Raw genomic sequence first — 70214 nt, forward strand, 5'->3', positions numbered from 1 at the left:
AGTGTCTGAGTGAGTCCAGCTAGCCACACTTTTCAGTGCTAAGAATGAGTATCCTTTAGGAAAGGAGAGCTATACAACTATATAACTGATTAAAAAAAAATTGTTTTTGTTTTGTTTTTGCTTTGGCTACCAGGAAGCTCAGAGACAAAAATTGTTTGACAAAACAATGACAGCTCTAGGATGCGGACGGCGTTCATCTCACATTCCCGTAAACTGATGGATGGTGCTAAGCTGAGAAGAAGTGAAGCCACAATAAGTGATGTTGGCCATTAAGTAGGGCCAGGTGCGTGTGGGCTAAGAAAATGGGACCAGCGATCAATTAGTGATGTCTGCTGGGAACACAGCCATGGAGAATGCGCTCAGCACACTGCAAGCATTTGCCATCCTTAGGTGAGTTACCTTGTGGACAACTCAGCTGTGTTGGCTTCTTCCAAGCTTATATTTTAATGTAGGCACTTGCTTTGCAGAGCAAGGTAAGTTATGGATAAAATATGCTGATGGGGCTCTGCTAGGAGCCCTCAGCCCAGGGCAAGCAGCTGGAAGGCAGAGCCGCCCAGGCCTCCTTCAGGGCTGAGTGGTACAGCAGGCCTGATTTCAGCCACAGAAAGTTCCCTGAGGAACATCAGTTTCAGGGCACTCCCCTGAAGTAAAAGAGTGCCATCCCCTCCTAGTCCATGACTAGGCCCACAGCCCTTCTCTTTGGGACCACAGTCTGGCTACATTTTACCAGGGCCTGGGGATCTAAAGCAATGTGACCCAGGAAGCACTTCAGAAGACTGCAAGGAGGACTCCTTGTTTCCTTCCCAGCCCGGCTGTGCCAAGGTCCCTGAGCCCTGCCTGCACCCTGGGCTTTGCACTGTCACCCAGATTCTGGGCTAAGGTGTCTGTATCAGGGAGTCTCCAGGCCCCGCAGGGATCCTTGGCTGAGGTGGCAGCTCCCCCTAGTGGCCACTGTGGAAACACCTCTGTCTGCAGGGGCCCGGCCCCCTTAGTCAGCAGAGAGGAGCCCATGGGATGACATTTGTCCACTTAGCTGTGCCCCACTCCACCTTCCACCCCCCTATGCACTAGGGAGAACCTCTCGGTTGTATGTCTAAAGCCTGGGCCCATGAATGCCCCCGGCTTTAGTCGGAGGCCCAGGCTGGGCAGGACGTGGCCCAGCTGCGGAAGCCCTGAGTTCTGCACAGTGGATGAGGCTGATCTGTAGACCATCTGCACCTGTCAACACACAACATGGCTCCAGGCACTGCGGAGCCCCTGGTCCTTCAGGCCGGACACGGGCTGCCCTGGGGGCAGGGGTGGGAGTAGCAGCAAAGCCCATCCACTTTTTACAGCAATTGCAGCCTCTCTGCTCACACCCTCCCCCGACACCTTGGCCCCTCATCCCCGTGGAAGCACCCCTCCACCTCGGGCTGATTGTGACAAACTTTTTTAATAGCCTTCCAATGGTGAGGGTGTGTACAGAGCAGAGGCCCTCTCTGGCCACGATACCACATAGCCTCACCCGCCCGCAGCCTGAGAGATGGGGGACAGCCGCCATGAATGACCAGTCCACTTTCTTCTCTCTGGCCCCTGAACAGTTCGGAATCCTGGAGAACGCAGGGCCACTTCTGTGCTGTGCCTTGGGGGACATGTGGCCCTGCACCCAGGTAGCGCTTGCTAGTTCCTTCCCACAGTGTGGCCCCAGCTGAGCCTGGAGGGGCTGCGTCAGGCCCCCGGGAAGGGACGAAGTCCACCCTCTCCGCTACCTTCCATAAAAATGTTTAAAGACAAAAGGTAGAAGCATTATGATAGGAATAAGTTGACCCACCCAGTGGGCAGCCCCCCCCCCAACCCCAACAGTCCTGGGGCTTATTCGTGCCTCTCCCCGCCATTTTCAATACATCTTCCTCTGTACCCTCTCTCCATGGCTTCCTGGGCAGGAGCAGCCCAGCCCAGCTGCCTGGGCAGGGACAGAGACACCACAGGGAACCGGTCTAGCTGCTCAGAGAGCCTTAGCAGGCAGACAGCACAGGGGCCACAGAACCACCAGGGCTCGTGGTTGGTGGCAGGGGAGAAGGGTCCAGGCCTCAGAAAGTCCCCGCCCATCCAGCCAGCCCAGGATAGGCAAGAAGCCTTGGCAGTGAGGTGGGAGATGGGCCTGGAAGAGGGAGGGGGTGTGGGGACCCCTCTGGGAGGTCGGGGTAGGAGGTGGGGAGGTGGGAGAGCAGCCTTAGTACTTGGGGACCTTGCTGTAGTCTTCCGAGTGGATGCGTCGGCACAAGCAGATGGACAGTAACATTCCGAAGAGCTGGGAGGGAAGAGGCTGAGGGTCAGGGGATGCTGGCCCGCCTGGCCCCCACCATCTACACCAACACCCAGGTCTGCATTCAGAGAACAGATCCTCCGCTGTGCCATGAGCACCCTCCTGTCGGCAACAGAGCGGCCCCAGAGAGGGACATGGCCTGACTGAGGACACAGAGGCAAGTGGGACTCTGAGAGCCAAGCCTTCCCCGCCCTCCCTCCCTCCCCCCCCCCCCCCCGCCAGCCTTGGGCTCCCCAGGACTGAGTGCAGGAAGGGCTGGGGGCGGGGGGGGGGGGGGGGAGAGCAGTACAGACCTCAATGACTGCCACACCCACGCACACTCCCAGGATGATGCCCAGGTTCTCCTGCAGCCACGCCTGCACCTTTTCCATGCAGCCCTGCAAGGGAGCGCGGGGCTGCATCACCCACACTGCGTGGGGACGCCTCCCCTCCCCCGGGGGCTCCGCTCCCGCAGCCAGCGCGGGGGGGGGGGGGGGGGCGGCCATACACGTACCTCCTGGAACACAGGCCAAAACTCGGGGTCGTTGCCGCTCTGGGTGCTGTTGCTCTGGGAATGGCAGAAGCCCTTCCTCACCAAGAGGCTGCTGTCCCCCTTCTCGCAGGAGCAGGGGTAGGTGACCTCCGAGTGGCTCATGAGCTCCTCATTCTCTGTCCAGTTGTAGGCGCTGACCCAGCCACAGCATTTCACCTGGTGGAGAGGGGGCCAGGCTGATGGGCCACTGTCGGTGGTACCTCAGCGGGCCACGCGCCCAAGCCAGCGGCCTGGATCTGCCCACCCAGACCTGCCACTTCCAGCCAAACCACCAGCATTAGACTTTGGGCTTCATTTCAGCTCTGTGAGCCAAAAGGGACTTAAAGCAGCTTTGGGGGAAATACCATAAACCACAAAAAGTAAGAGTAAGCTGGGTGCTGCTGGCTCATGCCTCTAATCCTAGCTACTCAGGAGGGTGAGATCTGAGGATCCTGGTTCAAAGCCAGCCAGGGCAGTAAAGCCTGTGAGACTATCATCTCCAGTTAATGACCAGAAAACTGGAAGTGGACTACGGCTAAAGTGATAGAGTGCTAGCCTTGAACAAAAGAGCTCAGACAGGGCCCAGGATGATTCAAACCCCATTATTGACCAGAAAAAGAAAAGTGAAAGTAAAAATCAGGGCACAGCTGGGCGCTGGTGGCTCATGTCTGTAATCCTAGCGACTCAGGAGGCTGAGATCTGAGGATCATAGTTCAAAGCCAAGCCAGGACAGTAAAGTCTATGAGACTATCTCCAATAAACCATTAGAAAGCCAAAAGTGGTGCTATGGCTCAAGCAGTAGAGACTTGCCTTGAGCTGAAGAGCCCAGGGACAGCGCCCAGGCCCAGGGTTCACAATGAAAGACAAGAGGGAAGTTCAAGTTGAACGACTACACAGGTGCACAGGACATGAGGCAAATGGCTGAGTGTGTACTTTGGTGGATTTAAACCTCAGACCTGCCACCATAGCTAAGGTCCTAGCCTTGGTTTCCTTATCTGCAAAAAATCAGTGACAACCACAGTTCCTGTCGTGGGGTGGGGGGTGGGGGTCTTAGGAGGGCCAAATGCAGCCTGCACGGGCTTGGGAAGCCCAGTAAGAGCTCAGTCCAGATCATGTGCTGACCATGTGTAGGCAGGGTTGAGATTGGGCTCTGAGCTTCCTGGTTGGCAAAGTGAAAAGGGAGATGTGGTTAGCTGTGCTTGTTGTACAGGGGGAAATGCTCTCATCCCGAGGGAACGGTGCCTTTCTGGGCTTTGTGCGAACAGCTGCTCTCTTGGCCCAGAGGAGGGGACTAAATGAGACAGCTTGGGTGAGCTACTGGGGTCAGTCCCCAGTTGCTGCCTGGTCAAGGAGGATGTGAATCCCTGACTAAGCCAGCAGGGGGCGGAAAAGGCACATGCAGGACCGCTGAGCTCTAGGCAGGAACTCCTTTCCTTCCCCCCCCTCCCCTCCTTGGGATGCTTCCTCTGGGCTTGGCTGGCGCCTCTGGGGGTGTGGGGACACAAAGGCCTGCATGCAGGATTTGGGGCACAGAAGACTCCAGGCAGCCCTCCATGGTCCCTCTGCCTGTCCCCAGGACCCCAAGTGGCCGCTGTAGCAGTGGCTGGGGTGCCAGGGAGGGGGCTGTGAGGAGATGCCTTCCCAGCAGGAACCTGCATCCCCCGCTCTGCCAGCCAGAGGGGAGAGCCAGCCAGAGAGGAGCGTGCCAGCCCCACCGTGCCCGGGCTCACCTGCGCCTGCACGTAGTCCCAGGCATCCTGCAGGCTGTTGGTGCTGTTGGCATCGTACTTCCGGATGAGGTCTGCCACCACGTTGCCCATCTCCTGCTTCAGCTGCAGAGTGGAGCAGGAGGGTCAGGGTGGGAGGTGGGTGAACCAAGGCACTCCAGCCTCCCCTCGGCCTCCCTCCGTGGGGCTGCCAGGAGGGACGGGAAGACCATGGCCACCCCCTGGGCTGCAGGATCCTGGGCTGGCCCCCTGGGCTCCTGAGTTGCTGGACGTGGGGACACCAGACATTTGTGCTAGGCAGCGCTTCTGAGGCAGGGAAGCGGCAAGGAGAGTTGAGCAGCATACCTCCTCTCCCCTCGCTTGGCCCCCCGAAGCCTGGCTCCCCAACACTCCCCAGTGTCACCCCGGAAACCCAGCGTTGGGGACAGCTCTCCTCTCAGCATCTCCCCTCTCAGGAAAGCTCCCAGTGTATTTATTTATTTAAGAATAAAAGAAGCCAGGTGCTGGTGGCTCCTGCCTGTAATCCTAGCTACTCAGGAGGCTGAGATTTGAGGATCGCAGTTCTAAGTCAGCCCAGGCAGGAAGTTGGTGAGACGCTTTATCTCCAATGAACCACCTAAAAACCAGAAGTAGTGTTGTGGCTCAAAGTGGTAGAGCATTAGCCTTGAGCAAAATGAGCTCAGGACAGCACCTGGGCCCCAAGTTCAAACCCCATGATTAACATTAACAACAACAACACACACACACACACACAGACACACACACAGAAACACACACAGACACACACACACAGACACACACACACAGACACACACACACACACACACACACACAGACACACACACACAGACACACACACACACACAGGGCCGACATCAGGACCTCACGCATGCTAGGTGAGCCTCTAGCTTTATCTCCAGCCCTTCTCTTGGTCCTTTACATTTGGTCTCAACTCCTGGGCAAACGAGATCCTTCTTCCTCTACCTCTCACATAGTTGGGATTACAAGTATGACCTTAAATGCCTGGCTGAGTTCCACAACTTATACCTTATACGGCTTTCTCATCAGCAATCACAACCCCTATAGACGCATTTATCGAATGTGAGTTGTGCATCGGGGTGGGGGCACACATTCTCCAAATTGTGTCTCACAGCGGGCCAGTCACCTAGGAGTTGACCCATTCCCTCATTACAGAGATGCGGAAGACAAGGCTGGACAGGCTAATTAAGTCAGCCAGAGTCGCACAGCCAACAGGAGGAAGAGCAGAGGTCTGGATGAAAGCGTGTCTTACCTCGGGACCCCCTCGCTCGCCCAGGAAGCTCTGCCAGCATCCACATCAAAAGGCTCCCAGATGCATCTGGGCAGAGCCGCCTTTCGGCACCTTCTCCACCCACTGGCTGGGCACCAGCAGCCTTAGGTTCTGTGTATACCCTGTGTGGTTGCCATGGCAGCCGGACTCCCCAGTCTCCCTCCAGGGTTCCCCCCCCCAGACAGGAGAAGGTGAGGAGGCCGGTGGTTTCCACAGGGGTGGGTAGTTTCCGTGGGAACACCACAGCATCTTGCGGTTCAGAATGGGGCTGAGACACAGCAGCAGGCCGGGCTGTGGGGACCAGGCCACACAGCTGGCCCAGCTTGAGCCTCTGCCTGGGATACCAAGTGCTCAGGGAGGTCACCTGGAGAGGTCACCAGAGAGCCGAGGAGGGAGGGGCAGGGAGGGGCCTGTCACATACCCTTCCCCCTTCTCCCCCTGCTCCCCCCCCCCACTTTTGGGGCAGCCAGTCACCCCTCTGTGGCTAAGCACATATAAGACCTGCTTCATGGCTACGTGCTGCCACATGCTTACCCTGGGAATGGCCAGTGACACAGACTCCTTCTGCTAGGATTGTTTACAAGGGCCTGAGCTCACTTTGGGCTCCACTGGGACCCAAGAAGGGGACCAAGAGAGGGGAGAAGGGCCCCTGGGGGCGGGGGGAAGGGCTGGGGAAACCCAGATCTGGCTGAGGCTCCAGCAAAGCCACTCCAGCATCTCAGCCTCTTCTTCCCAGTCCCTAGCTCACTGAACCACCCAGGATGAGTGCAGAAGGCCCCTTCCCCACGGCGACATGGGAACCCATGGTTTTCCTCTCGGGTCCCTTGGCTTGCCCCTTCCAGCAAGGCCTCAAATGTAATGCCGCCATCCATGCTTTCCCAGGACATCAAATCAGCCTCAGTGTGGGACTCCCCTGTGGGAAGCCAGCCCTGGTCCTGGCCCCCATCTCGACTTCTAGCAGGGGGCCTGCAATACATTCCCACGGTCACAGGCCAGCGAGGTGTAGGAGGCAGGGGCCTCTTTGGAGGCCATTCCTGGTCTATCATCCCTCTGCGCTGCCCCTGCCACACGGTGGTCACCAGGGGTCTCCGGCCATCCCACAGGCCCATGGGAGAGGGGCCCAGTGACTAAGGGGAGGAGCTATGATGCATCCTTCCTCCTTTCCAATGGTGCCCTCGGGTAGTGTGGTCACAGGCTAACATCCGGCCGCCCCCGGGGCCTGAGTCCCCTTCCCCATAACTACCTGCTGTCTCCACCTGACCCTGGGTTGCCCCTGGCCTTTGCTGTTTTACCACACAGGGGTCACCGGAATCTTGAGTCAGACCTGGAAGATTCGTGGCGCAAGCGTGAGAACTTTCCAGGCACTTCAGGCTGCTTAAATGCCCCTGGCCACAGGAAGCGCAGTGCCTTGCACAAGAGCGCGAGCGGGGCTGGGGGCTTGGCTACGAGTTGTGACTTCCCAAGTGACCTCGGCCAACACCCCCAGCTGTGACCGCACAGTAAAAACCAGGTCTCCCTTCCCTAGAATCCCCCGATGGGGCCTGGCCAGGCCTCTAGGGCTCTAGTATTGGGGTGGCCTATTCAGAGGATGATCCACAGCAGCCTGCCCTTTCCAGGGTTCCCGGGCGGCTGCCTCTAGCCACTCTGCTGGCTTTTGTAGACAGTCCTCCATGTAGTCTACACAGTTGGGAGCTGCAGCTGTGTCATGTCACGTCATCAGGTGAGTCACGTCCTGAGCTGTCCCAGCCACTGTCACCCTCTCCCTGGGTGGAGGGTGGGGAGCAGGCCTGAGTAGTCACTCCTTGCAGAGACAGGCCCCAGGCACCCTCGAGAAGCCCCCTCCCCTAGGAACCTCTGACGTGGAGCAGCCTGGATGCCTCCTCCCTTGCCACAGGGGAAGAGAAAGGTCATCTGTCCGATACTGGCGTGGGCTGGTAAGCCAGGGTGTTCTCAACCCAGTGGTCTCCCAGGTGGAACCGGTCCTACTGCTGGAGCCATGCATGGCGTGCACACCCGTGAGTGTGGGCTTTGGGGGTGGGGGAGCCCTGGTTCTCCTGACCAACCCCTCAGCCGCCAGCCACACCCTGGTGGTCACAGGAGTCTCTCCTCCTCCAGGCTACCCACCCCGGGCCCTCTGCTGGTACCCCTTGACCCCATCTGCTGGGGTGGTTGGCAGAGTTAGCATATGGCCACCATGCTACCCAGCCCAGCGCCCGGCATATCATCAGAAATGGCACATGCTCCCTGCTGCCCCAGGGGGTAAGTTAGAACCCTAGGCTCACAGCTGGCCTAGGGCCATACACAGCTCAGAAGGCAGGGCCACTTCTAGGAAGTTATACAGCACCATTGTCAGAGTTGTTCCACAAGTCAGGGTACCTGAATCTCAGACCTAGGCTCTGCCTACCTGGGAGTGGGGAGATAATACAGAGAGGAGACAGGGATGGCTTCTGACCCAGCACGGGGAAGTCTGTCTTTCCTGAGAAAAAGACCAGCGCTAGCTGGCGTTTTCCTTTCCCACCTCTTCTGGCCACAGCAGTGTAGCTGCTGTGCCTGAGCCGGTGGCCACCATCTTGTGACCATGGGGTGACTGGCATGCTGCAGAAAATCCACCACAGAGAGGGTGCCGAGTGTCAGGCCAGAGTCAAGGTCTCTGGGCTCCCAAATCAGAGTTGTAGATAAGTTAACAACAAACGTCTTAAGGGTTTAGGGCATGGGAAGCCTGGTTTTCTATTCCTGAAACTTAAATGCGTTCCTCACAAAGGACGATGTTTTTATTAGCAGTGTCATTCCTGGGCCTCATCTGTGGCTGAGTAGCTCCAAGAAGCCTTCATCACCACATGACAAGTACTTAAGAAGTACCCACTGTGCTAAGTGTTTTTCCTAAGATTCCCCGCCCAATCCAACCCTGAGTTAACTTTGATAACTGTCCTCAGTTTACTGATGGTGCAGCAGGCAGCGAGGGAGGCGTGAGAGCCTTGCCCAACAGTTCCAACTGTAGGCACTGCCTTACCCCCTCGGGGAGGCCGGGGGCCTGTCGCTGTCACCTGCCATGTCGCGGCAGCTGAGCAGCAGCTTGTCGGTCCCCCAAGCCTAGAGCCAGTGCCCAGCGATGGGCCCACCCGAGGGCCCACTGACTCACCTTGCCCGAGTTGAAGTAGAAGAGGGTCCCCACGGTCACCTGGGCTATGAGGATCAGCAGGAGAAAGGTGAAATACTGCAGAGAGAAGGGGCAGGGTCAGCCAGGCTGCCCTCTGGCAGGTGTGTGTTGTGTGTGTGCGTGTGCATATGTGTGTGTGTGTGACAAGCTGGGCACCCCAGGGTGGGGTGGGGGGATGGGGACTCACCAGGCCCAGCAGGCAGCGGACCTCGTTGACAGCACCGATACAGCCCAGGAAGCCCATGACCATGGTGAGGGCTCCCACGCCCAGGAAGATGTAGGCCCCCACTTGCATGGTGCTGGAGGAGTTTTCTAGAAGGCAGGAGAAGGGGACATCAGGGTTAACAAGTATCAGGGGTCACAGAGTCCCAGAGGTGAGGAGAGCCAACCACAGCCAGGGTCTGCTCCCCTCAGAGCAGTGGGGGCTCACGCCGCTGCGGGTCACCCACATGGAAGTGTGTGCGCAGTGGCAGCCCACCCTGCTCCAGGCAAGGCCGGCTCTGCTGCGGCTTTCCTCCCCAGTGCTCGTCACAAGCCTGGACTCTATCTTCTTCATCACTGGCCCTCAGCCCCTAAAATATGAACCTCAGGAGGCCGGGGGCCTCGGCTCGTCCTTGCTGATGGCAGAGCTAGCCCAGGGAGGTGCTGTATGCACCGGCGGCCAGGCTGGCTCTGTGCTGGCAATGGGCCACCGACACTGATTCCAGGCTGCTTTTCACCCATCGGCCTTCTGATTCTTTCCTGGCCATTCATTGGGCCTCCAGGACTCTGAACCTGCAGCCCTCGGTTCTGACATGGCCCTGCCTAGCAGCCACCAACAGTACTACTCCACAGAATGGAAACTGAGCCTGGGGTCAGAACTGAGATCTGGAAACCGCCCTCTGATGCCAGGCTCTCAGCCCTGCTGCCTGGCCCCAGGCTGATGCAGGCCCTGATGCCTGGTCATCCGGTACCTGGTCACCCACTGAGCCATCCACCATGTCCTGGGTGCCCACCCTGTGCGGGGCCTGGGCCCTGTGCTGGGAATGCAGAAGAGCGGGGTGGGGGGAAAGGAAGGGGAGGTAAGTGGACAGCAGTCTTTCTGGTGAAGGGTCATGAGGACCATGGGGCATGGTACAGGTGGGTGGTACAGGAAGGGAGGGGTATTCTAAACTGAGGGCATTTTCAGAAGCCAGGGGGAGGATGGAGCTTTGCTTTTGTGTATTTGGGGAAGGGGAGAAGGGGAGCTCTGCCAGCCCTGAGCTTGGTTGGACTGCTGGGGTTGTAGCCTGGCCTCTGCTTGCGGGAATCTCCCTGACTCCGCCTCCTGGGTGCTTTCAGATCTATGTCAGAACCTGGGCGCCTGGGAACCACCTGGGGGTGTTTTAAGGAGCACTTGCCTGCGCAGGCCCCACCCAGGCCAATGGGCTGGGTTCCAGGAGAAGGGGGAGGGACGTGGCGTGTGTGTAAAAACCACCCTGGGAGTCCAGTAGCCTTTCAGGTCAGGCCAAGCCTGGGGGCAGGGTGCAGCAGGCATTCTGTGGGTGGGCCTTCAGACTTTGCCCAGTGCACAGTGCCTGATGGGTGTGGTGAGCCCCGGTCAGGAGGGTGTGTACCCCGTTGGGAGAGCTTCGAGAAGGAAAGTAGTCCCTAACCCAGAAGGCAAGGCTGTATGGGGGAGGGGGGTGGGGGGGAGAGGGGATCAGCCTCCCTTGTGGCCTAGAGCAGCAGGTGTGACCCCCTCCCTCCCCCCAATACTGCATCCTGGTGAAGTTCGTTGTATTTCAATTTGCAGCTGTCATGGGCCAGGGTCCAGCAGCTGCTGGGTGGGAAGTAAGCCACGACCAGGAGAGGCCAGGATGGGGGAGGCGGGGGTTTCCGGGCTGCTGCTCAGCTTTGCAAGAGTGGGAAGGTGGGTCTTTGCACTGGGGCTCACCCTGAATGCCACAGGTTGCCTTTAGGATCAAAGGCTCTGGGTTGAGTCCCACACCTGCCACTCAGCGGCTATGTGACCTTCAGTCAGTGACTCAACATCTCTGAACCTGTGTGTCCAATTGTGGGGCAGGAATAGGACATGTCTGCTCCACAGGGCTACTGCAGGATTAGGACGGTGCTTGGAGGTGGCATGGAGGGTGTGTGGTGAGTGTGATGCATGGCAGCTGTGCCTGAAATGTTCCTCATCCACACACATCCAAAACAGCCCAAAGCAGCCATCAAAGCTGAGTGCCCGTGGCTCACACCTATAATCCTACTACTCAGGAGGCTGAGATCTGAGGATCATGGTTCAAAGCCAGCCCAGGCAGGAAAGTCTCATTAACTACCAAAAAAGCTGGAAGTGGAGTTGTGGCTCAAAGGGTAGAGCACTAGCCTTGGGCAAAAAAAGCTCACAGACAGCGCTCAGCCCCTGAGTTCAAACCCTGGGATCAGCACTAACACCTCATCTATCTCCTGACTCGCTCCAACATCTCTCTAAAATTGGGAAGGAATGAACATTGGCCTCATTTTCCTGGACAAAGGCAGGCAGGGAATGTGAGAGGCTTTTCTAAAGCCGGGGGAAGGGAAGGCACTGGGTGGGGAGAATGTCTCCCCCCTCCCCTCATTGCCCAGCAAATCTAAACAACAGTGGCTTTGTTAGGGGGAAGGAGGAAATTCTTCCTAGAAACCCTTGCGAGGGACCCATTTGCTGTGGTCAGCAGCAGAAGCTGGCCATGTCCCCAGGGGCAGGGAAGGCCCTGAACCGATGTCCTCATGGGAACAGCTGTGCCCACATTGCTCCCCCCCCCCAAACCAGGCCCCTAAGCATCCCCAGCTGGGGAAACAGAGGTCTTCTTACGCAGGACAGAGATGAAGCTGGTCCTGTCCGCCAGGATCCATACCCCGAAGCCCAGGATCACAGCACCCAGGATCTGGAAGGAGAGAGAGGAGTTAGTGGAGGGGGTGGACAGGAAGAGGTATAGGGGATATCCAGGGAGCTGCCTTTAGCTCAGGGGGGCCCAAGATGGTCTCTGGTCACAAATGTGAGTAACCCGGACACGAGAGAAGGTATGGGAGGTCCTGGCTGCTTCTCACCCACGTGTGATCTCAGGGAGCCCACCAGGGCCCCTCCTGACAAGGGGAACCCTTCCTCTTTTGTCCCTTGGCCTTTCCTGTACTCTTGCCCTAGTCCCAGACCCAGCTGGGGGCTCCGGTGCTTCCCTAACCTGCCCCATGAGAGGAAGACCGTGCATGTACAGTCCAGCTCGGCCTGGCCATCGGCTCTCAGCAGTGAGGCCACCCTAAGTGTCCCCATTCTGTCTCCACCACTGCTGCCTGGCCTAGCTCAACTGTCATCCCCAAGGGGCCCAAGTCCTTCTAGGTTTGCTTCTCTATGGGACTGGAGCTCCAGAGGGCAGGGCCAGGTGCAGGCTGTGGCCTGGAAGGCTTATGGCATCAGATCTGGAGTGGTGGGGGAAATGGAGAGCTGCTCAGCTGTGCCAGTGCAGGGCCAGGAAGAGGGTTGACTGAGGTGAGAGGAAATGGCCCCAGGCCCCACCTCCCCTCTACCAGGGCCAAGTCCCTGACCTGAGCGCAGTATCCAGGTAGAATCCAGATCAGCCACCCCATCGGACCTCGAGAGGACCCCATCCCCGTGGAGGCACAGGTTCCCTCTGAGGATGAAGATGGCCTGTGTCTTCTTTCAATTACCTCTGTTATGGGCCGGGACTGGGCCCACCTGCTGGATGAGCCACCTGGGGGGCCCACGTCCATTGCCAGTCCTAGGTTCCCACCTTGGCTGTTAGCCTGTAGTTGCAGGTCAAGTCCAAGGCCAGAAGCTTGCCCAGTGCATCCGCCTAGGGCCAGCAATGGGCCTAGGACCTCCAGCAGCCTCTAAAGATGGCTGGACAGATGTGCCCACTCCACAGAGCCCACTCCCCTCTTGGCACAGAGCCTGGCCAGTCCTCAACGCCCCGAGCGATCTCCTCACTCCCCACTCCCGGGCAGGGCAAGAGAAAGAAGAGCGCCTCTGAGCAGGGGTTGTGGGGAGGGAGGGTGGAAAACTCCCTCTGGGAAAAAGAATTCCAAGTAGAAACTCCAGACAACTCGGCGGGGTTGCCAAGAGGAACCCAGATAGGGAAGTCTCCAGAAGCCCTTCAGGCTGATGACAGCTGCCTGACCAGGAGGTGCGGCTGGCTCAGCCACGGGCCTGCCACGTAGCAGGAAAGAGGCTGGCCTGCTGAGCAGGACACCATGGAACCCCTTTCTCTGTGAACCAAGGCTGGGGCCATGGGGTACTTATTACAGTAATCAACCCCAGCCCTGCCTAAGCTCCAGATGGCCCTGACTAGGAGCTGGACACTTGTGGCCTAGTTCCCTTCCTCAGAGTGTCAGAGTACCAGGGCCTCTGAATTCTTTTATGCCTAACAGAAGCATCTAAGCTAGGAGTTGGTGGTTCATGCCTATAATCCTAGCTACTTAGGAGGCTGGGATCCAGAGGATCACAGTTCAAAGCCAGTCCAAGCAGAAGTTTGTGATATTCTATCTCCCAAATAACTAGTACAAAGTTGGGATGGGGGTGTGGCTCAGCCAGCAAGCTGTGGTGTGCCAGCCGAGCAAGCAACCTGAGCAAGCACGGAGACCTGAGTTCAAATCCCATATTGGCAAAGGTGGCGGGGGGGGGGGGGGAGAGTTGCGCAGCACCCTGGGTTATCATGGGGGCGTGTGGGGTCAGGAGGGAAGGTGGGCAACACTGAGCATGTGCACACGCATGCGTAAGCACACAAAGCAGCCAGGGTGAGTTTCAAAATGCAAATCTGCTCCAGGGTGCATAAAGCCATTGTCCTGAGCAGCTGCATGGCCAGTGTCCCAAAGAGGCTTTTGGCCTCTCCCCATGCTGGCCTTGGCCTCCTGTTGATAGAACCTTTCTTCCCAGCCACATGCCAGACTTCGTTGACCTCCCTGACAGGTCCTTGGCCTGACCCTTGCATTCTTCATCCCTTGCACACCTCACACCTCTCTCCCCACCATCTCTGCAATCCTATGATCTAGTCAAATGATCATGAGGCTGGAGCTGGAGTGGTGTAGACATACTCTCTGCAAGAGCAGGAAGCAGGCTCCTCTGCCTGCCTGGGGTATCTGAATGCACGGAGGCCCGAAATACAGTTAGCCTGGGAATACACAGGGACTGGTTTCTAAGACCCTTTGATACCGAAGAGTTAAATGGCATAATACTTGCTGCTAACCCTCACGAGCACGCCCCTGTATGTCAAGCCTCCATGGATTACTTACAATCCCGACATGCAGAGTAAAACACTGCAAACAGTGTTTACCGCATTGTTCTAGACACAGCAGCAGGGAAATGGCTGCACGTGCTCATGGGCTCAGTGCGTGTGGGGATAGCTCCCACCTGCCGAAGGAGTGAGCACACAATCCCCTCCACCTGCTTTCTCTCCCCTACTCCTGACAGGTCATCTGAGGCCTGGCACACAGGAAGTTCACATCTGACTCCCCTTCCCCGAGATCTTTGAGGATCTGGAGGGAAGGCCAAGTCCTGGCTAAGCCTGCCTTACCATAGTGCAGGCCAGAGAGAAGCACTTCTAGCCTCTAGTTCCTCTTGTTCCTCCGGAGCAACCCGGAGGCTGGACAGGAAGGGACATGCCAGCCAAACCATCCACAGCATTCCTGTTTTCCACTAGATCACTGCCCAGACGCCGCCTTGTCTCCAAGGCCCCAAGGGTAGCACCGTTGTGCTCCTCTCCCTCTGAGGCAGCTGGACGTTGGCCCAGTGCCCACAGCTAGGCCTGCCTGCTGTCCCTTCCCAGAGATCTGGCCAGCCAAAGCTGGGGACCCTCACGTCCCTGGAAGTCCAACATGACATCCAGAGCTGATTTCCTCTGCTCTCAGACATAGGAATATGAATATAAAATCTGTGTATTATAAAAGGTAGAACTGCGTGACCATAAGCGTTCTATTTTATAACCCGATTTCCCCCCACTCAAGATTGGGCTCTAGCAACTGAACTGGAGCTCCACTTTCAGCTTTTTGGTGGTTGATTGGAAATAAAAGTCTCATGGACTTTCCTACCCAGGCTGACTTCAAACCCTAATCCTTAGATCTCAGTTAGGGTTGCAGATGTGGGCTACCAGCGCCCACCTTTATAACCTGATTCTTTAAGTTTAGGCTGAACAAACAACATGGAGCCGACCCGAGTCCCAGTGGTATTCTGGCAGGCCAATCACAACCCCCAGCGCAGGTGGGCCTACACACACACAGAACTTACACATGCACACATGTGCATGCTCACACACAACTCAGGTGCATATACATGTGCACATGCATGCTCACATCTACACACACATGTGTGCACACCATCATCCTGGCAGCTCCATGTCAGCTGTGCCAGGCCAGAGGGAAACCCATAGCTCCAGCTGCGCCATGAAGCTCACCTCTGGAGAACCCAGGGTCAGGCAACCTAGGGCATGAGGGGATCTGGGGAAGGGGGAGTGAGTCCCCACTGTACCTGGCCTCCCTCTCTGCGAGTTTAGGGGTGGGATGTGTGGGTAGCTGAAAACCAGCATTATAACAAACAAGTGTTTCACATGGGCAGGGGACAGAGGGGGAAGGCAGACTAGAGAGAGGGGATGGGTACTCAAGCAGTCCTGGCAGAGGGCTCCAGAATGGGCAAGCTAGGAAAGGGACGTGGTGCCTTTGCCCGGACCCAGCTGGGTCCATCTGTCATCGGCCTCCTGCAGCCACACCCTGCCACCATGTCCCTATGTCCCTGTCCAGAAGGGTCTCAGGCACAGATGCCCTAGGGAGCAGACTTTGTCAGAGGTAGGTGGACAACCCTGGCCATACTTACGAAGAAGAGCAAGTTGAAGAGGAAGAGGAAGTATTTGGTGACTTTGATACAAGCTGTCCCCATTCTGCCGGTTCTGGTGCTCCCTAGAGAGAGGAGAGAAGGCAGGCAGGTCAGAGGGGCGAGGTGGGGGCAGGTAGAGGGAGTTAGAACAGGTAGCCAGTGCTGTGATTCCCCAACACCGAGTCATCTCTGTTCACTTGTGAGCTAGCAAGTGAATGCTACCATCCCCGCTTTACGGGATCTGAGGTCCAGAGAGGTTGGAAGACTGCCCAAAGCCACATAGCTGGGAAGTGAGGTCCCCAGAGCTGTTTACGGGGTTGTGGCTGGAGGGAAGTGCTACGTGTGGGACCCTGGCCTGCACAACCCCAGGAGGCACTGGCTGGAGCCACAAGACCAGGAAGTTAGTGAGCAACTGATGGAAACCCAGAGGGGAGAATGTGGCGTGTCCCCAGCTTTGCACACGGCTCCTTGGGCCTGGGCAGAGGCTCCGGGAGCTGTTGGGGCAAAGAGACCGAGCCCTCCTCCCACCCATTATAATAGGTGTAAATATGCAATGTAAGACATCTAAGCAAGGCAGAAAACACAAACAAAACCATTTTCTCCCAAAGATAAGTTCCCACGTTTTACTTTTGAGTCACTAGCTCCCTTTGTGTGTGTTTGTGTAATGAGCAGTTTTAAACAAAATTGAGCTCATGCTGCAGTGAAGGCTTTTTTTGTTGTTTTATTTTGGTGCCAGTACTGGGGTTTGAACTCAGGGCCAAGGGCACTATCTCTTAGCTTTTTCCTCTCAAAGCTGATGCCCCACTCCTATAACCGCAGCCCCACTTCTGGCTTTTTGCTGTTCAATCAGAGATAAGAGTCTCACGGACTTTCCTGTCTTGATCCTCAGCTCTCAGCCTCCTTAGCTGCTAGGATTCTAGCAGTGAGCCCGGCACTGGGCTGTAGCGAGGTTCTGTTAGCCTTCTGTTTTCATTCTTAAATATGCTGTTTACAGGGGCTGTGAACTCCTACACCCTGCGTGCTCAGAGCGCTTTCTTCCTTACCGCTTGACACACGGCATGGGGTCCATCCAGTTGATCACCAGTTCTTGTGAACACTTTTGGGGTCACATACTCCCTTAGAAAAATCTGTATGTATGTAGCAGTTTGCAAGTAATTTCTGGGGGTTCATGAACCCCACCAAAGCCATCCTGGAACTCTAATGAACTCAGGTTAGAATTCCATGGAATTGATCAACCAGCGAAGCACCTAACTGGTACGCCAAGATGGGCCTACAGCTGTCTCCAAGTTTTCAGTCGCCCTGAATGACACAAGCTGTGCTGCTGAGGTGGCACAGCTGTCCCTGGCCCCAGGCGTGTGGGGTGGGTGGCGGGGTACACTCCCTGTCCTCATGTCCTCCGGAGCCCAGACAGGCCCTGGGGTGCACAGCGATCAGCTCTGGGCAGCTGGGTTGGGACAGCTGGCCTGGGACAGCTGCATGGGTAAAGCTGGGCTGGGGGGGGGAGGGGGGAGTGGGGAAAAGGTCCCTCTGCCCTGTGGAGGGGATGGAAGGGAGCCCTGGGGTGCTCATCCCCTTTATTCCTCTGCATTTCCCTGCCTGCACCCTTTTGAGGTGTGCTCACATTCACTCACCTCCACCCTCCCTGCCCAGGGGAGCTCAGCCCCCACCTCGGTGACTGGGGCGGGCCTGTGTGGAGGGATTGAGTTCCATGTCAGTGCTGTCACAGCTGCAAAGTGCAACGTCGGCAGCAAACAGCGTGAAGTTTCCCTAAGAAAAGAAAGGCTGCCTAGGCAGTGGTGAGCCCCCATCCCCGTGGCATGGAAGCCCGGCCTGAATGAGTGAATGCCTAAAGAGGATTCCAGGGCCACACAGGTAGACCAGATGGCTTTTCCAACCCACCAGGACTGAGACTAGGGACTGAGAACTGCAGATGGCAGGGTCTAGGAGCCAGGGATCCCCCACCCTACTAAGGAGAAGATGAGGACCCCCATGCCAGAGCCAGAGAGCCAAGATGCCCTCCTCCAGCCTGGCTGGAGGGTGGAGCTGCCCGGATACCCCAAGGACAACTCCTGACAACAGCTCTCACCCGACCCTGACCCCTGACCCCTGACCCCACCACAGCCTCTGACAATGCCACAGGCTCTTCATAAACTCCAGGACAAATCACTGAGGCAGGAAAAACGAAAACCCAGGCCAGGCGAGCTTTGCTCTCCTGCCAGGGAACAGCTTTACTGGGCCTGGCTGGATCTCTCAGATCCCAGCAACCAAGTGTGAGTCTCGCATCACTCAGAGAACTCCATCCGTCTCTTTAGCTGGAGCCGCAGGCCTCTGGCCTGCTACTATGGAAAAGGGAGGGATGGCCTTGCCTTTGGGATCCCCATTGCAGGCCTATCATTGGGTTCCAGAATCTACCCTGTCGGTGCTCACGTCCTCTGGACAGATGAGTGCTCCAGGATAGGGAAAGTAGGGAGGCCCAAGAGGTAACAGCTTTAGGGAAGACTAGATTAGATATGGGAACTCCCTAGGACCAAGGAGTGGCTCTTCTCAGACCTCAGCTCGTTTACTCCTCCAATTAGCCCACAAGACTATGTCCACCCTGGGGGACCCGAGGCTCAGTCAGGCTATAACTTGTCTACATCATAGAGCTTGTAAATGATCTTGGGCCCAGAGCCCACACTTGACCCACTGTAAAGTGCTCCCTTCCGGGAGGAGCCCAGGCCATAAAGGTATAGGTAGGGAAGGCCAGATTCCTTCCTCTAGTTGGCAGAAGGAAGCTGCAGGCCTGGCTGCCAGCAAGCAAATACAGACAGGAAGCTGTGGGCTGTGGACAAGTGGTTAAGAGCAGAGACCACCAAGATATTGAAAAATCTGACTGAGAACTGACCCTGAGCCTAATGATACCTTATGTGACCACACAAAACGGGCTCACTCTGAGCCCTGTGCAAAGCAGTGCATGCACACTCACAGTCTCTATTGGAAAAGGCATGGATACTCAGCTTCCTCTCCCCCAAACCCCAACCCCTGGCCATGAAAACCATACCTGGGGCTGCCTGCCTCTTTTCTCAAATATACTTTGGCTGGGTTTGGCTTCAGAGCTAGTCTGGATCTGATTTCTATGCTGCATGAGACAGATGAGGTAGATGGTGAGGACCAAGCTGACTGCTCAGAGCAGCTCTGGTTTGGAAGGCAAGGAGGAAGCCAGAAAGCTCAAGACTGAGGCTCCCTCTTCATTGACCTCTGCCTACATGGAAGGCAGGTCATTCATGCTGCCCACTCTCCCAATACTCCACACCCTAGGCGCTGGGGCTGGCCTCCAGCATATTATACAGGCACTGGGCTAAGCTACTCTATATGCCAGAGTAAGGGAGGAACAGCTGAAGGCAAGACAGAGCCCAGGCCTCCTCACCCCATCTACTCAGTCCCGTGCAAGAGTCAGAAGGTTCATACAGTGAAATAAGAGCCAGGTAGCTCTTGACTGGCAGGCAGCTCAGCCTATCAGGACAAGGCTTGGTGCTAAGACCCAGACAGGGTCCAAGGGCAGCTCCAAGAGAGCGGGAAGTCCAGGATACTAAGCCAGAGTGACAAGAGAGCACAGTGATAGAGCAGGGGATGGAGGACATTTTCCTCCCAGAGCAGAAGAGGCAGCTCCACCAAGGGGAAGGGTCAGCTCATCCCAGGCTGGGGCCACACCAGCAATGGAGTTAAGGCGCTGATTTCAGAGCATTCCCACCAACTACTGCAGCAGCAGGAGACCCTGAAGCTGCATTCTGGGGGCTTGGGAGTTTTATTCCAGCCCTACCCTCTCATACTGGGGTGGGGGAAGCCGAGTTCCTGTCCCAAAGATGGAGATAAGTGTTAGAGAGCAAGTACCACAGCCTGAGGACTCTGTCCGGCTCCTGCCCACTTCCTGTACAGCTTGTGAGCTAAGAACAGATTTGTGTGTGTGCGCTCGTCCTGGGGGTTGAACTCAGGGCTTAGGCACAGTCCCTGAGATGTTTTTTTCTTAAGGCTATAATGCTCTACCACTGAGCTAAAACTCCACTTCCGGCTTTTTGATAGTTAATTGGAGATAAGAGTTTCTCTGACTTTCCTGTCCAGGTTGGCTTCTAACCACAATCCTCAGATCTCAGCCTCCTGAGTAGTGAGGAGTGTGTCCACTGGCACCCAGTTCATAGATATTTTTTATTCTTAACCAGTTCAAAAAAGCCAAAAAGGAGATTTTCTAACATATGAAAATGATATAAAAGCCAAATTTCTGTGTCCACACATGAAGCTGTTTTGGCACACAGCCACAGCCACTGACCTAATGAACAAGTCTCTTTACAATGGGACTGGCCGCGTACACAAGAGGGACAGGACAGCCCTGGGATGGGATCCTGGGAGAGCTCAGGAGAGGTATGGCAGCAGAAACTGACTGCCACCCAGAGAAGAAAGCTACGAGACCCCTGGACAATGGTTCAGGACCCGGGAAGACCTCATCTCACCGCTCCGCTTGCCTGACTCCTGCCTGCCTGCCGGGAAGAGATGAGGTCAGCGCCAGGCACCCACAGGGCTCCGTGGCCGGAGCTGGCTTCCCATGGGTATCGAGTCAAATGGCACAGGTGGGGAGGTGAGAGGCAGGGGTGAGCTGTCCCCATTATCTCTCCTGTGTACTCTATTGTAATCTTCAGAGGGCTATCTATGCCTGTCAGGCAGGGTGTGCTAAAAAACAAAATGAATGGGCACCCTTGGTCCATGCTTGTTATCCTGTCTACTTAGGAGGCTGAGATCTGAGGATCTTGGTTCAAAAGCAGCCCAGGCAGGAAGGTTCAGGAAATCCCATTAACTGCCAAAAACCCAGACGTGGAGCTGTGGATCAAGTGATAGAGTGCTAGCCTTGAGCACAAAAAGTCCAAGGACAGCACCCAGGCCTTGGGTTCAAGCACCAGGAACAGCACCCCCACCCCACAAACAGCAGCAGAAGCAACAAGAACAACAACACACACACACACACACACACACACACACACACACACACACACACACACACACACACACACACTGACAGCATAAAGGAATGCAAGCACGGCTTACAGAAGGTTCAGGAACTATCATGTTGACTATACTTTATATCAGGTAAATGAACCATTTCTAAGTAATGACAATTTAAATTGACTAAATGTATCATTTGTCATATGCCAAATCAGTTTGTATAATGGAACTGAGGTCCTAATATCATATGAACTTCCACTCATCTTTTTTCAGATATATCTGCTCCAGGAAATTCTCAACAGTCAGCCTTATCACGAACACCACACCTCAGCCTCCGCCCCCCCCTCAAGGTGGCCCTGGATACTGAAGCACGCTAGCACTACACTGCTCTCCAGCTGTGTCACCTGGACAGTGAGTGTCTCAACTTCTTAATTAATCACTAAAAATGGAAAGGTGTGTCTCAAAGCTAGGGGAAAGCACTCTGGCCCTGAATTCAAGTCTAATACAGGCGTGCTTGTGTGCGCACAAACACGCGCGCATGCATGCACGCACACACACACACACACACACACAAATACATTGTACTCATATACTGAAATGTTGAATTGAAACCCTTTAAAGAACTACTTAATAATAATAATGTTGAATGCTGGTAGCTCACACCTATAATCCTAGCTACTCAGGAAGCTGAGATCTGAGGGGCAGGAAAGTCTGTGAGACTCTCATTTAAATACTCACAAAAGACCAGAAGTGGTGCTGTGGCTCAAGTGGTAGAGCACTAGCCTTGAGTAAAAGAAGTTCAAGGACAGTGCCCAGGCCCTGAGTTGAGTTAATCAATTAAAAATAACAATCAATAATAAAGAAGGTACCCAACAAATGGTACTGAATAAAATGCTAGATGAGGAAGACAGATGTATAGATGAATACTGAGAATGGATGGATGGATAAATGGAAGGAAAGGAAGAAGAGAGAGAAGAAAGGGAGAAAGAAGGAAGGGAAGAAGGAAGGAAGGAAGAAAGGAAATAAGGAAAGAGGGAGGGAAGGAAGTAGGGAAGGAAGAAAGAAGGAAAGAGAGAAGGAAGGAAGAAAGGAAGGAGAAGGAAAAGTAAAAGGAAGGAGGGAGAAAAGAAGAAAAGGAGGAAGGAAAGGAGGAAGGGAGGAAAAAAGGGAGGGAAGAGGGAAGGAGGAAGGAAGGAGGGAAGGAAGGAAGGAAGGAAGAAAGGAAGGAAGGAAGGAAGGAAGGAAGGAAGGAAGGAAGGAAGAGAAAGAGGACGGCAGAAGGAGCCCCTGGGCACAGGCTAGGGCTGGGGAGGGGACCCATGTCCACCCTATGTCATCCCTCCTTGTAGATTTGCTGTGTCCCTCTCCTGGAAAGGGGAGGCAGGGGTAGCTCCCTGGCCTGACCCAAGCACCCACATGTTTCTGAATGGCCTGGTGGGTGGGGAGTTGGGACTGGTGGTCCCGTATAGGTGGTTGCCCTCCCCAGACCTGCTTCCTTCTCACCTGTGTGACGCGAGGCTTGGACCAGAGCAGTGTTTTCCCCAGCAGCTTCTCAGAGATGAGTGTGGAGGCGGGAGGGAGGCTCTGTGGAGAACAAACGGCTCTGCTGTTACCTGGTGTGGGAGCAGCAAGGCTCCTTCCTGAGAGTCACTGTGCATCAGACCATCCCAGCCCCAGACGCCAGCAGTGTGGCCAGCAGTAAATACCGAGCCTGAGTCATTCCCAGACACGTGCGAAACACCCAATAGCTCCAACACTGTGTGCATTGCCTCTTAGGAAGCACTGAAGGAAAGGCTTCCAACTCCAACATCCCCCTGTGGGGCTCGTGCGTTCTAAGTGCTGCAGGATTCAGAGGAGAGGAAATGGCTCCTTCACCCATCAAGTGCTTAGAACAAACCCCTGGGGGGCCAAGCTGCCTCTTCCAACCCTCCGTTCATCAACAGCCTCCTACCTAGGCCAGCACAGAGGCTGGTTAGGCACTGGTTATACCCACTGGTTATACCCCCTCATCAATCCCTTAACCACATGCCAGGAGGGACTGCAGAATACAGTCCACAGCTCGTCCCTCTCAGCCTGCAACCCTCCAGTGAGAATGCAGCTGATGATGTGGAAGCTATAAAATCCTACATAGCTGGCAGAGCCCTGTACGGCTTGCCCTGTCCCTCTTCTGTCCTTACTTGGATCACCCCAGGCCCCTTAGACATACTCATCAATCTCTTTTCTAATGTCTCAGTACACCTGGCCCTTCTCACCCCAGGGCCTTTGTATTTTCCATTTTTCTCCCAAAATTTCTCTCCCTAGGGGCAAAGCAAATCTCAGAGTTCAAATCTCTCTATTTAGGATTCTTTTTAAAAAAAAAATCACAGCAGATGTGTAGACCGATGTTTCCACCCAGGGGCTCACAGGCCCTGGGGAGCCAACCTGGATCTGCCAAAGGTCTGTCTTCCCTATTGCAATGCTCTGGGTACAGTGCTCTGTCGCAACTGCATCTCAGCAGGACTGTGGGAACTCTTAGGGACTAGTCACATGGCCCCTGTGACCAGTGATCCTGATGAGTGAGTGTCTCTTGTGCTGCAGCCTGGGCCCTGGGGGTCTCTGAGCTCTCTGGGGTAGACAATAAGTGTTGTGATACACTGATGTGGCGCTAGCACCTCTGTTCCACTCCACCTTCCTCAAAGCTCACTTCCTTAAGGCTGTTTGGCCCAGAGCAATGTCGCTGGGCCTGACACCTCTGAGGTCACTGCAGGTTGAGGGTTCAGAGACAGCAAGGGATGGCATGCAGCCAGCAGGGGCTGAGCATGAAGGAGAGGGCTTCCGTCCACAGCTCTGCCCTCGACGGGATGCTGTCCCTGCTCCCTGGGGCCTCTCCATGAAGAGTGTATGAGTGCTGGTCTTAGTTACACTGCCAGCCCTCGGTCCCGCCCCTCGCTCTGCTGTGTATCTGCTAACCTGCCATGGGACCTTAGGAGACAGGGACTCTGCCCACCCCTGCAGGTGTGACAGTAAGCTGCCACCAAGCCAGTCCCATCCTCCCAGTGTTCCTGCATGAAGAGGTCACATCTTGCCAGCCTGTGTGGCCTCACCTCAGGGCCTCAGTGTCTCCCACCTGTAAAATCAGCTCCAGAGTGGGTAATGACCAGGCCTAGAGGAGTGGGTATATGAGAGGTGTCTGGCCTTCAGCAAGTACCAAATAAAAGAGACTGACTGAGATGATGGGGATTGCAGAAAGTGGGAATGTCCCATCGAGAGTCAGATGACCTCTACAAGTTGGTTGAATCCTCTGAGTGCCCAGCCTGGAGCCCCAGGAGACCTTACCGCTCCTGGGAGAGGATGGGCCGGCCACATGCAGGAGAAGGCCTCTGCCCATAGCTTAGCAGGGACCTCAGGGCCACCCTGAGATCAAAGGTTCCCCGGGTTCCCTAAGTCCAGCAATCTTTCCACCTGGGAGAAACCAAAAGGAGAGCTGGCCCAGCAGCCTTGCTCTAGAAGCCACCGCCCTGGGCACTGCACTGTGGGCAGGTGGCTGGCACACACCTCCATCCCTCAGGACTTTGTCCCATCGCTCAGAGAAAGAGGCCACTGTGGTGTGTTTGTTTTCAGGTTTGACAGGTGATGTGTTTCCTGAAAGTCCTGCTGACTGGGCTGGCAGTTTCACCTCCTGCGATCTCCTTTTTCAATCTCTGCTTGGACGTTTTGTTGTGGTTTAGGACAGAATGGGTTTGTCAGATGCCCGTGTAAAAGGGCAATGGCCAGGCCAGATGCCAATGGACACTTTCTCTAGCTAGCTGAGACAGAGGTGGGCACAGGGCCAGGCTGAAATACCAGGCCCAACCAGTTTAGTGTGCAGAGACAGCCTCAAAGATGACAGCATGCACCAGGCACTGGCGGCTCACTTCTACAATCCTAGCTATTCAGGAGGATCTGAGGACTGCAGTTTGATGCTAGCCTGGGCAGGGAAGTCTGGGAGACTCTTATCTCCAGTTAACCACCCCTCCCCGCCCCGCTCCGAAGTAGAGCTGTGGCTTAAGTGGTAGAGCACCAGCTTTGAGCAAAAAAGGCCCTGAGTTCAAGCTTCAGTACTGGCACCACAATGAAGGAGGAGGAAGAGAAGGAGGAAAGGAAGAAAGGAAGAGGGCTGGGAAGGTGACCTAGAGGAAGAATGTTTACCTAGCATGCATGAAGCCCTGGAAAAAGAAAAAGAAAAAAGAAAAAGCCAGGAGTGGTGCTGTGACTCCAGTGGTAGCAAAAGAAGCTCAGAGACAGTGCCCAGGACCTGAGTTCAAGCCCCAGGACTGGCAAAAAAAGAAAGAATGAAAGACAGGAGAGGGGAGGGGAGGGGAGGGAAGGGGTGGGGGAAGGGGAAGGGAGAAAAGGGGAAGGGGAAGGGAGAAGAGGGGAAAGGGGGGGAGGGGAGGGGAGAAGAGGGGAAAGGGGGGAGGGGAGAGGAGGAGAGGGGAGGAGAGAAGAGGAGAGGAGAGGAGAGGAGAGGAGAGGATGCTCTCCTCAGGGTGTAAGGCTCAAAAGATCAGAGGCCTTGAGGATCAGCCCTGCCAGAACCAAGAGTTCCATCCTGAGTGACAGTCCCTCAGCCCTATCACAGGCTGCCTACAAGATGGACATAGGAAATGGATGGACAGATCATACCTAGTCCACCAGAAGCACCAGCTTATGTAAAAATGAGCAGCTGCACACCAGGAGTGTGTGTGACAGTGCCGCCCCTGGACACTCCCTCTGAGGGACAAGCCAGGTTCCAGGTTCCAGTTCTTCAGTGACAAACCTGGCTCTCCTCTGCACAACTGTCCTTGTGCTAAGCACTTTGGCTCTCTTCCTGGGAGATAAAGCACTGTCTGTGATCCCATTTTACAGCTGAAGAAACTGAGACCAGATAGGCAAAGAAATTTCCCTGAGGTTATAGAGCTGATAGGCCAGAGAGGAACCCCAATAGTCTGATACACAACCCCTCTTAACTGCCTTGCCTGGAGCCTGCAGTTTACATGATAACTGAAATAATCCACCAAACTTAGTGGTGCTTTGTAGCCCAGATTGCAAACCCCACCCACCAGAAGACACTCTGGGGACAGACAAGGTGGGGGGGGGCATCTCACAGAACCGTCCCAGGGCCTGGCTGGCAAGGCAGATGGCTGGGCCACAGTTAGGGCTCCCCAGTCCCAGACTGGGTGTGTGGGCTCTTTGCAGATGATAGGGAGAGGGAGGAGACTCTAATCAGGGATCCCACATGGCAGCAGGAGTCCTTTTAGCCAGTGTCCCTTTCCCAGGCACTGAGCTCAGGAAGGGAGAGAGAGGCAGGTGTAATGCCACTCCTCCATGCAGCCCTCCCAGACCACTCTCCCACACAGATCTCAGGGATCACTGCCTACCTTGGCATGAGAGCTTAGAACACACCCAGAGATGTGTTCTATATGCTCTATATGCTCCTTTCCCATGGCCAAGTGTCTTTGCTGAGCTTCAGCGCCACATCTGGGGAGATGGCTCTGACTTCCTCTCAGGCTGCAGGTCTCTGTATTATGGCTCTCAGGGTACAGGGTAGGAGGTGGGCAGGGTAAGGGAGACACTGTGCCACCTGCACACACAGGCACAGGGAGCCTCCACAGATCCTCAGGTGAGCGGAGCGTCTGGGCAGCAGGAGAGGACACAAGTCTGTGCCACCAAGAATGTGGCAGGAGGTCTTTCCAGGTGAAAGCGCCCGGCCACCAGCCCAGGCCAGGAAGAAAGAAAGGGCCCCCTTGCCTGTTTCTGCCCTCCTACAGTTCTGTATCTGTGGGGTCCTTGCCTTGGCTGTCATATCACCTCTCCAGCATGCACAGAGTCTGTGGACAGCCAGAGCATTGGGACCCCAGGTGGTTACCCCTGGGCAGGTCGGGTACTAGGCAGCAGCCACCTGGCCCTGAGGTCTGTATACAAGGAGGGAGGATGATCAGTCCAGCCAGTTCTCTCTTTCCATTACTCACTATTTCAACCTCAGTTTACCTATCTGTGGAATGAGGATAGTCCCTATACCAGTCCCTAGCCCTGACCCTTGACATCTTGCACTCAGCACCGTCCCCCCTCCCAAGTGATAGAGAGTCAGCCCTTTGGGAAGCAAAGCAGGAATTGGCCCAGGGACTGGCGGTGGGGTGGAGGGTTGCAGGGTCTTGGCAATGGCCCCACCATTGCTGTGGGAGGTGTCTAAGGAGGGAGAGTCTCTTGTACAATCGAGGGAAATGTGTTGATGACTATCAGCGTGAGAAGGTTCTGGACCTAATGACATTGAGCAAGGGGAACCATGCAGACAGCCAGGCAGACAGGAGAAGAGGTGTCAGGGGTTTCCAGGAGGAGTTTGCTCCAGAGTACCAGGCCTGAGACATGCGTTGATACCCTGGTCTCAGGGCCTCACACCTGGGCAGGATCTGTCTCGCAGGAGGAGAGGCTCTGGGTGGGAAGAGGGAGCTGGTGTTTCTTTAGGAAGAGGGACGTATCCCTGAGCTGTGCCACATGGACAGTCCCGGGGTCCTGAGATGGACCCCTGCCTTCCCACCCCTGCTCATGTATCTTGAGAAAGACTTCCTGTTGGCTGATCATATCACAGACCCACAATACCAGGGGTGAGGGTCCCCCTCCCCCGGGAGCACAGATCTGGAAACTGAGTCTCAGAGAGGTCCAGGCAGAGTCCCAGACGACCATGAGAACACACCCTTCCTACAGCAGATAAAGTAGGGCCTGAGGCCAAGGCCCAACCAGACACTGCCTCAGAGGCATTGGGGTGGGTGAGGCAGGATGCAGGCCCTGCTCACTGCAGGGAAGGGGAGCAATGGGCATTTCCGGGCCGGGGGCGGGGGGAGGGGGTAGGGGAGAGCTGGCCTCCACAGGATGGTTTGGGTTTTTTCCTCTGCAAATCTCAGAAGTCATGGGTGAAGATAAGTGTCTTACTCAAAGTCATGAGCCAGCGTGAGAGTCACTGGTCCTCCAGGCCCATAGCCTCATCCCTGTGGTCAGGCCTAGCCCAGAGCTCACTAACGGGGTTAGCCAGTATGCCCTCAGCACGGCATCACACAACAAAAATTGTCTGGCCAGAGTCTCCTAGGGGTGACATGGACAGAGGCAGCCTGGGAGAGAGGAAGACAGGTCGTAGAGGGGAGGAGACAGAACACAAGCATGGTGCAGAGCGCAGGCATCAATGGTGCTCTCAGCCTGAGAGTCTCACTCCATTCCCAGTAGGGCTCTCAAACACCAGGACCTGGGCAAGAACAGACAGCTTGGATTCTCTTTTCTGTCAACATGGGGTTCTGTCCTAGGGTGAAGATGCCAGATCAGCCTGTGCGGGATCCTTGGGCCCCTTGCACCCAGAATCCTGGAGCCTAATGGGGTCCCTGAGCCTAATGGGGTCCCTGCTCCTCTAGGAGGTGGGGTTGAGTCTGAGCAGGCTCAGATGTGACAGCTGATCTCAAAGACTGAGCCCTGCTCTAGCACCTGCTGACTGGGGACCCAAGACATCTCCCTCACTACCCCATCTTTGCTTGTAAGATGGAGTTGTGTAATGATACCTTCCAACTGGGCAGCCTAAGGGCTGAGATTGAGAAAGCCACCACTGGCAACGGCTGGAAAGCACAAGGAGTCATTAGGAGAGATGAGAACTGGGATGACCCATGACGGCCTTCCCCACGCCCGGCAGCAGCACAGCGAGATTTGAACTTGGTCTCCGGAAGACGAGGTAGGACCCTGAGTCCAGATAGAACCCTGCCCCTGAGGCTGCCCAGTCTGCATGCATGCATGCAGGGTGGGGCACAGACTGCACGCAGCCCCCTATCCCAGCTCCTTTGTATCAACGCTAGCCTGGGAACTTGGGATTGAAAGCTCAGATCTGCCCCCTTTTAACAAGGGTCACAGCGCCCAGAGCCTCAGTTTTCTCATCTGTAAAATGGGGGAGAGGGCTATTGACCTCCACTTGGGGAGGTGACCCAGTATCAGTATGCCTTGGTAGGGATCTAGCCAGGGCCTGGCCCATACCCAATGTTTTCCCTTCCTCTGCTGGACCTGCTGGGCAAGGCCTAGGCTTAGCAGGAGAAAGTTTCCGGATTCCCAGAAAACCTGCTGAGAACAATGACTGGGAACAGAAACTGGCCTGAGAACACGAGACTCAGAAGATCACTTTACAGAGCAGTCAGTGGGGGACTACAAGAAGACCCTGGCTCAGAGGTGTGGCGTGGGGGGGGGGTCTCTGTTTCCCGCAGACCTATGGGATAGATCCTGGGGTGGGGTAATGGTGGGGGCTCAATGGGCCCACAGTTTCAAAGTAAGGGCTCCAGTGGGTGCCCTAAGCATTCCTGGACACAGTGAGTTGCCTGCAAGAGCCTCAGTTTACTTTCTGTAAAATGGGCTGGTAACACCGTACTGTCATCCTGGGCATTGAGTTCAGGCTTCATAAGGTGAGCTGACATGACAGGGCCGGCCAGGCCCCCACCCCACACCACAGCTCTGCAGCTCCTGAGAACTGGTGTTGTTAGAAATGCACGTTCTCAGACTACACCCCACACCCACAGAAGCCGAAACTAGGGGTGAGGCTGACATTGCCCTGCGTGTCAGAACCCACCTCCTGCTCCCAACGGGCTTCCTCCCACGATCTCATCTCCCCTGTCCCTTGGTTTCCAGAAGCTACTGGGAGGAAGGAGTCACTGTGGGGACAGGTCATTAAATAGTAAAGAGATCCCATGATTAGTTAATGATACCACAGGCTCCCAGAGAGGAGAGGGGAGAAAGGTCAGCAGCCAGACTATAATTGCTGAGAAAAAAGCTCCTCCATCTTTCTCTTACACACACACACACACACACACACACACACACACACACACACACACACACACACACACACACACACACACACACACACACACACACACACACACACACACACACACACACACACACACACACACACGCCCTTACTCCTATGGGTCTACTAGTGCAAGGACAGATGCTTTCCCTCCCTAAAGTAGGCTAAATTTAGGTGTGTCTGCTGCTTCCAGGTACCCAGGGAAAGCACTTTCCTTGGGAATCTGGTCCCCAGACCTTGAATTTGAAGACCACCTGACTTGTAGGAATCCAGTTCACGGTACTTAGAAGAACTAGGTACAAGTATAGGACAATGTGGACACTGATTAAACTCCAAATGGCCTCAGGTGCCATAGCAAGGGAGACTAGGCCAGGTTACTGAGAGTTGTATGGCAATGCTGCCAGCTGGGAAACAGGCCTGGAGGGACCCTGAGTCACACAGCTAGCTCCTCCCTAGGCACACCACAGAGTGGTGTGCATGGCACCATCCCAATCTGAGATGCTGCTGCTTCTTGGGGTGGCGGGGGGGGGGGGGAGTTGTTTTCTATTAAAGGTCCAAACACTAAACTGTTCACAGTGGATTTTTATCTCAGAGTGATTACTTCCTTCTGAGTGTCTGTTCTTCGCTTGAAAATTTTCCACCAAAATCTTTCTTCAATAACTAAAAGGCTTTGTTTTTAGAGTTTGTTTTGTTTAGTTGGTTTTGCCATTTGGTTCAGATGAACATGAGAGGTTTTGTTTTGTTTTGTTGTTGTTTTGCTGGTCTTGGGGCTTGAACACGGGGCCTAGGCTTTGTCCCTGAGCTTTTTTGCTCAAGGCTAACATTCTACAACTTGAGCCACACGTCCACTTCCAACATTTTAGTGGTTAATTGTTGGTAAGAGTTTCATGGACTTGCCTGCCTGTGCTAGCTTGGAACCATGATCTCAGATCTCAGCCTCATGAGTAGCTGGGATTATAGGTATGAGCCACCAGGGCCAGGCCTGAATTTTTTTTTTTAATTAATTGATAGAAACATTTTTTCTCAGCCAGGCACCAGTAGCTCACACCTGTAGGCAGAACCTGTAGGGTTCGAAGCCAGCCCAGGTAGGAAAGTTTGTGAGATTCTGATCTCAAATTAACCACCAGAAAACCAGAAGTGAGACTGTGGCTCAAGTGGTAGAGCCCTCACTTTGAACTGAAGAGTTGAAGGACAGTGCCCAGGCCCAGAGTTCAAGTCCCATGGCCAACCAAATAAGAGGAAACATCTTTTCTCTATGAGATGCCAGGCCTTGGGACCCCAGCTCCATGCTGTGGCCCCAGCAGTGTGTCTGCCATCTATATGGTCTACACAAACCCAACAAGCCCAGTTGGGATGAGGAAGTACAACCGGTACCGTATTTTCTGAGTCACATCTGTCCAGAGATGAAAGGGGGGGTGAGCATTCCAAGCCTTGGGGTAAACAAGCAGGGGCTCAGACTGGACAGGTAGACGAGTCAATTATTGTAGAGATGTGTTCACAACACCAAGATCCTGAGATTCTAGACACAAGCTGGCCCCAGCTCTGCCCTCAACTCACCCATGTCCAGGCTGGGCTCAGACAGGCTCATTGGGAAGGATGACCACTGTGGCTCGCCACAGAACTCCAGCAGCCCTGGCAAGCCTCTTCATGCCTCATCAGGAACCTCAGCTCTGAAGAGGAAGACTCTTGGTTCCTTATTCCAAAACGGTGGCAAGAGCAGCTGCAGTTTTCCTGCTTACCAACCTCTGGCGTTTCCTGACGGAGCACCCTTCCGGCCACTAGCCATTTCCCCAGCATCTTCTCACTTAACCCCCCCTGGAAACCAAAGCCCTGGTTGCTGACAAACATGCTTCAGGGGAGCAGATACTGTGAGCAGAACTAGCCAGAGCCGAGGTCTGATGGACATGGATGCCCGTGCTGCAAGAACCCCAAGCTGAAGGAACAGCCCTGTGCTCCCCTGCTTGCCATTTGCAAGACGTTTGAGAACCTCAGCACCGTGCTGTAGCTGGCTCCTGGTTAGTGAGGAACCTGCTGCTCACCTTGGGTCAGAGAAAGAGGACCAGAGGGATTCAAAAGCCCAGATGCCGAGACACTTTCTCCCTGCACTATTTCTCTATGTTCAGAGGTCAGGGGTCATGGAGGTAGACTGTCCAGGTGACAGAAGATGACCTAACTCTTGGATTTAAGGCCTCAAAGAAATCACCCTGCCACCCACCCAAAGAATGTCTAAATCCTCTATAAATGACATCTCTTTACAGCTACTAATGCAACAGTAGTCTGCCTCCTAGGACAGAGGATTTCCAACTACCATACTATAATTAGTGGTATTATCATCAGCCACAACAAGGTAACATTTATTGAGCGCTTGTAGGATACCAGGAGTCATCTGAAGGGCCTGGTACAGGTCTGCATGGGAACACATAATCCTCTTCCCATTAATTTCCCGGGGGAAGGGACCTCTAACAGGTAAACACATCTAGCCTTGCCCCGCCCCCCTTCACGCCCTGCCCCAAGCCTTATCTGATTGGCTTCCTCAGGAGACATACTGAGCATGCTCAGGGGCCCCACCTGCTTGTCAACAGGGAAGCTGGCTAGGCACCAGGAAAAGGCTTTTCCAGGCCATTAGCTGTTCTGGCCACCTGGTCTTGTAGGAAGGCAGGCTCCTGTCAGGCTCTGTTTGTATCCAGACAGGTGACTCTGTCAGTACCAGGGCTGGCTGTTCACAAAGTCCTCTGGGTGCCACATTGAATGCCATGACCTCCGGTAGGGCTGGTCAGCAAGGACACCTGGGTTTGGAGATGTTCTATCTTTAACATGTGTTAACCCACTGATGTAAGCAGTAGACCCTCCTGAGTCCATGGTGGGCACACAGAGGCTTAGAGAAGCAATTAAGCTGTGGATTTCAGATACTCTGGAAAAGCTTTCTGCACCCTGTCCAGCACTTGGGGGTGGGTCCAACCCTGCAAGGCTGGATTAAACTTTCACCTGTATCTGAGCCACTCCCTGAAGTCTCCTGAAACTTGACAAGTTCATGAGCACAGCAAACCCACACCGCACCCTCCTTTGAAAATGCAGGATTTATTAATACCAGAGAGCTCCAAAGGACCCCGAGTCTACATGAACATATTTTGGCTAAAGATGAGAGTTTTTAGAGCTTTACTGTATGAGTGGGTTCATTAGTTTTCTTGGGCATAAAATTTTGGAGTCGCTGCTGAAGGGTCTAAGAAACAAGGGAAAGTAGGTAATGAATGCTTTTAAGCTAATATACGTAACTGTATATTGCAGTGTGTATATTTACCCATGTTTATCTACATTGGCACCTCTCTGAGTGTGAGGTGGGGAGGTGCGGGAGAGCTCTGACATTCAAGGTGGGCAAAGCCTCCCTTGCTGTAGCTGGGACCTGCAACCCATCTTCCTCCCAGGCTGTACCAGGGCAGGAGAGAGGCTAGCACCCAGAAGCTCTTAGCCTGGGCAAAACCCAGAGATGGCCCACAGTGCAAAAGCCAGGAGAGAGATCACTGCAGGATAGCAGTTACAAGAAGGGCTGTAACTTGTTCCAGAAAAAGATGAGTGGGTGGCTGAATCTAGGTGCTCAGTCTGTAGTCTCAAGCTCAAAGGCTTACTTAAGTCCCACTTCCCACTAATAGCATTGGCCCTGAGCACTGAGACACATAAAGCACTGACTGTGTATCAGGCACTGGTCTGGGTGTCTCACAAACAGTAACTCTTGTATCAGTGCCAAACAGCACTGTCAGGTGAAGAGAGTTGTCCCTTGGGACCCACAGAGGATACAAAATCCCATGGATGTTCAAGTCCTTTATAGAAAATAGTGTAATATTTGCACATAACTTCTATATAACCTATGTATCTTAAATCATCCCTAACTAGTTATACTACCTGATAAATGCCCCTGTTAACAGTTGTCATATTGCACTGTTTAGAAAAGAAAGACAAAGTGTGCCTGTGTGTGTGTGTGTGTGTGTGTGTGTGTGTGTGTGTGTGTGTGTGTGTGTGTGTGTGTGTGTGAGTGCATGCATGTGTGTGTGCACATGTGTATATGTCTGTACTGGGGCTTGAACTCAGGGTCAAGGCACTGTCCCTTAGGTTTGGGGGTTTTTTGTTTTTTTTTTCTTTTTGCTCAAGGCTGGTGCTCTACAACTTGAGCCACACCTCCACTTTGGGTTTTCTGATGGTTAATTGGAAATAAGAGTGTCACAGGCTTTTCTGCATGGGCTAGCTTTGAACCTCAATCCTTAGATCTCAGCCTCGTTAGTAGCTAGGATTACAGGTGTGAGCCACCAGTATGCCCAGCAAAAATGAAAACTTTAGAGAACCCACGTGCAGTCAGACACAGTCTTTTCCCAAATCTCTTTAACCTGCAAGTGTGAAACTGGTTGATAACAAGGGACAATGGTCCCACTGTTGCCGGCCCCTACAGCTGCTGACACTGCAGAGAGGGGTTAAGGCACTGCTCAAAGCCCCCCCCCCCTGAAATCACCCTCAGTGTGATCCTGGAGGTTGCAGTCTTGCCTAGGGTCCCGTCCTCATTCTCCCTGCCCAGGCCCAGCTGGGCTCCAGACAGGATGCTAAAGCCTCTATTGTCTGAACAGAGAAGAAATCAGCCGGGAGGTTACCTTCCTGGCCAAGGTCCCTCAACAGCTCTGCAGCAGAGCAGGATCTGAATCCAGGCCCCCAAAACCAGAATTCAGCCCTCCATCTCCTTATGTGTTTGGCCCTAAGGGCCTAAGCTCAGGGCTCTATCCCTTGCTAGGACATCCCTCAAACAGCAGGGAAAGCCAGAAGCAGCACCTCAAGGAGGCACAGAAGCCACACTGCTGTGTAAGAAGTCAGTGTGAGCACCTCAAGCTGCCCCTGGCTGGTGTGCAAAGATGGGTCCTAAACGGCACATCTCCATTTGCCCAGCCCAAGCCTCAGCAAGCACAAGCCCTGTCCACAGAAAACTGCTGATGGAGAGGTGCCTTTTCTGGCTGAGTCAGGGTTCACAGAAGGCTGTAGTGGCCCCTGGCCGGGCTAGAGGAAGGAAGCCTCACTGTTCCTCTCTCTGTAGGATAAGGGCCAGGCATCACAGGGCAAGCGGACGCCCTAACGACAAGGGTCCGGGCCAGGCAGCTCCTTTCTCTTCCCTAGACCCAGATGTCAGGAGAAGGCTGGCCAGGCCGGCAGAGAAGACTGAGCATCGATGCTGTGACTCTCGGCTCCCTGTTTGCTAAGATGTATTGAGTATCGACTCTGCATTGTGCTGAGTCTCTGCTCAGGTTCCCTACAGTACAATCCCACCAACATTTCCTGAGTGTCTGCTACAGGCCAGGCCTGGCGGATGTAGAAATGGGCGGGATAGCATCTCGCCACGAGGGCTCAGGAAGCACCCTAGGCCACGGAACCACACAGGACCAAAGAGGAAGGCCTCAGTAGAGACAGAAAGGGAGGAGATGGGAAGAGAAAGGAGGGGTGTGGGAGACAGCAGAGACATCGGATCTGCTACCTCCACAGAGCTTGGGGTGATGCTGGGGAGAAGGCAGCCAGCCTACTGGGATGGATGGTCACAGAAGGCACACTGAGGCTGGTTGCTAGAGGCCTGGTTACAGGCCAGTCAGGTGTAGAAACACTTCATGCGAGCTTTCTGTCAGCGCCTCACACCTGTCCATGGCATAGCTAGGAAGAGCCAATGGCCAGTGGCAGCACTCTAGCTTCCGAAACGTGTGGCGCTATCCTCCTAAGCTTCCTGATTCTGGAGGGAACACAATGAGAAGGGGAAGGAGATGGGAAAAGCAGTCTTTGAGGACATCAGCCAACCCATTCGTTGTTGAGAACTGTAGTGTGCATGCACGCATGTGTGTACATGCATACACAGGCATGCATTGGAACATGTGTCCTATTTTCAAAGGCAACATCCCCGGTTTCATAAATCCTTTAGCTAAATAATGGGCCACTAGCAGGGTAGGGCAGGGCAGGGCAGGGCGGTTCAGAGAGGAGAAGGAACTTAGCTAAAGTCACACAGCATACAAACAGTGGAGCTAGGACTATTGGCAAGATCAGAAACCAGGTCTCTTGTCTCCCCTCTGACGCTTCTCCAAGTCAGCACAGAGTTCAAGTGCGTCATCTGCTGACAGGAAACTCACTGGTGCTGGGGGAATCCCTGGGTGAGTCAGGAACAAGCCATCCCCACCATCCCAGAGGACACCAATTGGGCCCTCGGGGCGGTGTACTCTGCTCTGCCAGAGTCAGCATCTGGGACAGGGGGAGGAGGAAAGCCACACATCCCACACCACACGTTCCCTGTTTACCTCTGGGCTTCCTCTCCAGACTGTGCAGGCCAGGTTGGGGTGTGGGGAGCCACAGGCAGGGCAGTTCCTGGCTGAGATTAAACAGGGACTCTCACCACCACCCCAAGCCCCATCCTGTTTTACAAAGGGACCCAGACCAAGCAGCTCCACAGAGCAAAGCCAACTCCTGGCTGTTTGATGCTCTTGATTAAATCAGAACCACCCCCAGGCTTCCCACGAGACAGAAGAAGTGGGCATAACGGGCCGGGACCAAGCCAGGGAAGCCAGCAGGCCTCGGCCCTCCAAATCTGAAGCAGTACTCAGGGCCTAGATCTGCTCAGCAATGGAAAGAGCTGTCTGCCCCCCCCCCCCACACACCCCTTCAGAGGCCAGGGCTGGGTCCCTGGACTGGAGGAGGATGGCCAGACAATGGGAGCTTCCTCTTGTAAAGTCTAGGCCTCAAGAGAGGGGCTGTCCCTGCCTACAGAAACTCCACCGAAATCCAGGGAACCCCGATTCACCTAGCTTAAGACTGGCTGCCTGGTACCAGAGATGCCATGTGGCTAACTGGGCTGGGCAGGGTCTTGGGCCACTCTTCTGAGCCCATACGAGGGTGGGGTAGAGAAGACTGGCTGAGGAATAGAAGGAAAAGCAGGGCATGGCTGGAAGTCTGGTCCTCCTCATCCCTGTGGCTCCTCCTCCTTCTGATGGTGCTCCCCTATGGCTGGAGCCTCCTCCTCCATGCCCAGCTGCAGTCATCTCTAGAGCCACCACGATCCTTCTTTCCCCATCACTATGGCCAATAATCTTTTACCCTTCAACTTCAGGATCCTTCACTGCAGCACAGCTGACAGACTAGCTGTCCTGTAGTTCCCACTCTGCTCAAAAGCCTTCACCTGCTCCCACTTTCTACAGTTTGAGTCTAAACACCTCACGGCAGCACTCAAAGCCCTCTGTGAGCCTCCATCCCACCAGCCACTCATGCTTGGCTGTCCTTCTAGGCAGGCCCACATTTTAGCACCGATGAACCCAGCCATTTCCTGAGAGATCCGTGGGCAGGCACTGAGCTCCTTGCCTTTGTCTAAGCCAGAGACACCATCTTTGCTCTCTCTGGCTACCTCCACTTTCCAATCTATAAGGCCTTGGAGATCCCTTAAAGGCTTTTCCTTCATGTATCTTATATATCAGAGTCCCAGCTATCCCTGATCCACACAGGTGTAGGACAGACAGAGGAAGGCTCTGGTTAGAGGTTTATTAAGCACAAATAGCAGTCAACATCGCTTTCCCGCCACCACAGGCACTATCTTTCTCCCTACATACCAGACCCTCATCTTTTTTTCTTTTCTGCTCTGCTCTGGGCGCTGACCCTGAGCTCCTTCTTGCTCAAGGCTAGTGCTCTGCCAATTGAGCCATAGCACCACTTCCGGCTTTTTCCATGATTAATTAGAGATAAGAGTCTAACATACTTTCCCGCCCTAGCTGACTTTAAACTGCAATCCTCAGATCTCAGCTTCTTGAGTAGCTAGGAATACAGGTGTGGGCCACGGCCTGATCCAAACCCAACCAACACTGGGAAGTCTAGGCAAAAAGTCCTGCTCAAGTTTCACCCCTTACCCTGTACCCTGGTTTCTCAAGTGTTTCCCAACTTCTGAATATTCCCCTAACTCTCTCTCCCCTCCCCAACACAGCCTCCTCCACATGGTACAGCCTTCCATCAGACTCTTGTCTCATGGTACTTCCCAGCTGGTCCCACAACAAATGACTCATCTCTCCAGAAGGGGTAGAGATCTAAAATGCAAGTGTCCTTTGTGGCCAGCCCTGCCCAGCAGATAGTGGGTGCCCACATGACCCCTCACCTGCACACCAAACCACATATTCATTATGATAGCTGGATTCCAGCTCCCAGGTTGGTACATCCCCATATCCCCCTACCCTGCTGTCTCAAGTGTTGTAGATACTCACTAAGAAGTTTGGGTTTCTTTAACAGAACCTTCTCCAACTTTAACCCAAACTACAGAAAACTCTGCCACTCTTCAGGCCAGGTGTCATACTCCCCAACCCACAAACCAACCAGAGTGATTGCAGTGGCAGGTATCAATTTCTGGCTCTTGCGGGGGGGGGGGGGGGTGTCTGGGGGTCTGTGGTCAGCTTTCAGCCCTCCATCCCTGCCCATCAGGGTCATGTAGTGAGCTGTCATGTAGTGAGGTCCCTGGGCACCAGCACCTTGTTAGGCACAGCATGTGCATCACTTTATTCTCTGTTCAGTGCTTGCTGTAACTGCTAGGTTGTCACTACCCCTCACAGATGAGGAAACAGAGGCTCGAAAGGGGAGTGGAATCCAAATGAATCGGATCCCAAAGCCCTACAAGCCCCTTGACCACAGACAGTGCTGGCATCCCAGTTAGTGCAATCTGGCACACAGCACCCACTGCCAGGCAGGAAATGAACTGTGGGTATATTATCAAAAGCCTCAGGGTCTAAGCTTAACCGGGCCCAAACTTTCATGGGGTTTCCCCTTCTCTTCCCCTATTCACTGCAACAAGAGAACTAGTCCTTCCTGGGCCTCTTCCAGCTCACCTGGAAATGCCTTGCTAAGTTTCCCGGGTCAAGTCTCAGCCCCACTGAGCTCTTCTCCAGATTTCAGGGAGGAGGGAAAGAATGGAAACTTTCTCACGACGTTGTGCTCCCCTTCCCAGGGTCCGGGGGCTTCAGTCCCAGGCAGCTAGTGGGGAATTTTCTTTTTTCTCTTTGCTAGGCCCTCACTGTGTAGTCCACGCTGGCCCTCCAACTAGCCACCCTTCTGCCTCGACCTCCCCGGTGACTGGTGCCCACATCTGGTTCCAGTGCAATTTAGGAGAGAAAAAATAAACCACAACAAAGCAGCTCCCCTTGGTCTCAGTTTGCAAGAAGAGAAACCCGAGGGAAACAACGCCACCCGCCATCTAAATACCTGTGGCCTCGCTGCGGGGCTCTCACCTGCCAGAGCTCCCCTGCCTAGATTTGGGTAGGAAAGCACACACAGGATTCTGGGGTTACCTGGATGAACTTGCTCGTTTGGAACCCGAGAGCTCCAGAGCCAGGGGCGGGGACGGCCCGGAGCCGGCCGAGTCGGAGCCGGGGTGGGGGGGTGGGGGTGGGGGGAGGGGGGCGGGGGGCGGAGGGGGATCCGGACGCGGAGGCCGAGGCTGCCCACAACACACCAGCTGTCACTTGTTGCGAGAAATCGGCCCCAGCTGGCTGCAAAACTCACTTTGCTTCGGGATGTCCCGCCGGCCCTCCACCGGGTGCCGTCTCACCTGCTGGCTCTACTTCCTCCTCCGCGCGGCGAGCAGGAGGGTTGGCGTCCCAGGCTGGCGTCCGGGTCCGACGGCGCAGCTCCGGGCTCTGCCACTCCGCCGCCGGCCCCCTCCCGGAACGCAACGGCCTCGCCCAGGCCCCGCCCCTCGGGAGGGAGGCCCCGCCCATGACACGCCCCCCTTCGCTGTCCCGTCAGCCCCGCCTTTGACTCTGCTGGAGATAGCTCGGCTCTCAGTCGGGGCCAGGCCACGCCCACTAGAGGTTGAGTAGCGAGCAGAAGAGACCACGCCCCTTCACCGCAGATAAAAGAGGCCACGCCCCCTGTCCCCAAGGAGAAGAGGCCCCGCCCCTTGGCCCGCCCTGCTCTGGCCGGGCTCCAGTATCCCCAGCCCGCTCCAACTGCTGGTCGCTCCTGGGCCCCCGTACTCGGTGCGCTCCCGTAAGTCCAGCCCCCAATCCTGCTCACTCACAGCCCAGCTGAGAGGCTTGGTCCCTCTTGGGCCTCCTTCCCCCGTCCCGCCCCCCCTCTCCAGCGCTCCTTCCTCCCGGGGGCCCCAGCACGGGCTCTCCCGGGGCGAGGCACGCCCCTCCCCAGCACCTCCCTAATCCCGGTCTCCCTGGCAACCCTGCCCGGGGCCGCGGCCCCGGGCCCCCACGCTGGCATTCCAGGGCGGATGTACCCGGGTGCCACCCGGGATGGGCTCCGGCGTGGGAGCCGCGCGCGCTCCAAGTCGGGGCTTCCACCCGGAGGCCGCCGGGGCGCCGGCGCTGGCGGAAAACGCAGCCGCCAGTGACTGAACTCCTGGCCCGCTGGAGCCAGGCTCTGTGAAAGTACTGACCCTTGAGTTCCCACCACCCACCAGGTACGCCTGCTGCGCCCATTTTGTGGACGCGCAACCTCAGGAGAAGTCGTGGGCCCAGTCTCGCGCTGGAGTCCGGCCCCCAAGCCCTGAATCACAGCCTGGACGCTGCCTCGGCTTGCCTGGACTGGCCCCGGCAGACGCGGCCCAGACCGGCCAGGTCGTGGTGGAGCAGGCAGGGGAGGGAGGAGGAGGGGGGGGTGAAGCAGGAGGGGCTGCTGCAGGCCTGAGTGCTCAAAGCTGGCCTTCTCCCTTGAGAGGTAGCCTAGAAATAAAGTGTGCGAGAAGTTCACCAGGTGGCAGTGGGTTGGGGCCCCCTCAGGACTCCCAGGCTCTGCGGGCTTACCAGGCTGGTGACCAGGGCCATTAACCTGGGCAGCTGACAGGGCTTTTTCACCCCATTATCTCACTGGTATCTCACAACAGCCCCATTGTGGGGAAGGGAATGACTCTGCCTGCCTTGCATGGCTGGAAGAGGGCAGGAAGCTACATCTCAGCCCTGTTCTCCAAGCTTGGTTGGTCCTGAATCAGTATGGTTGGGGGGGGGCAGTTGTCTTTGGGGACCTTAACCAGACCTACTGAGTGAGAAATGGCAGCAATTTTTTTTTTTTTTAACCAAAGCTTCTAGATGATTTGGGACTACTCAGATGTATGGTGAAGATATTGCAGTGCTCTGAGGCCTAGGTTCCCTCACTGGGTGTTTTGTAATCCACTCCAAGCAATTTTTCTCACCTTTCCAGAATGAGCCATTAAAGAGCGAGTACATGAATGAGAATGCCAGTCCTGAGGGCAGCTGTTGGGAAGTAAATGTGATGGCATACATGAAGGGCTTGGCCACGGCTTGGCCTGTCCATGCCTGATGGGTGTTCTCTTTCCAGCAAACAATCTCTTTTTATAGAATTTCCATGCCAAGCTCGAGAAGTGAGAACAAGGAATCCTTTGGCCCGTGTCCCTCTCTTATCCTCACAGAGGGACACCGTCCATTTTGTAAGATGCCGAGGTCAGGCTGGTGGCTCACACCTGTAATCCTAGCAACTCCGGAGGCTGAGATCTAAAGATCCAGGTTTGAAGCCAACCCCATCAGAAAAGTCCTTGAGACTTATCTCCAATTAATCACCGAAAAGCCAGAAGTAGAGGTATGGTTCAAGTGGTAGAATGCCAGCCTTAAGCAGCAAAAGCCAAACAAAAGTACACACACACACACACACACACACACACACACACACACACACACACACACACACACACACACACACACACACACACACACACACACACACACACACACACACACACACACACACACACACACACAGCTAAGGTTGAGACGCACTGAGCTCTTCTATCTTGACCTGAGTTCCAGTTCCCCACCCTACTCACAATGGATACAAAATGCCCTCCTTCTCCACCCTGCACCATGTCAACCACCACCCCCCTGCCCCAGCCATGCTGATGGTGTTTTCTATGGTGACTCACAGTTGGGCAAACAGCTGGATCCTATCGGTCCCCCTCTCCCCAGAAGTCCCTCATGTGAGTCCCATCTGCTGTCCCTTCCTGTCTCTGCCACTCAGGACTATTCACAGAGGCAGCTGGAGCAACAGGGAGGTCAGTCTTGCAGGCAGCCTTGGGAATCCCCCCCCCCCCAATCCTCTGCCATCTCTCTGGAAGAGGGATTCAGAGTCTGGTGAGCCTGCCTGGAACTCCCAATTGGGTTGCTCTTGTGACTATGCAGAACGAGCTATAACAGCCCAAATCAAGGCCTGTATACCCTCTGACTGATATTTGTTCTCCTACCTTGACAAATACTCTTTTTGGTCAGGCTTAGGGCTGGAACTCAGGGCCTCACCTGCTAGACAGGTGTTTTGCTGCTGAGCCAGGCCTCCAGCCTCTGGCCCTTTAAAACCATCAAGAAGGCCAGATTCATTGGTTAGGATTCCTGCAGTTCTGGGCAGGAGTGTGGTGGTTGGAAAGGTCACTCTGACTCCAGCCTACAGTCACCCACCTGCTTCTCTTCCTATCCCCATCTCTGCCCTGTGTCACAAGTAGCTAAGGACTCAGGATATGATCACCCACTTGGTCTACATGACCAGCGCATAGCCAGTGCTTGGTCCACTGGGGCTTGAACTCAGGGCCTTAAACTCTCTTTTGGCTTTTTCATTCAAGGTTAGCACTCTAATTCTCGAGCTCTATCTCCACTTCTGGCTTTTTGGTAGTTAATTGCAGGTAAGAGGCTTATGGACTTTCCTGCCCAGGTTTGGTTTTGAACCTCGATCCTCAGATCTCAGCCTGCTGAGTAGCTAGGATTACAGGCATGAGCCACCAGTACTCATGGAAAAGTTCAACAAAACTTGGAGGACATTCAACCCCTAACCAAACTGTATCAACCATGTTAAACAAAAATGGTCTATAAGTCTAGTTGGAGTGGTCTCTGTGGTGAAGACATTCTCAATGCAGTGTCAGCTGGTGACCTTGGGGTTGGGGGTCCATGTTCAAGACTGCACTAGCCTGGCTCTCCAGCCCTTAGCCACGTGCCCATCTAATGCTATCGATCACCAGCCTTACTTCTCCATGAGGCCTCCAGGTAGCTTGGGCTTCCTGATAACAAGGCCGCTGTGCTTTAGAGCAGAAGAGAGGTCACATTAGCGTGGCATCTTTTAGCCTCCCTTTGGGAGTCAGGTGCAGCCGCTTCCTCCCCCCTCTGCTGCAGGGGTGACCAGAGGCTCAGGAGAACACATCTGTCTCCCTCTGGGTGGAGGCGTGGCCACTGCAGAGCACGCGACACACTGTAAGCTTATTCCTTTAGTTGCGTCTTTCACAACGTTGGTGCTTGGGAAACAGTTCAGTGATGTCCCTCTACCCACAGTTAACTGTCACACCTGCCTTCATTCCCTTTTTGGTAGCATCAACTCATCCTTCAAGGGGAAGATGTTGGACACCCGAGGCAGTCATGAATCATACCCCACCATCTGCGAGTTTGTGGATAATTGATACATATCTGTTATTTCGCTGGTAGCTTTGTAAATGATGAGCCATACATGAAAACAAAAAAAAAAAAAAGTAAGGCCAGATAAAAAGGATTAGCTGCATTATCCAATATATGTAATTCATATATATATATACATATATTATATATAAAGTACAAAGCCTCCTGAGTAGCTGGGATTATAAGAGTGACCCACAGTGCCTGGCTACTATGGCTTTGTTATCAGGAGACATCTACCTTGTGCTTTCATGTAAGAAGTAAGTGCTAGAACAGGAAAGCAGGAGCAGAGAAGGAACTCCCTGCTTCCCTGCCTTCTCATCAGCTTTCTTTCCCTGACTGTGGGAGCCCCAGAGATGACCAAGGAAGCCCTGGAAGGCAAGCAGACAGGACACCCTTACACCTGCCCCTGCACAAAGCCTGAGCGGGAGGGTTCTTGGGGTGGGGACTCAGGTGCCCAAGAAGCCAGGCTGTGGGCCCTCTTCCCTTACACAGCGGACAATATCAAAGCTCAGAGGCTCGAACTGAAAAAGGTGTGAATTTGTAGCCAGTATTTAAAAATGAGAAGAAAGCCAGGCGTGGGTGGCTCACGCCTGTAATCCTAGCTACCCAGGAGGCTGAGATCTGAGGATCGTGGTTCAAAGCCAGCCTGGGCAGCAAAGTCTGTGAGACTTTCATCTCCAATAAAAGCGGGGGAGAGATTTCACATTATGTTTTATAGCGTTCATTGAAAAATAGTGATATGAACTTAATTTTTTATGCCAGTCCTGAGGCTTGAACTCAGGGCCTGAGCACTGTCCCTGAGCTTCCCAAACCTCCCTCAAGGTTGGTGCTCTACCACTTGAGCCACAGCCCCACCTGTTTTTTTCAGTAGTTTATTGGAGATGAGACCAAGTCTTTGAGACCAGTCCTCAGATCTTAACCTCTTGAGAAGGTAGGATTATAGGCACGAGACACTGATGCCTGGGTTGACACTTTTTTTTTTTTTTTTTTTTTTGCCAGTCCTGGAGCTTTAACTCAGAGCCTTGGCATTGTCCCTGATGAGCTTCTTTTGCTCAAAAGGCTAGAACTCTATCACTTGAGCCACAGCACCACTTCCAGCCTTTTCTGTTTATGTGGTACTGAGGAGTCGAACCCGGGGCTTCATGTGTGCTAAACAAGCCCTCTACCACTGAGCCACATTCCTAGCCCTACATGAATGTTTCGATGGGCATTCTGACAGGACGATCGCTGGCTGGACCTGGGCTGTGGCTGCCCTCTCCTGCGCGCACACACCTTCCGCTCCCAGCCGGCTTCCCTTGTCTCTAGGACCTGGGTGCTTCCTACGGGCACTTGAGTTTGCACTTCACACAAAAGAATATTCTGCCAGGCGCTGGTGGCTCACGCCTGTAATCCTAGCTACTCAGGAGGCTGAGATTTGAGGATCTCAGTTCAAAGCCAGCCCGGGCAGGAAAGTCCATGAGACTCTATCTCCAATAAGCCACCAGAAAACCGGAAGTGGCGGTGTGGCTCAAGTGGTAGCATGCTAGCCTTGAGCTGAAGAGCTGAGGGACAGCGCCCAAGTCCAGAGTTCAAGCCTCACGACCAACAACAACAACAAAAAAGAGAATATTCTGAGCAGCCACAGTACCAAACAGATCCTAGAGGGAAGATACAGACAGACTTCCTTCCCTCTGAGATGCTCCCTAGAAAGGGCCATGTTCACCTGGGTACCAATGCCTCATGCCTATACCCCTAGCTTCTCATCAGGTTGAGATTACAGTTTAGGGCCCGGCTGGGCAGAAATGTCTGTGAGATTCCATCTCCAGTGAAACAACAAACAGCCTGGAGGCATGGCTCAAGTGACAGAGCACCAGCCATACGCAAGAAAGCCCATGGCTGGTGAGAGGCCAGGCTCTGCCTTCACCTCTCTGGGTTTGTTTCCTCACCTGTGCAATGTTACATTTGTGTGTGTGTGTGTGTGTGTGTGTGTGTGTGTGAGAGAGAGAGAGAGAGAGAGAGAGAGAGAGAGAGAGAGAGAGAGAGAGAGAGAGAGAGAGAGAGAACACGCAAGGTGAGACAAAAAGCCCTACTCCTTCCTCTAAAATAAAGCCTCTATTGCCCCCTGGTGTCCACAGTGCTCAGTGCAGCCAACGTGGAGAGATGGTCCTTACCTGTCAGTCTCAGCTTAGCTCTCCCTGGCCTGGGGACCAGGAGAGGACAAACCCCGTGTCAGGTCCCCACGCTGGGCTCCAACTGCAGACACTCCACCCAGTTCAGACAAGGATGCTGGGGGTGGGGACTGTCAAGCCAGTGCGTGCCTTCATTTAGTACAAGGGATGGAGCGGGGAAGCTACTCCATCAGCCCTGCTCAGGGCCAGCGGGTCAGATGGTTACTCAGCCGCTCTGCAAACCCACCTGAGTCATTGGAGGGCGGGACCAGGGCAGGCTGGAGTCAGGGTCCAGCTGGATCAGGGGCAGGAAAAGCCTGGAACTACATTGCATCACCAGCAGTCTCCTGATCTCCAACTGCTGCCCTGCCTCCCAGGAAGGTGGCTTTACTCACCAGGGAAACCACAACTAAGCTGCTCCTTGCTCCATCAGCACCTGCAAGGCCTGGGAAGCCCCTGAGGAGCTGGGTCTCCTCCCAGCAGTTCTTGCAAGACATGGCCTGCGGCTTGGCTCCAGGGAAGCTGGGGGGTTGGAGGTGCTGATGGGGGTGGCCATGGTGCTCCCAGCGACCTTACTGGCAGCTCTTTAACCTGGCCCAGTTCATGACTCCCCCTTTCTCCGTGAAGTGACACCCAGATTTCCAGTCCCAGCCTGGTGTACAATACCTAGACACACACACACACACACACACACACACACACACACACACACACACACACACACACAGAGCCATCTTTGTGTCCCCTCTTCTTCAAAGCCACACATGGAATCCTTTTCCCTTCAGCTGCTGCTCCTCGGTTCACGTCCCCACCGATCATGGCATCTTCCATCTGCAGTCCGCCCTGGGGATCCCCTCCCAGAGACCCACTCCACCCCATCTCTGAGCCCAGCCGTCTCCATCTCCTCCACTGGAACCTCTGCTGCTTCGTCTGAACCTTTCACCCAATTCCAAATCACATCTCCACCTTCCATGCAGTCCAGGCTTCACCTGCAGGCTTGTCCTCACATTCTTCCTCCACTCGGCAGCCAATCTGGTCAGGGCCTGGTGTCCTGGATGTCCCCTTGGCCGGGGGTGTCCTCTTGCCCTGGACAAAAGTACCAGCTTTGTGGTGCACGTGGTCTGACTCTGATTCTGTCTCTCATTACTCTCTACCCAGGCTTCAGTTATTTTTCTCTTTCTTTTTAATTATTCTAAAGGGGATGGACAGAGGGGGTTACAGTTCACATAAGTCAGGTAATGAGTACATTTCTTTTTGGGTCTTTTTTTTTTTTTAGGCCTGAGATTGGGACTTGAACTCAGTACCTGACACTTTCACTCACTGGCTGGTGTTCTGCCAACGGAGTCACGCCTCCAACCCCTTCAGCTACAATTTTTGTTTCTCGAATGTGCTCCTCTCCTTTCTGTCTTAGGTCCTTTGCAAATGCTGTCTCCCCAAACCAGAAACACCGTCTTCAGGTCTGCAGAGTCAGTGGCAACATAAGGATTCAAACCCGTGGCTCTGGCTCTGAGATTTCTGCTGTTCTTTGGTGCCAACATTGCTCAGCACCCCAGAATACTGACTGCCTTGTCCATATTTGCTCATGGCATTCCCTTTCAATTTCCCCTACTCTCAGAGGAGCTTTGTGATTTCCTCAAGTCCCACCAAACCCAGGGGCTGTATACACACGTGGAATGAACCAGTTGGCTCACAAGACAAAAGGAAGCTACATCTCCCCTTCCCTGCCCACACTGAGGAAACGAAAGACTAAGCTATGGCTCCCTGGTCTCTATGGTAACAGCAGGTCACCTCCCTTCCTCTGTCCTCCAGTCCTCTATGACTGCAGCCCTGACCCCTCCGGCCTCAGTCCCCAGCCCCTGGCTCCAGCCACCCCTGCGCCCTCCCCCCCAGCAGGAGGTGCCCACTGATAGAGCGGTGGACTGCACTCACCTCTGAGATTCTCAGTCTCATGTGTGAACTAGAGATAAAGACAATGCCTCCCTCCTCCCTCCCAAGAGTTGCTGGGGGGCTGGGGGGAAAAGCACTGAGGACTGAACCCGGCAGTGTAAATGCTTAGTAAGCATTGGCTAGTATGGAAAATGACATCTCCATGTAGATAGTCACTTCCAGTGAAAATCGGAAAGTCTGAAAAGCACCACTGTGCATTGTAATCGCCATTGAAAAATCTCAAAGGAAAAATCTGAAAACCACTGCTTTGCCTTGTAATCCTTGGGCCCAAAGGTTTTGCAGGAAAAGATATTCTTCAGTGTCTGTTCTGGGTTCCCCGAAAGCCATGACTGGCACATAATAGCATGGAAGGAAGGGAGGAAGGAAACAAGAGCAGGCCAGGCCCACAGCATGTCATGGCCTCTAGTGGCCAGTGGGTGTCACCCTTGTCCCTTCAACAGGCCCAGTGTCCAGCTGTGTGGGCTGGGCGGGAGGGTGGGGGTGGGGGAGGGGGGAAGGCATTGGGTGTGTGTGTGTGTGGGGGGAATCCAGTGACCCACCCTCCCCTGGGAAAAAGCACCCCACACTCTCCAGCCACTGTAGCCTGCCGTCTAGGCATGGGTTCCAGACCCAGCTAGCGAAGGTTCCACACTGCTCTGAGCCTCAGTTTCCTCATCTGCGAAATGGGCCACCTTGTTGTGACTGCAGATAAGCTGTCACCCAGCCTGACAGCCTGGGGTGGACAGAGCTGGAAGCTCCTCTTTCCACTGGCAGCCCCCCCCCCCCCCAGCTGTGTGACCTAGAGAGAAACACTCCCTCTCTGACCCTTGGTCTCTGTATCCCTAACAGAAATAGTAACAGTTGTTGGTAACAAGAGGATCACCTTGAATATTGACTGATACAACACACAAATACATATATGTTATGGTTAGATCCTTTTAGTTTTTCAGGTGGTCCTAGAAGAAGAAATGGAAACTTCCTTCTTGGGAGAGATTCCGGGATCTCCTAGTTTCTCTTCTAAAAGGTCCCTTTCGTGACCGACCCTTTTCTGCCAGATGCTAGTTCCTTTGCTGTGACATCAAAAGCCCAGCTTTCCCTGGGCATGACACCTTTGCCTCTGCATGCAGATCTAGGGACTCCTCCCTTCCTCTGGCCCCTTCCTCCTTGGCCATCTCTGTTCTCTGGTATTGTGGGTAGCATTTTCTGGACTCAGTTTCTCCATTTCTGGGAAACTGTCGGAGCAGGCCACGCTTGCTGCTGCCCAGCTCAGGGTCAGTTACACAGATGGCTGTGTGCTGTGCAACTAAAGAGGTGCCAGTCACACAGAGTGGCAAAGGTCTCAAGTGGGTCCCGTCCAGCCCAGGACAGAAAGGGCTGGCTCTCGCTGTGCTCTGCCCTGTCCTGCCCAGCTCCTTCTGCAGTGGTCAGAACTCTGCCATCTTCTGGCCATTTTGGGAATTGCCTCTGCTCTTGCCAGTTGGTATACTGGCTAAGAAAAGGGAAGAAACCTACTGCCCCTTACTGGAGTCTCACAGCTCCATGCCAGGCCATCTCATCTAGGGAAGTGATCTCTACCTCTCATTGGCCCTGTGACCTTGGGCCAGCCCCTCTCCTCACTGGGCCTCTGAGAGACAAGATGACAAGGAAGGCCTTTCTGCCTTGTATGAAGACCAGCCTTGCAAGATTAAAGAAGGACAGGGCCTTGCTGGGCCAGGACAGGAAAGGGACCTGGCAGGTCCTGGCAGGGTGCCTCCTGGGCATTGTAGATGGATCACATCATTCCTTGAGCTGTTCTAGCTGCTTCTGTGCCTAGCTTAGAAATGGGAGAAGTCTCGACTGAGGGCAGGTCAGAAGCCCTGTGAGCCCAGGGCCCGCTTGATGAAGGGCGGCTGTGCCTTCCTGGGTGCAGGCTGTGACCTATGGTGAAGCTGAGGCCCAGAGGCAAAATCAGTGCTTTAAGGTTACACAGCACGTCTAAGGGCAAGGTGAGCCCTCACACCTGGGTTTTCTGATTCTCAGTATGGCTTTCTATTGATTTCTGGACTTTAAACCTCCATAGGCTCAATGCTGGCTGTGTCTCCTGATCCACAGATAAAGCTGTCCCCACCTCTACTTCTCGCTTGTATTTCTGGTTAATGGGAGATTAGGAATACATGGCCTTTTGTCTGCCAAGGCTGGCTTCAACTCAAGATCCTCAGATCTCAGCCTCCTGAGTAGTTAGGATTATAGGCGTGAGCCACTGGAGCCTAGTAGGGTGATTGTTTTTTGTTTTTTTGTTTTTTTGTTTTTTTTTTTAGCAACACTAAAAGGTGTTGCTGCTTTGAAGCTGGATTAGGGAAGGGAGACCTGGGGGTGAAACCAGGAGACTGGAGAGATCCTGAGTAAACAGCATAAACACAGGCTCAGGACAGAGCTGGGAGTGGTGGCCACATGTATGGGCCCCATAGAAGAATTTAGAATTCACCTACAAGAGCCTGTGAGATGGGGAAGCTCCTGCTGCCATTGTGGCTGAACTCACCCCGAAAGACTCTGGACTGGAGCTGAGCCTCAGTTTCCCCTCTGCAGAAGGGAAGAATGGCTGTGCCCAGCCTGTGACGTACACGGCCCTGAAAGTCAAATGAAATTGTCCTCATTTCCCTTTTGTTCTCCTGATTATTTGGGTCATTCTGGTTTCCTAACTCCCAGGCTCAGCCCCTTCCAGGGGACACCTAAGGACAGAACTGATGTCCCCACCCTCCCAGAAGCTTGGGGGTGGGGAGGGGTGGCAGGGTCTTAGAAGCCTGGCCTCAGGGCTGTGCAGAAACATGGGGAGCTCTTTCCCAGGGCCAGCCTGAGACAGATTTATGGTCTGGCCTGCCATGTGGTGAACTGTTAAATATGCAGATGATGGGTACAAATCTGGGGGTGGCAGGAAGGCAGCCAGCCAGGGTTGGGAGGAGTGTGGGGCGCTGGATGTTTTGCTGCCAGACCCCCGTGTGTGGGTAGGGTTCAGTGGTCCACATGGGGCTCACATGTGCCTGTGGGGAGTGTTCACCCCTCCCCCTCTTGCCCTTGTTGGGACCCCGGGGCCTCCAGGGCAGTGGAGTGGTGTGCCCATGGCGGTAGTCGCTGAAAGTCTCACTATGTTGGCTCCTTTGAATCTCTGGGTGGCATGAAGAAGAGGGGTGCTTGGATGGGGAAATGAAGGGACATGGAGTTAGCTACCCAGGCCAAGGATAACTCCAGGACTGGAAGCATAGGTGGGCAAGAAGGAGGAGGAGACAGGCTGAGGGAGGGAGGCTGGGTCATGAGCCCAGCAAGCAGGAGGGACGAAGCTGCTAGGACTGCCAGGACCTCCTCCTGAGGTCTTTGCTTGTGTGCATAGCATGACCATCTATAGCAGAGCTGGGGAAAGGGCACCAGGAAGGGGGGACCTCCAAGCACGTGGAAGGGGTACGCTACTTAAGTTGGCTAGACATTCTACAGAACACCAAGGGCGCAGGCTGCTGTAGTGCTGGGGCTGGATGGAGCTGGAGGAGATGCTGACATCCCAGGGGGTGGAAGGGGTAGGGGGTGCTGCTCTAGTGGTCTGGGTAGAAACACTCCTTCGTTTAAGGAGCCCAGCAGCTGAGTGGTGGTAGAGATGGACTCAGTATCTCAGGTCATTCTAGACTGCCTGGGGTGACAGAAGGGGTACGGAGTCCTGAAGCCACCTGGATCCTTGCTACGGTGCAGCAGCATTGAACCGCCTTCCTCCCTATCATCATCGTCCTTCTCTCTACCCGAAGCCTCCATGAGCCATCCAGGGGGACGGATTAGCTTTCTCCACTGATTAAATAATTAAAAGGCAGGAAAGTGCCTAAAACGGACAGCAAGGTCATTAAAAAGTGCAACTAAAGGAAAACCGGGAAATAGACTCTCCGTGGAGAGGGGCCACCAAAGATCGAGTCTAATGGAGTCCTCTCATGGAGTGGTTATAATTTGGAGCTTCTCCCAGACTCTATGCTGATTGCTTGAGGGTTTGTACCTGTGCTGACCTGGTCCTTGTGGTTGGCTGAGCTGGAACCCACAGAGTTGTGGGTGGAAGTGTTGGAAAGGGGAAGAAGTGTTGGAAAGGGAACCCAGGGCATTATGGGAAGAAATGTTAAGAAGGAAACTCAGGGCATTATAGGAAGAAATGTTGAGAAGGGAACCCAGGGCATTATGGGAAGAAGTGCTGGAAAAGGAGTCCAGGACATTAAAGGAAGAAGGAGCTCCAGGATGGGCTACATGTTGCTTTCCATGTGTTATGTCTGTGTTTTTTTTTTTTTTTCCTTTTTTAATCCCTGTCTACCTCTCCCTCATCACCATGTCACTGACTCCTTGGCAGTCCAGGATCTTGCACATCTATGGGCATGGCTCACAGACCCCACCCCCTCCCATCCAGCCAATCCCCTTTCTCCCCTGGGAGTCCAGGTCCACAGGAGCCACAACAAGAGCACAATGCCAGAGCTCAGTGAGCCAGGTTTGTGGCAGCTTCCTATTTCTGGGCCCGGACACTATCAACTTGCCCTAAAAGAGGGCATAATGGCCTTGGCAAGAGGCCCCAGTGGGCAGAGCAGATGAATGAGAGGTGGAATGGAAGCCCTGGGCCCCAGGAGGCAGAGCCCACCTGGTGTGGTTCAGTGAATAAGATGTTCCTAGGTTATGTGGTGGCTTCCCCTGGTCCTCAGGGAAAGTGACTCGGTCCAGCCAGGGGGCCATCTGAGGACTTTCCAGCAGGAGTAGCCTGAGCATTCTGATTGGAGGGGCTCAGTACCTAATGGAACACCTTTCATGACTGTGTGTGTGTGTGTGTGTGTGTGTGTGTGTGTGTGTGTGTGTGTGTGTGTGTGTGTGTGTGTGTGTGTGTGTGTGTGTGTGTGTGTGTGTGTGTGTGTGTGTGTGTGTGTGTGTGTGTGCGCGCGCTTGTCCTAGGGCTTGAATGCAGGGCCTCTTGCTTCTACTTGGCTTTTTTTTTTTTTTCTTAAGGCTGGTGCTCTACCACTTGAGCCCACTTTTGGCTTCAAATGGTGATCCTCAGATCTCAGCCTCCTGAGTAGCTAGGATTACAGGCATGAGCCACCAGTGCCTTGGTCCCTTTTTATGGCATTTGGGAGACATTTTCAAGCAAGAAGTAAAATAGATATGGACTGGGAGTCACACAGAAATGAACTACGTGGCCTTGAGCAAGTACTTTACTTTCTTGGACTTTCTGGAATAAGAATTATTTTCCTGGTACTTGGGTTGAGTTGCTAGCTGTCAGCGGCCATCCCCTTCCTCTGCCTGTAGGATTTATGGCCAGGGTCCTGTAGCCTCCTCCTCCCTCCCCAGAGATAACAGACTTAATGACAAGGAGCAAGTAGCCACCCAAGTACCGTGATGGGTACTGCTGAGGAAAAAGAAGCACAGAGAGGAGTCGTCTGTTGCCTGAAGCAACCAAGAGTCCAAGGACACTCGAATCCAGGTATTTGCAAGCCCAGATATTTTCCAGTCCACCCTACTATCTGCCTCCTGGAATGAATTGTAGACTTTAGGCTCAATGAAAACTCACAGACATGCAGACCCAGACAAAGCAGTGCGGTTATCGTAGCTAGTAGTGTGCTGGGGGGAGGCAGGGGAGCGGGGCTGAGGCTGGTAGAGCCTGGAGAGGGGGTAGGGCATTCCTCAGGGAGGACATTCTGCAGAAAGAAGGCCTACACTACCCTTCTGAGTGACTCAAGATGAGGCTGGGACTGGTGGGGTGGGGAGGGCCAGACAAGGGCAAGGATTTGTTCCCACAGAGCAGAGCAAAGCAGAGATTTCGCCTTTGCTTTGGGGGTAGGGGCGGGCTGGACGCCAGCTGTCAGACAGGCATCTTCAGCCCAGAACTTTGAGCCTCAGAGAAGTTGGACTCCTTATCCCTTTGAGACAGCCAAGGAATCAGGGCCTTTCATCCTAGGAAAGGAACTTCCCCTCCAGGCCCTGCCACTTGATTGAATTCAGCAGGGCTTTTTATTTCTAATTCAGGAAGTGTCCTGACAATAAAGACATCATCAATACATTAACTCACCTCTTCAAGATTTCAAGCACATTCTAGGGAGAGATTTTTCCAAATGGAAAACAACACCACACTATGGCCAACAGTGTGGTCCTGGCTGTTGCTGCTTTTATGGCTGGACTTTGAGGAGGGGCTGCTGGGGAGGGGGGAGGGGGGGAGATGAGTGACAAGCTCACAGGCCAAAGCAGGGCAGGGCAAACTCCTGCCGTGAGGATAAGTCCCCACCACTAGGCATTCATTTCCTTCCATCTGCTTCTGCAAAAGTTGTAATGTAAGAACTTGCAAGCAGCAATGACAATGCTAGAAATCTTGGCCATGCTTTTAATCCAATGTCCATCCCCAAAGGAAGGCATTGCAAGCTGGACGCCAGTGGCTCACGCCTGTAATCCTAGCCACTCAGGTGGCTGAGATCCGAGGATCACAGTTCAAAGCCAGCCAGGGCAGGCTCCTCCTGTTCCGCCGTGCCCCTTATCTCTGTAGGCCATGAGCTGTCTTTGGGGATGGAGGGTCAGGGCGGGGGGGGGGGTGTTCCTGAGAGGCTGTACTGATGGTTTTCTTGGGGGTGGTTTCATTCCTTTGTCATTGGGTGCCATTGATCCCTCCTGTCCTTCCTGCATTCCAAGGTGGCTGCAGAAAGATTGGCCCCGATCAGAGACATGCCTGGTGTGGGAGCTGGGAGGCCAGCTTTTAATTCATTCATGGCTCAAATAAGGAGTCAGTGCTTTCTAGGAAACGCAGTTTCTAAGTCCCTGCTCCACGAATGGGTGACTAGCTAGATAATGGTGGCAGCGTCAGGGTGGTAGCAAAGACTCTGGCCCAAAGCCCTTTGTGGAGGGGAGGGGAGGGGAATGGAGAAGAGGGGAGAAGAAGGGAGAGGAAGAGACAGGAGGCGAGGGGAGGGGCCAGATGAGGCCCAGGTTCAGGCTGTCTGTGGTCTCCTTCACCCTCAGCATCAAAGCCCAACCAACTTTCCACCTTCATTCATTGGACAGATTCCTACAGAGAATCTTCTAGAAGCCAAGGCTTGTGCAGCTCATTCAGTTATTTATTTATTGAGTAATAAAAGCAGCAAGCACGGGAAAGTGGAAGACAGTCCCCAGCCCCCGTCCCCTATCACAGCAGGGGAGGTGCACCTCACATTCTTCCTCACCCGTGAGGAACCTTTCCACCGCACCTCCCCCTCCCCACATGCCTGGATAGGTGGGAGTAAGTGCAGGTGAGCACTTTTAGGGTCTGCCCTTCATCCCTCTCCACCCCCACTTCTGGCCTCTGCCCTACAACTTTATGGTTTCAACTCTGCCTGGGACAGGCCAGGGGCTAGAGGGCCTCCAGGGAGCCTGGATCTGCTCCGGGACGGGGCGGGAGGAGGGAGGCATGCAGAGGTGTGTTTTGAAATCTGCTTCCTTTTGGCCACGCTTGAACTTCCAAGCTGCCTGGTTTGACTGACAGGCGGGAAGGGAGCGCTGGCTCCCCGTGGAGCCCTGGGGCAGAGATGGAGGGGCTCTGCAGGGGCTCTGGCTGCATCCTCTGCCTCCTGCTCCCAGAGCCTGAGGGGTGGGGGGAGGGGACTTAGGTCTGGTCTCTCTGGGCTCTGGAAGGCCAGTGTGGGGATGGGGGGCTTGAAGGTAGACAGAGACCCCAGATTCTTGGCAGGTCTGAGCCTCCTGGCGCCTATCTGGGGGCGAACCCCACCAAAAACAAGGTAAGTTTCCTTCACTGAACTCCTGTTCATTCATGGAATCTGCTGATGACAGGAGCCCCGCACCTGCCATTTGTGGGCCTCACGCTCAGTGTTATCCCTGGCTCTTCTCCAGCCCTACCTTGTATCTCGGCACCATTCCTGCCAAACTCTGCTACCCAGAATCCCTGGCACCTCCGCGTCCTGGCAGCCTGGGCCAGTACAGATGACTGGCTGGGAGTGAAAGGCAAGAGAGGAGCTCACGCACTTCTACCTGCTTCTCTCCCACTTTGATGGCCTCTGAAGCCAGGGCTAGGGGTGACCTCCCTGCGTCCAGCTCCAAAAGAGAGCCCCGTACTTCACTCCTCCTCCAGCTGGTTCCTTCAGGGCTAGGGGTGACCTCCCTGCGTCCAGCTCCAAAAGAGAGCCCCGTACCTCACTCCTCCTCCAGCTGGTTCCTTCAGGGCTAGGGATGTTGCAGAGCCCCACTAGTGCTGGTACCAGGGCGACCCCACCCCCAGGCAGGCCCCTCAGGGGTTCCAACCCCCTTAGGAACAAGCGCCTATATTAAACACCCTCTGTTGGAATCCCTGGTGTGAGCTCTGGCTGTCTCACCGCATCCTGACTCACAAGGGCCTCACACAGTTGTTGTTGAGGACTCTGTCATCCATCCAGGTAGAGGACAGCCATGGTGTGAACACAGAGGCAGTCGGTATGGGGCAAGCAGGCCTGCAAGTGAGGACAGAGCCCGCATGGGGGTGGGGCTGCTCTCCCCCTGGTCTGCAGAGCGAGTCTGCAGGCAGCAAGCTAGCAACGTGTGCACACTGTTCCCCAGCCTCATAGCCATTCTGAGGCTTCTGTTTCCATTGGGAGAAGGGGGAATAAAGGATGGCAAGGCCCAGCGCTTGACTCAGGCTGCCCAGTCCCAAGCAGCCTGGCTGTGCCAAGGACCCTGCCTGCTGCCTGCAGCTGGAGTTTTGCAGAGGAGGGATTTGGGATTATCCTGGAGAGGGACAGTGATGTCTCCAGGGTCGTCACTGAGCCAGGGGACACAGGTCACCTTATCCTGGTGTCCAGCCGAGGGCCTCCTCTGCACGTTGAAATCTTCCTACGTGTCATGGTTCAGCTGCAGATTCAGCATCTCCCTTGGCAGCTTCTCTGCGGGTCACAGCGGAGGCAGAACCAGAAACCACAGTGCGGGGCTTCTGGCCAGAGCCCGCCCCCTCACGACCCCCTTCCCAAGGTCAAGATCCATACATGGCTGTTCATCTCAGTGTGTGCTGTGTGTGCACTTAACTTAGGCCATATCTGCCTGGCAGTGTGAAAGGAAGACTCTTCTCTAAGATTAGGGTGCCCCTTTTCTGCACTGGGAGGCCCCCCTCTCCTGCTGCAGAGGGCAGATGGGCAGGAACTAGGGGTTTCTGAGGGCAGAGCAGCCCCTGTATTAGCACTGGGGGTCTGAGGAGGGGCCAGGCAGTGGCAGAGAGCAGAGAGGCAGGACTCCAGGACATCTGGGCTGGGGGAAGGTGTAAAACACCCATTTAGCCTGGCCTTGTGAGTTCCCAGGGGAAGCTGAAGCCTCAGGAAATGGTGAGCTGGACTAGGTGTGTGTGCGTGTGTGTGTGTGTGTGTGTGTGAGAGAGAGAGAGAGAGAGAGAGGGAGAGAGAGAGAGAGAGAGAGAGAGAGAGAGAACCTTCTCGTGCAGATGGGGGAACTGAGGCAGAAAGCAGGGTGATTTGTTCATGCGAGGTCCCTCTGACTTTCTTCTTTACCTTTCATAGATAGGAGCCAATCAGGTGGGATGTGTGTGTGTGTGTGTGTGTGTGTGTGTATGTTTGTGTGTTCCTGCTGTCCCTTAGCTTTTTCACCCAAGGCTGTGCTCTACCACTTGAGTCAGAGCTCTACTTCTGGCTTTTTAGTAGTTAATTGGAGATAACAGCCTTAGGTACTTCCTGTCTAGGCTGGCTTTGAACCATGATCCTTAGATCTTCACCTTCTGAGTAGCTTGGATTACAGGCATGAGTCCCTAGGGCCTGGCCAGAAATCAGTTCTTTAACATCCCAAATACTTCAGCCTAAATAGCCAGGTAGAAGAAGTCAGGCAGTCCCAGGCCACAGCAGCCAGGTTTCTTAAATTCCATGCTGTTCCTCTGCCTGAAACACTCTTCTGTCCTTATCTGTGTCCTTCAGCCCTTCTTTTTTTAGGGGGGAGGAGAGTGGGCACCATCCATGTATTTCTTCTGCATCATGCATTCATTCATTTGCTCATTTCTCACTAAGCCAGCAATCACTGAGTCACTGCAGCATGCCAGATGCCGGAGACGGAAGGAAAGGTCACGTGCATTCATCCCAAGGTCCATACCTGAGAAACACAGGAAATAAACCAACTAGTACAAAGCCTCACACCAGACACTTGTGCTGCCATTTAGAAAAATGCAGGACAGAGGACAGGGATTCACAGGTATAGGGGGATGGGGCAGTCCCTTGGAGGGAGTGACAGATGACTTATGACAGCATGAAATGACTTATTCTCTGAAGTTGCGTCTCATGTCTGCTACACTTTCAGGGCTCTTGCTCCGTCAAAACAAAGTAGCTACCTGTCTGTGCACTACCTTCCAGTGCTTAGAATAATATACTCAGTGGGTGCCCTGTGCATAGTAGGTAAAGGGCATGATTGAATGAATCACAGACAGAGGCCTAAAGTCTTCGCAGGTTCCTGTGTTGATGATGGCTCTACCCCAGTGAGGTGGCAGATCGGCATCGCAGCCTCCCCTCGGAGCCTCCCTTCCTCGGGAAATCAGGGGTGAATACCAATTTGACTGATCCCCTGGAACCTGTGTGGAGGGTCTGAGCCTGTTCAACCCCTCCACAGGAGAGAAAAAGACCCGAGAGGCAGCAGGGTTATAGGATGTGGAGGGCAAAGAGGGGAACATCTTGCATTGCTCTGGCACCTTCCCAGCCAGCCTAGGTGGTGGGAGAAGGCAGCTGTGAGGCTGTGAATCTGGATAGGAGGCGAAGTGGGTTGGCAACTCCACTCACCAGCTTGGAGGTGTAATAAGCCCATGGGGGACCAGGTAACTGATTCCTGATTCACTATAGTCCAGCTGGTTGGCAACCAGGGTTTTATTCTACGAAAGAAGGATCCTTTTGGAGCAGAGCCAGTTGGAGAGGACTGTGGGTCTTCAGGGAGGAGATGTGGGGTGAGAATGTAGACTGGTACAACCACTCTGGACAGCAGTCTGGAGGTTCCTAAAAAAACTAAACATAGATCTTCCCTGCAACCCAGCCATACCATTCCTGGGCATCTACCTAGAAGATCACAATCCAGGATACCATAAAGACACTTGCGCATCCATGTTCATTGCCACACTATTCACAATATCCAACTGTGGAAACAGTCCAGATGCCCTAAAATAGATGAATGGACCAAAAAATGTGGTACCTGTATACAATGGAATTTTACACAGCCATTTAGAAAGAATAATATTATGTCATTTGCAGGGAAATGGATGGACCTAGAGCAAATCATGTTAAGTGAGGTAAGCCAAGCTCAGAGAGACAAACAGTACATGTTTTCCCTTACATGTGGAAGCCAGATCTAATATACACTGGAGCATGATAAATATACGGGACTCTAGGCATTCACACACAGTGAGACCAAAGGAGGATATTCTTAGGAGAGGAACAGAAAGGTATAAAGCCTATATGCATCTCATCATACAAAATTATATTTATCTAAATGAACTCCAGGAAAAGGAAAAAAAGATTATTTTCTTTTTTGCTGTTCTTTTTGTCGTGTTTGTTCATTTACCCATCTTTGAGAGGGTAAGGGGAGGTGCAGAAATGGAGGGACTAAGAGTGAACAAATGCAGCAGTGGTACTTACTAGATACTATGTTGAAAATGAACTACACAACTAGAGGGTGGAGATGGGAAATAAAAACTGGGTGAGAGAGGGAAGAGGTGACATTGTCCCAAAATAAATGTACTCTTTACTTGACTTACGTAACTGTGACTTCTCTGCATATCACCTTTGTAATAACAAAAATTTTCAACAGGCCAGGCACTAGTGGCTTACGCCTGTAAGCCTAGCTACTGAGGAGGCTGAGCTCTGAGGATCATGGTTTGGAGCCAGGCTGGACAAGATACTTCGTGAGACTTTTATGTCCAATTAACCCCCAGAAAACCAGAAGTGGCACTGTGGCTCAAAGTGGTACAGTGCTAGCCTTGATTGCAAAAGATCAGGGACAGCACCCAAACCCTGAGTTCAAGCCCCACAACAATCAAAACAAAACAGAAAGAAAGATGACCCAGGAATTCTGCCTTGAGGTGCCCCTGCTACTCAGTGGGAAAGGCCAGGTCCACCGTCACTCACATCTAACCTCCCGCACGCACCGAGACTGACCAGATTGAGAAGATGTGGGGACATCTGAGGGGCTGGGGAGAGAGGACCGAGCACCCCAGAGCCATGGCCTACCCATGAGGCTCTGATATGAGGAGTCACCCATGTGACTCCTCTCTGTACTCAGTGTTTCCAGTGACAATTGTGGTGGTGATCATTTTCTGACCTCACAGGATAGCTGTGGGAATCAAGAGGAGGAGAATGCATGCAAAGCCACAATCTTGGGTGAGATAATAAACTCAGAAAGATGGCAAGAGGAAGAAGAGAAAACGACCAAGTTTGTTGGTTCCCCCTAGAACGGTGCTCAGCAGAACCTTCAAGCACTTTTGTGCTTTGGAGTCAGAGAGATCTGAGTTTGAATCTTGGTGAAGGGTTCTCTGAACCTCAGTTTTCAAGGATCTAGCCTGGGCAGGAAAGTGTGTGAGACTCTGATCCCCAGTTAGCCACCAAAACAGCAGTGGTATGGCTCAAGTGGCTGAACATCAACCTGAAGTAAAAAAAAAAAAAGCTAAGGGATAGTGTTTAGGTGCTGAGTTCAAGCCCCAGTATCAGCATGCACACACCAAAAAGGTGAACACAGTAAATAGTAAAATACTAAAATAGGGATGCAGCATGGCCCCTGGCATACAGAGAAACCCCAGCAAACAGTTCTGCTAATATCACAAGACTTTAGATGTCAAGGTGAAGGAAAATAGACCTCAAGCTTACCACCAGGTAGGACCAACTGTCAGATGATTGTGGGAGAGATTGCCCAAGACCAAAAGGGAAGAGGGAGTCCCTGACACCCCGGTAGAGCAGAGGTACAAGGGAGGAAGCATTTAGTGGTAGGATATGGGTCCAGGCTGAAGGAGTAGATGGGCCTTCCAGGGCACTGGCCACTCTAGACAGAGGGATCTGCTTGGGTCACAGCTGGTGGCTGGAGAAGGAAGTGGAGATGGGTAAACAGTGGGTATGGGAGGGTCATGAAGGATGTTAGCAGGAGACACCCAGCCCCTCCTCTAAGTTCTCAGGGGCTAGGCCCAAGACACTTACTTCCCAGCCCTCTGTGTGTGACCCTAAGTCACCTTCCCCCACACCCCATTGTGCCCAGCCTGCTTTCTCTTCCATCAGACAGGGTGCAAATCCAGTGGGGGCCAGCTAGGCTGACATCGAGCCCTCCCCAGGCCTTTAACAAAGCCATAAATCCCCAGGCTGGACTTCGGGTGGGGTGACCACTCTGCACACGTCCCAGTGGCCAGACAGAGGCCGGCCTCTCTGGCTGGCGGTGATGGCGGCCGCCCCGCCTCCCGACACCCCATCACTCATCCCCTTCACCCAACCTCCCCCTCCTCTGCAGCAGCCCATCCATCTTGGCCCAAGACTTTCAAGTCCAGCCCGAGGCCCCTCTGCTTAGTGTTAAGATGAGCCCGGCTCACGCGGACTGTTCTTATTTATCTTTCCGTTGGTCCCTCTGCGGCCATCACTCTGCGGGGCAGCCCAGGTTCTCAGGACAGGATCCAGAATGTGGTCCTCCCCCGCCTTCCTCTCCCAGCTCCACCTGGCAAAGCCCAGAGAAGGCCTGCAGCCTGGGCAGGGGCAGATTTATCTCCATCACAGGCTGCTGTCTCTTGCAAACTTCACTGCAACCCCCTGGAGCATTACCAGCTGTGCTGTGGAAACTGAGGCACAAAGAAAAAGAGAGAGGAGGGAGAGAGAGGAGAGAGAGAGCATGCACATGACAATGCCCAGGCAAGGCCCAGCTGCAGCATGCCTAGACCCAGGCAGGGGAGGAGAACTTAGCGCTGGGATTTAGTGCGTGAGTGTTGGTGACTAAAGTTTAAGTCTCCACCCCAAATTCATCTATTAAAGCCCTAACCCCCAGTGCGATGGTATTGGGAGACAAGTCTCTTGGGAGGTGACTGGATTTGATGAAGTCAAGTGACAGCATACTTGGGAGAAAAGAAGAAGCCCCAGAGTCTTTGTCCCCTGCCTACAACAATGTGGGGGTACAGGGGGAATGCAACCTAGCCACAGGCCAGGAAGAGACCTTCATAGAAAACGACCCTGGACTCCCAGCCTCCAGACCCGTGAGCTATGAAGGTCTGTCTAGTTATAGATCTACAGGGGTTCTTTCTTCTTTTCTTAAAAAAATTTTTTGGTTAGTCTTGGGGCTGGAATACAGGACCTGGGTGCTGTCGCTGAGCTTTTTTTTTTTTTTTTTTTTTTGCTCAAGGCTAGTGTCCTACCACTTTGAGACACAGATACCACTTTGAGCCACAGTGTCACTTCCAGTTTTCTGGGGGTTAATTGCAGATAAGAATCTCATGGACTTTCCTGCCTGGGTTGACTTTGAACCGTGATCCTCAGATTTCAGCCTCCTGAGCAGCTAGGATTATAGGCATGAACCACCACCCCTGGTTCTTCAGGGTTTCTTTGTGGTGGCCCAGACAGAGCCAGAGCCACCATGAAGCCATGTCTTTATCCATGACTTTGGGAAGCATGGTGGGTGCCCTTGGGCCCTCAGCTCCTCTTCTATACAATGAGAACAGACCCTGAACCCTAGAAGGTCACAAACACACACATGTACATACACACACACACACACACACACACACACACACACACACACACACACACACACACACACACACACACACACACACACACACACACACACACACACACACACACGCACGCACGCTTTTGGAACCAAAGGGGACAAAGCCAGGGAGCTCAATGGCAGCTGGTGACCACTTGTATGATCACCATTACTCTCAGGGAATCCCCAAAGAGCCAAGAGCAGTGGATCAAATCCCATCACCCCCACAGCAGACTGCCCCGGGCATGCTGCTCCATGCTAGGGTGTCTGGGATTCCCTCAGCCCAGTTTGGAAATGGTGATTGTCACCCAGCAGGACCCATGGGCATCTTTGAAGATGAAATAAATTATTATTTTAAAACAAGGTTTATTCAGGGGTTAAAAAAATTTCCAGAGGCTGGGCGCCCATGGTTCATACCTGTAATCCTAGCTAGTCAGGAGGATCGAAGTTCAAAGCTAGCCTGGGCAGGAAAGTTTGTCAGACTCTTATCTCCAATGATCCATCAGAAAATTGGAAGTATAACTAAAAAAGAAGAAAAAAATTTAAAAAATAAACAAAAAAAAGAAAATTGGAAGTGGCACTGTGGCTCAAAGTGGTATAGTGCTAGCCTTGAGCAAAAGAGCAGGGACAGTGCCCAAGCCCTCAAGGCTGCCCTTGGTGTAGACAAGGTGGGAAGCTCTGATCTGAAGGGGCCCTTCCTTCTCTGGGGGAAGGTGCTGAGAGTCAGAGCACTGGCTGTGTTCATACTGTGTTCACACTGTGTTCACACTGGTGGAGGCCAGGCCAGGCCTCTGCTCTGGAAGATGAAGAGAACTGGGGAGAGAGAAGCCGGTGCTGGCCCTGAAGCCATGCAGACCTGGATCCCCACTCAGCTTGGCCACCTGCTGCCAGGAGGTCCTGAGTGATTGCAACCCCTCATCTGGCACCGAGGTGGGGGGGCAGGTAAAGAGTATTTCTCCAGGCCTGGGGGTTCTTGTGTGCTGCTGTTCAGATATGGACTCTGGACTTATTATGAAAGTCCCAGGTGGCCAAGATGGAGTGGAAATTTCTAGAACATTGTCCAGATCTGGCGGGGAATCTCCACCTTCACAGAAGATAGGCTAGAGATACTAGAGTCTTGACTCTGATTATAATCACTTTGACCTTGGGAGGAAGAAGAGGAGGAAGAAGAGAAAGAGAAGGAAGAACCTGCCAGTTCATGGGGATGGTTGACATCCAGGTCCACACGCATGTATTGGGGGATGATTAGGTAATCTTAGGGTTCTAATGACCACCTTCCCATGCTGGGCAGGACACAAACTTCTCTGATTCGTTCCCACCCAAAAATCGTAGTCTCTTGTGTCAGAAAAGACAGATCTCAGAAATGACTTCCCAAGGCCCAGAGGAGGAAAGAGCCTCACTCAAGATCACACAGGCTGTGTGTGCCACAGTCACCTGACCCTGGTCCAGGGCTTGCCTGTTACACTGTGCTGTGACTGTCTGGTTGTTGAATGAACATTCGTTGAGAAGCACCAGTCTTCTCCCTTTTTTCCTTCTTCCCTACCTCCCTCCATCCCTCCTTCTTTCCCTGCTTTCTTGTCTTTCCAACCACCCCCTTCCCCTTTTCTCGTTTTCTTCCTCTTCCATTTGTCTCCTTACCCCTAATGTCTGCTCTGGTTAGGTCCTGTCCTATATCCTGTGATATTATGATGGACTGACCCCGCTCCTGTCCTCTGGTGGCCCCCGGATCCTTCCAGAAGGCCAGGAGCCCCACTGATCACAGGAATCTTCCAGCTTGATGGGCTCCCTTCCCTGCCACCATGCCCAGGACATGAAGGAGTTAAAAGCACAGAGCAGGGCAGGCTCGGGGCTCAGGCTCAGCCACCAGCCAAGCACTTCTTTCGGGGGCTAGCTGTGTTTCTTTTCTCTTCCTCCTCACATTTTTTTAAAGAAACATATGTCACTCGCCATAACTCATGTGCTTATTATAATCATGACCATATGCTTAATGGGATGTAATAAACCACTGCTAACCTGGGCCCTGCTTGCAAATCTCCCCCACGGCCCTGCTGGCCAGTCTGCTGGCCACTGAGCCACTTTAATATCACACAGCAGCCCTGACCTGAGGGAAGGGGAGAAAAGGGAGAGTGGACCCGGCTGTTCCCTTTGTGATCATCCATTCATTCAACTTCCTGCATTCATTCACTAGCTGTAGACTGCCCACCCTGCACCAAGCACCAGAGAGGAAAGCATGAGTAGACAAAGAGCCTCAAACTCTGTCCTCATAGAGCTGGTGGGGAAGGCAGTTGTTTGGCCAAGTGGTAATTCAACCATTTATGACAGTTACCAAGAAGCCTAGATTACAGGAGGATCTACCAAGACTGACTTGGGCTTTGGAGAGTCGATCTAACGAGCCAACAACACAGAGTCAGCCCCCAACAGCCACTTTGGGAATGCTTTTCCATGAATGAATGGCTGCCTGAAGGAATGAGTCAGTGAGTTACAGACATAGATCAGAAAAGGTTTTCCTGAAGATCAGAGACTCCATTTTAAAACAATGTCCCAAAGTGGCATACCCACAAGGATGCAGGGAGGTTCATAAAAAATATAATAGAGCTCCTATTGATTATTTCTATCTTTTAATCATAAAAATAAGATTAAAGATGAGAGCTAGTGGCTCATGCTTATAATCCTAGCTACTCAGGAGGTTGAGATCTGAGAAATGAGGTTTGAAACCAGCCAGGAGAGAAAAGACCATGAGACTTTTTAAAATCTAATTAATCAGAAAAAAAAAGGCAAAAGGAGCTGTGGCTCAAGTGGTAGAGCACTGGCCTTGAGTGGAAAAAAAAAGTGAGAGAATGAGGCCCTGAGTTCAAGCCTTAGTACTTTATGTGTGCACACACACACATAAAATTAAAATGTTCTGTGATGTCTTATATGCAGAGTGGTGGTGTATGTAGGGATATGTGGACTACATAAATAGCCGCACCTGCAGAGATGTGTGCCTGTGTTCTCACAGCGGGGATGTGGCATGATCAGAAGGGTTGGAGATTTCCAGCTATAGTCTGCTTGGCTGTCATACAAAGTACCTCTGACCTGGTTACTTTAACAGCAGGTATTTCTTCCTCACTATTTATTTTTGTTTTTGTTTTTGTGCTAATCCTAGGGCTTAAACTCAAGGCCAAGGCTCTTTAGCTTAGATTTTCTGCTCAAGGCTAACATTCTACCACTTGAGCCACAGCTCCATCTCTGGCTTTCTATTGTTTCATTGGAAATGAGTTTCACAAACTTTCCTGCCTGGGCTGGCTTTGAACTGCAATCCTCAGATGTGAGTGTCCTGACCGGGTAGGATTACAGACGTGAGCTACCAGTGCCTGGCAGAAATTGACATTTTACCTATGTATTTGATCATTTATAATATTACTTCTTTCTCCAGGTGCTGGTAGCTCATGCCTGTTATCCTAGCTATTCAGGAGGCTGAGATCTGAGGATTGTGGCTTGAAGCCAGCACAGACAAGAAAGTCTGTGAGACTCTTATCTCCAATTAATCACCAGCAGACTGGAAGTGGCTTTGTGGCTCAAAGTGGTAGAGCACTTGCCTTGAGCACAAAAGCTCAGGGACAGTGCCCAGACCCTGAGTTCAAGCCCCACAACTGACAAAATAAAACAACAACAACAATAATACTTATAATACTTCCACTAAAATGTAAGTTCCAGAGGGAAGCAGCTTTGTTTATTCCCTATGATAGACAAAGGGCCTATGAAAATACTTGGTACCTAGCAGGTATTCATTAATTGTATATTGGATGAATGAAAAGTGGTCTTGCATGATCCTAAGGGAGAGTCCTATGCATAAGGTCAGATCAGCCAGGAAGGTGGTGACAGAGCTCCAACGGGCCTGGGGGACCTGGGCAGGGAGTTTTGGATGGAAATGGGAGCAACTGAAGTGTTTATTACTTAAAACACAGCTTCCTTTAGCTAGATGCAATGGCTCATGCCTGTCATCCTAGCTACTCAGAAGGCTGAGATCTGAGAATCATGGTTCAAAGCCAGCCCAGGCAGAAAAGTCTGTGAGACTTTGATCTCCAATTAGCCAGCAAAAAAACAAAAATTAAAACTAAAATAACCCCTCTCCCACAACAACAACAAAAAACCCAAACAGAAGTAAAGCTGTGGCTCAAGTGGTGGAATGCCAGCCTTGAGTAAGGAAGTTCGGGGGGGGGCTGGGAAGTTGGCTCAGTGGTAGAGCACTTGCCTTGCATGCCAGAGGCCCTGGGTTCGATTCCTCAGCACCACATAAGCAAAAAGAAAAAAGCCGGAAGTGGCACTGTGGCTCAAGTGGTAGAGCGCTAGCCTTGAGCTGAAGAGCTGAGGGACAGCGCCCAGGCTCAGAGTTCAGGCCCCATGACCGGACCCCCCCCCCCAAAAAAAAAGTTCAGGGACAGCACCTGGTACCAGCATAGAAAAATAAGACAAAACCAAATTCCCCTTATGTGTTAAGGCCCCATAACGGGAGGTTTTTCTGACTCTGGAATTGAGGGAAGTTAGGGACAATCATGCAGGATTGTGGGGTTACCCCAACCTTAGTCACATCTGTCCCCTTCCTCCTTCCTCTGACCCTCAAGCATCTTTCTCAGATCCCTTTTGGTTAAGGAAAAAAACCCACAAGAAGAAATAAATACAGGGCATGTGGGGGGGGGGGTGGTGGTGGTGGATAAAACCCTCGTCTGCCATGTTTAGCCCGCCATGAGTTTTATATCTGTTCCCTGCGTGTCTTCCCAGCTCCCGGGTGTGTGAGAAGAGGGCCCAGCCCTGATTTATGCTGCTGACAGAAAATCTAATGAATTGAAGACATAAAAGCATAACAAGGCTCCCCCGGGACGGATCTGTTCTGGATGCAGACCTCGGAGAGGGGCGCGTGGCCGTGCTGACAGCCCCGTGTCCGTGACAGATGTGGCCCTGGGTGCCGGGCCGGGGGCACTCGTGCTGAGAAGAGCCGCCAGAGCTCAGAGGCTTCAAAACCTCCCGGCCTTGTAGCAAAAGGAGCTTAAGGCAAATCCAAAGCGGAGATTTCAGGCATGGTGGGGGGGCAGGCAGCGCTGCTTTCATCGCTTGGAGAAGGATGTGCAGAGGATGGAAGGCAGATGACTGGACCCGAGGAGATCCTGGGAACCTCGGCCCAGAGTCTGAGCTTGGGCCTGAATGTGGCCTTCGACGAGCCCTGCTAGACTCTAGAATTCGATTGCAGCAGGGCAGGGATCGACAGTTTCTACAGATAACTAGGCACAGTGGTGCAAACCTTTAATCCCAGCTACTTGAGAGGTGGAGGCAGGAGGATCAGGGGGTTCAAGGGCAGCCCTAGCGAAGATAGTATTCATACCTATTTCAACAACACTATGAAGCTGAGCACAGTAGCCCAGCCCTGGAACCCTTGCTACTTTGGAGGCAGATACTTGGGCTAGCATAAAAATTCATAAAACTCTGTCTCAACTAATGTCTGGGCACAGTGGCCCATACATTATTGCATAATGTAAGAGGATTACAGTTCAGGCTGGCCCAGGTATAAGGCAAGACCCTACCTTGAAAAATCACCAACAGAAAAAGGGGCTGGAGTCATGGATCAAGTGGTGGAGCAACTGCCTTGCAAGTGTATAAGTCCTGAGTTCCATCTCTAGTGCCGAAAAAGGAAGGGAGACTGAAGTGAAGGAATAGTTGCCTGGCATAGAAAAGACCCTGGATTAACCACCCTCCCTGCTCCCCCCCAGCACTGAAAGATAAAAACAAAGTTAAAAAGCCCAAGATAGATTTTTGCCAAACTGAGGAAAATTGCTAGGTAGGGCTGGAGAAAATCGGAGCATGTCTACTCTGTACAGAGCATACTCAGCTCCAACCAGCCAGCTCATTGTTAGAATTGAGGGTGGGTCTGGGAAAAGAGGTAGGACAAGAGCAGCTGTCTTACTGGCAGAAGAAGTCAAAGATGGGCCCTTCCTTTGTGGGGTTTTCCTTGGAAAAATGCTGCTAGATAGAATAAAAAAAATGTTTAAATGATGCTAGCTGGACCCAGCCTATAGGCTACCCTTTTTGAGACCTCGAATGAAAGACCATTCAGGTTCTTGACTAATTTATTTGTTTTTTTGTTCATTTATATATTTAGTTTTGGTTGTGTGGCTTAAATTCAAGGCTAGCGCTCTGTTACTTGGAGCCACAGCACCACTTCCAATGTTCTGGCAGTTAATTGGACATAAGAGTCTCACGGACTTTCCTGCCCAGGCTGACTTTGAACCATGATCCTTAGATCTTATGATCCTTATTCAATACCGATAGACTGCACAGAGCCTGTGAACAGAGGCTCCAGGGATGTGTTTGGGAAACTGAGGTGGCCATGACCAGGCATGATTGGAGTAACTGCTACAGACAGGTGGCCACACATCAGAAGGGCCTGACACACCTGGCCTTGGAGACCCTTTGTTTCTGAGGGCCACCAGGAGCTGTAGAGGTACCTGGACTGGACGGGTCAGCTCTTCATGTTAGAAACTCCCTGTGGCTGTAGTGTGGACAGTGAGTAAAGGAGCAGTTGTGACTCTGTAGATGACTGTCCTGATAATCCAGGAGAGTGGGTGTGGTCTTGAACTGAGAGAGAGTAGGAAAAGTACCTGTAATCGATGGAGAGATTTCTCCAACACTGGCTGGACACTGTCTCAGAAGCTGACATCAGTTCACCAGCGCTCCCTGCGGTGTGCCTCGGAGTGAACGTGCAACTTGGATCAACACGCTTGGAGACTGTGTCATAGCTGTAGAGCTGTAGAGTGGATGTGCCATCATCATCCCTGCGCAGACTTCACTGGGCACAGCCACGGTATGACAACTGGACACCATAGCTAACGTGAAACACCTTGTGGCCGCAAGTGTGGCGGTGACAAGTTCTTGCTTCCTCAGGATTGATTGGAAGATCAAGGACCATTCCATCTGAAAAGGCACTCAGCATAGCACCCCGGGGTCAGGCACCTAACAATAGGGTCACAGTGCAGGTGTCTCTGTTGTTTTCTGCATCTTGGTATGTTGACTTTCTCATTGGCTTCAGCCAATGAGTTAGACTTGCCCTGTGGGTCCCCCTCCCACCTCCAAGAATTCTCTGCATTTTAAAGAGGCTCTCTACCTCAAAAAGGTTTCACTCAGGGTCTGGCATGAAGCACCAGTTAGACAACAGCACTGATACGTGGATAGACCGGCATGGCCAATGAATATTTCCAATGTTTTTCTCTTTGGAAGAAGGAGACAGTTCTGTCTCTTTCAGTGATTTGATCTCGCTCAAGACAAGATGACCAGATGTCCTTTGTCATCACACAGAGGACACCACAGCATTGTCACACCCTCTGGGTGTGCCATCTTATTGGGAAAGAAGGGCTCCAGATGTTCCTGGGGGACACTGGCTGTTCAGTGGAGGGTTGGTATTGGGATGAAGGAGAGGTTGAGGTGTATGGGCATCAGCAGCAGGGAGGATATGGAGGATTGAGACCTGTTGTGTCCCTTCCTGTGGGCCCAGGCTTCGCCTTCCTCTTTCTGTTGGGACAAAGGCACAGAGAACATGGCTGCTTTTCCACCCTGCATCTCTCTCACAGCACTGAGGCAGAAACCAGTGCACATGACTGGCTTGATGCAGAATTCCTGACTGAGGAACCACAGAGTTGAACAAGTCCTTGTTTCAGCCAGAAAAACAAAAATGAAAGCAAACTTTCCCAGGATCACTCTTTGGGTCCAGAATGCCTCCAGCATCTGTCCAGGTGTGTCCTCTTTCCTGCACACAGCTCTGTGAGCCCGTGGGGCAGGAATGAATGTCTGTACCTGTCACATCCCACCTCCTGGCAGGCTGGCCTGGCTCCTGCAGCTCCAGGACAGAGTCTTGAAAGACCCTTTGGGATTTCCTGATGTCCTCTTTCTTATCTGGCTGCTGGCCGTAGGGGGTTGTTTGCTGGGCCACATCTGGAATTAAGAGCCCAAATCCCAGCATAGTGTTTTATTGACAGGAGATGAAAGCCCTGGGCAGCCACTCCCTCCCCCCCACCTTCTCTTGGCACTGCTTTACGAGGTGAGATGCACTCAGCCTCCTCTGCTCAGCCCACCTCGCCCCCTCCCTCCACTCCTGCCCCCTCTCTGCTCTCAGTGAGCACAGGACCTTTACTCTGCCTTGGGGATCACCTGGCCCAGGAAGGTCCTGCCTCCTGCCCAGATTCCTTTTTCTACCTTGGACCTGGGAACTAGAATTGGGGAGCTATCTATCAACAGATCCCAAACCAATAAGAAGGGTTCTCAGGCAGACTGTCCTCCATTCTGACCTGGGGATGGAGCGTAACCGCCCAGGGGGACCAGGCATGCCAGGCCAATGGTGACAAGCCAGGTGGAGAGGCTGGGGATGAAGGGAA

General features: G+C 53.4%; 1 protein-coding gene across 4 annotated transcripts; it reads right to left on the reverse strand.

The window, feature by feature from the left end:
• Window positions 1–1413: 1413 nt before the first annotated feature.
• On the reverse strand, window positions 1414–39328 carry Cd82 (CD82 molecule). 4 transcript variants are annotated; one of them, XM_070032535.1, is made up of 10 exons: window positions 39205–39327; window positions 22301–22381; window positions 15827–15909; window positions 11822–11894; window positions 9197–9321; window positions 8992–9066; window positions 4547–4648; window positions 2799–2993; window positions 2599–2682; window positions 1414–2290 (listed from the first exon to the last, which is right to left on the reverse strand). In XM_070032535.1, exons 3-10 carry the CDS (start codon window positions 15887–15889, stop codon window positions 2213–2215), a joined length of 795 nt encoding a protein of 264 aa, XP_069888636.1. In that variant the 5' UTR covers window positions 15890–15909; window positions 22301–22381; window positions 39205–39327; the 3' UTR covers window positions 1414–2212. The 4 variants fall into 4 exon arrangements, with proteins under 4 accessions (XP_069888636.1, XP_069888635.1, XP_069888638.1 ...); XM_070032534.1 differs by having other exon boundaries at window positions 39159–39327; XM_070032537.1 differs by lacking the exon at window positions 22301–22381 and having other exon boundaries at window positions 39205–39328.
• Window positions 39329–70214: the final 30886 nt, after the last annotated feature.

This window comes from Dipodomys merriami, unplaced genomic scaffold, assembly GCF_024711535.1.
Source record: "Dipodomys merriami isolate MVZ:Mamm:240054 unplaced genomic scaffold, mDipMer1.0.p SCAF_21, whole genome shotgun sequence".
Lineage (NCBI taxonomy): Eukaryota > Metazoa > Chordata > Mammalia > Rodentia > Heteromyidae > Dipodomys > Dipodomys merriami.

Excerpts from the sequence above, each read along its gene's own strand:
- Cd82 (XM_070032537.1), bottom strand. The coding sequence starts at position 15,889 with ATGGGGACAGCTTGTATCAAAGTCACCAAATACTTCCTCTTCCTCTTC. Across the intron at positions 4,649-8,991 it reads TCTACTTCAACTCGGGCAAG|CTGAAGCAGGAGATGGGCAA; the intron begins GTGAGTCAGTGG and ends TCCACTCTGCAG. Across the intron at positions 2,683-2,798 it reads TTTGGCCTGTGTTCCAGGAG|GGCTGCATGGAAAAGGTGCA; the intron begins GTACGTGTATGG and ends GCTCCCTTGCAG.